We start from the raw sequence: 72,089 nt of genomic DNA, 5'->3' as shown, positions 1-72,089 counted from the left end.
CAGTTCTACACTCACTGCTTCCCCTCTCTTTCCTCCCCTGAAGGTGCTAACTCTGGCTGGGTTCAGTTCCACACTCACTGGTTCCCCTCCCACTCCTCCCCTGAAGGTGCTGACTCTGGCTGGGTTCAGTTCCACACTCACTGCTTCCCCTCTCTCTCCTCTCCTGAAGGTGCTGACTCTGGCTTGATTCAGTTCTACACTCACTGCTTCCCCTCTCTCTCCTCCCCTGAAGGTGCTAACTCTGGCTGGGTTTAGTTCCACACTCACTGCTTCCCCTCCCACTCCTCCCCTGAAGGTGCTAACTCTGGCTGGGTTCAGTTCCACACTCACTGGTTCCCCTCCCACTCCTCCCCTGAAGGTGCTGACTCTGGCTTGATTCAGTTCTACACTCACTGCTTCCCCTCCCTCTTCTCCCCTGAGGGTGCTGACTCTGGCTGGGTTTAGTTCCACACTCACTGCTTCCCCTCTCTCTCCTCCCCTGAAGGTGCTAACTCTGGCTGGGTTCAGTTCCACACTCACTGCTTCCCCTCCCTCTCTTCCACTGAAGGTGCTGATTCTGTCTGTGTGTACATGCTCTCTCTTCGCACACCCCCCCCCCCGCCCCCCCGCCAACCCCAACACGCTGATCCTCCCGGTTCAACATAATATCTCCCAGTTTTGGTGACGTGCTCTCCCTGACCCCTCTCCATTTCTCCTTCTTATACAGACTTTCCCTGACTGTCACTATTTCACAGAATCATACAGCACAGAAGGAGGCCAATCGGCACATTGTGCCTGTGCTGAATCTCTAAAAAAAAATTATGCAATTAGTCCCGCTCACTGCCTATTTCCCCATAGTTCTGGAGAATTTCACTTTGAAATATTTGTCCAATTCCTTTATGAAAGTTGTAATTGAATCTGTTTCCACCACCCTGTCAGACAATTCATTCCAAATCCGAATCAGTTACTGGGTAAAAAGATCTCTCCTCGACTGTCTTTGACGTTTTTGGCCGATTATTTTAAATCTGTGTCCTCTGGTTACTGAGCCCCAGGACAGTGGAAACAGTTACTCCCTCTCTACCCTATGAAAATCCTTCATGATTCTGAACACCTCTATTAAATCTTCCCTTAACATTCTCTACTCTGAGGAGAACAATCCCAGCTTCACCAGCCTGTCCAGAGAACTGAAACCCCTCATCTCTGGTATCATTCTAGTAAATCTCCTCTGAACTGTCTCAAAAGCTGTGATGTCCTTTCTAAAGCCTGGTGCCCATAACTGGATACATTACTCTAGCTGAGATCGAGCCAGCGACGCCCACATCCCACGAACGAACAAAAAAAGTCCCCTGACCAGTTCCCATTTCCCTCCATTTACAGACACTCCCTGCCCAGTCCTCAATTCTTATCCATTTACAGACACTCCCTGACCAGTCCCCATTTACAGACACTCCCTGCCCAGTCCTCAATTCTTATCCATTTACAGACACTCCCTGACCAGTTCCCATTTCCCTCCATTTACAGACACTCCCTGCCCAGTCCTCAATTCTTATCCATTTACAGACACTCCCTGACCAGTCCCCATTTCCCTCCATTTACAGACACTCCCTGCCCAGTCCTCAATTCTTATCCATTTACAGACACTCCCTGACCAGTCCCCATTTCCCTCCATTTACAGACACTCCCTGCCCAGTCCTCAATACTTATCCATTTACAGACGCTCCCTGCCCAGTTGCCCGACATGTCTGGCTGGCAGTTTCCGAGAAGCCTCACCAGGAAAAGCTTCACCGCCGCCATCCGCAGGGACACAGACGGGATTGTTCCATTATATTGTGGCCCTGAGGCCCTGCTCCAGCTGTGTGAGCCCGCAATGAGCACGGTCTTCCCGCACTTTGTGAATATTGCGCTCCCGCTCCGGAGCCGGAGCTCCAACTGCTGACGGAACTCAGCCCCAACCGCGCTTGCGTGCCCCCGCTCCTGGAATAGACAGGGCGGATTCCGGAGCGCGGAGCATTCTCGGTAACCACACCTGTCATTAATGCCATTCTCTCGTATGCGAATCAGGGTTTATTTCGTACTTTTCAGTTCCTGGTATGTTACTGCATGTTTTCCTTTGTACCTGTCAGTGCCTGGGAGGAGAGAGCCAGCTTCACGTTGTCACCGTGAGTTTCTGGTGAGAGAAAGTGGGCTTCTGCTCGGTATGTTTCAGTTTTTATTTTGAGATACAGCACTGAAACAGGTCCTTCGGACCACAGAATCTGTGCCGACCAAGAACCACCCATTTACACTAACCCTACCGTAATCCCATATTCCCTCCCTGCACTCGGGGCAATTTGCAATGGCCAATTTCTTTGGCGGTGGGAGGAAACCGGAGCACTCGGCGAAAGCCCACACAGTCACAGGGAGAACTTGCAAACTCCGCACAGGCAGTACCCAGAATTGAACCCTGGTCCCTGGAACTGTGAAGCGGCGGTGCTAACCACTGCGCCATTGTGACTGTTTCTGCTATTGTCATGTGAGTTTCACCACATGTATTTCAACAACTTGTATGTGAGCATCAGCTTTTGTTGATATCTATCAGTTTCTAATATGTGAGAAAGGGTTTGATTCGATCCCTACCAGTTTTTGTTACATTACATACCTCCTCTAAGTGTTCTCTATACTTGTCAGTCTCTTGTAGTCTGTGTTTTGCTTTGTATCTCTCACTCTTCCAAGTGTGAGCCTGGGTTTGTACCTAGTTTCCTTTGGACCTTGCAGTTTGGATATGGAAGAAAGGTTTTTACACGTTAACTGCCAACTCCTGCTAAGTGATAAAAACATAGAAAATAGGAGCAGGAGTAGGCCATTCAGCCCTTTGAGCCTGCTCCGCCATTCATTATGCACATGGCTGATCATCCAATTCAGTAACCTGTTCCCACTTTCCCCCCATATCCTTTGCTCCCTTTCGCCCCAAGAGCTATATCTAACTCCTTCTTGAAAACATATAAAGTTTTGGCCTCAACTGCTTTATGTGGTAGCGAATTCCACAGGCTCACCACTCTCTGGGTGAAGAAATTTCTCCTCATCTCAGTCCTGAAAGGTTTACTCCGCATCCTCAGACTATGACCCCTGGTTATGGACTCCCCCACCATCGGGAACATCCTTCCTGCATCTACCCTGTCAAGTCCTGTTAGAATTTTAGAGGTTTCTATGAGATCCCCCTTCACTCTTCTGAACTCCAGCGAATATAATCCGAGCTGACTCAATCCCTCATACGTCAGTCCCGCCATCCCAGGAATCAGTCTGGTAAACCTTCGCTGCACTCCCTATATAACAAGAACATCCTTCCTCAGATTAGGAGACTGAACCTGCACGCAATATTCCAGGTGTGGCCTCACCAAGGCACTGCATAATTGCAGCAAGACATCCCTGCTCCTGTACTCGAATCCTCTCGCGATGAAGGCCAACATACCATTTGCCCTTTTTACCACCTGTTGCACCTGCATGCTTACCTTCAGTGATTGGTGTATGAGAACACCCAGGTCTCGTTGCATATTCCCCTCTCTCAGTTTATAGCCCTTCAGATGATAATCTGCCTTCCTGTTTTTGCTACCAAAGTGGATAACCTCACATTTATCCACATTATACTCCATCTGCCATGCATTTGCTTACTCAGTCAACTTGCCCAAATCACCCTGAAGCCTCTCTGCATCCCCCTCATAACTCACCCTCCCACCCAGTTTTGTGTCATCTGCAAATTTGGAGATATTACATTTAGTTCCCTCATCTAAATCATTAATATATATTGTGAATAGCTGGGGTCCTAGCATTGATCCCTGCGGTACCCCACTAGTCACTGCCTGCCATTCAGAAAAAGACCCGTTTATTCCTCCTCTTTGTTTCCTATCTGCCAACCAATTTTCTATCCATTGCAGTACACTATCCCCAATCCCATGCGCTTTAATTTTACATGCTAACCTCTTATGTGGGACTTTGTCGAAAGCCTTCTGAAAGTCCAAGTAAACCACATCCACTGGCTCTCCCTCATCAACTCTACTAGTTATATCCTCGAAGAATTCTTGTAGATTTGTCAAAAATGATTTCCCTTTCGTAAATCTATGCTGACTCAAATCCATGCTGACTCTGTCCGATTCTACCACTGTTCTCTAAGTGCTCTGCTCTAAAATCTTTGATAATGGACTCTAGAATTTTTACCACTACCGACGTCAGGTTGACTGGTCTATAATTCCCTGTTTCCTCTCTACCTCCCTTTTTAAATAGTGGGGTTACATTAGCTACCCTCCAATCTGTAGGAACTGTTCCAGAGTCTACAGAATCTTGAAAGATGACCACCAATGCATCCACTATTTTAGGCTCACTTGCTTAAGTACTCTGGGATATAGATTATCAGGCCCTCGGGATTTATTGGCCTTCAATTCCATCAATTTCCCCAACACAATTCCTCTTCTAATACTGATTTCTCTCAGTTCCTCCCTCTCACTAAACCCTGTGTTCCCCAACATTTCTGATATGTTATTTATGTCCTCATTTGTGAAGACTGAAACAAAGTATGCATTTAGTTGGTCAGCCATTTCTTTGTTCCCCAGAATAATTTCCTCTGTTTCTGACTGTAAGGGGCCTACTTCACCAATCTGTTTCTCTTCACATACCTATAGAAACTTTTAGAGTCAGTTTTTATGTTCCCTGCAAGCTTACTCTCGGACTCTATGTTCCCCTTCTTAATCAATCCCTTGGTCCTCCTTTGCTGAACTCTAAACTACTCCCAATCCTCAGGTCTGTTGTTTTTTTCTGGCGAATTTTTATGCCTCTTCCTTGGATCTAATGCTATCTCTACTTTCCCTTGTAAGCCATGGTTTGGCTGCCTTTCCGTTTTACTTTTGCACCAGACAGGAATAAACAATTGTTGCACTTCAGCCATGTGCACTTTGAATGTTTGCCATTGCCTATCCACCGACATCCCTTTAAGTAACATTTCCCAATCCATCATAGTCAACTCGAGCCTCATATTTTTTATTTTACTTTTATTTAGAGATACAGCACTGAAACAGGCCCTTCGGCCCACCGAGATTGTGCCGACCAACAACCACCCATTTATACTAACCCGACAGTCATCCCATATTCCCGATCACCTCCCTACACGAGGGGCAATTTACAATGGCCAATTTACCTATCACCTGCAAGTTTTTGGATGTGGGGGAAACCGGAGCACCCGGCAAAAACCCACGCAGACACAGGGAGAACTTGCAAACTCCGCACAGGCAGTACCCAGAATCGAACCCGGGTCCCTTGAGCTGTGAGGCTGCGGTGCTAACCACTGCGCCACTGTGCCGCCCATACTTTCGTACTTTCATTTTTTAAGATTCAGGATCTAGTCTCAGAATCAACTACGTCACTCTCCATCTTGATGAAGAATTCTATCATATTATGGTCGCTCACCCCCAAGGGGTCTCGCACAACTTGACTGTCAATTATTCCTCTCTCAGTGGACAATACCCAGTCTAGGATGACCTGCTCTCTAGCCGGTTCCTCAACGTATCGGTTTGTGGGTTTCACACTGTATCTGTCAGTCTCTGGTATGTTAGTGTAAGGTTTATACTGGAACTGTTAGTTTCTGGTCTCGGAGTGTTGGTTTTACTCTGTATAGAATCATAGATCGTAGAGTAGTTACAGCACAAAAGGAGGCCATTCAGCCTGTCGTGCTTGTGCTGCCTCTCTGCACAAGCTACTCAGCTCAGGACACATCCTCATGTATTCATGAAGCTCTGCAATTTTCTTTTCTCTTCAGATAATTATCTGATACCCTTTTGAAAGGCATGGTTGAATCTACCTCTGTTACAATCTCAGGTAGTGCATATCAGATCTTAACCAGTCGTTGCATAAAAAAAAAGTTTTTTCTCATGTTGGCTTTGGTTCTTTTACCGGTCACCTTCGATTAGTGTACTTTGGTTCTCAAACTCTCCACCAACGAGAACAGTTTCTCCCTATGCACTCTGTCCAGAGCTCCCATGATTTTGAATAGCTCTATCAAATCCCCTCCAACCATCTCTTCTCTAAGCAGAACAGACAAAACTCCTCTAATCTATCAATGTATATGCCAGTCTCTGGTGTATAATGCACTGTACCTGCTGTCATGCACACCGGAACTGCGATGATACACAACCATGGAATAGCTCTGAAGTGTTATGACAAACGGACTTTGTCTTTAAAAAATAAACCTTTATGTTAGAAAGTGAACAATGGTCCAAAATGGCCACCGAAGAAAAAGGGGATTGGCCTTTTGTGTGTTCAAACTGTCTGACAAAGGCAAAGGACAAATCTTCGAATCTAAAAGGTGTTGAGGTAACCCATCCTACATCTATCCTAAAACATTCCAGAATTGAATGTCTTCTTATGAAACAAAGGAGGTGTGAAGTATCCATGTCCTGGTCCATTGTGCAATCACCATGCGGAGGAAACCAGAGTTCCTCCCAACAAGAGTTGAGAGATAACAGCATTTCCTTGAAAAAGAGCCAGAGAGAGAGAGACTCACCCAGGAGCAAAAAGCACCATCAGAACAGCTTTCATTCCAGCCAAGCAAAGAAGCACGTGCCCTGCTGAAAAAATCCAACATCTCCCTTTTTTAGCAGTGAGAGCTGGAAGTAACCCATCGTTTTCAACAGAACCTTCAATCAAGAGAGAAATCTACACTCATCTCAGGCCTGAATTCATCTCGAACTTGATTTCCAAGAGTATTCAACAGGTTTATCATAACCTTTCCCCCACTAAAAACCATCTTCCATTTGCCCTTCTCGATCTATCTTCTTGTGTGTGTGCGCGCGAATGCATGAATGGATGTGGTTGCCACAATTTCAGGATAAAGCATAGTTATCAATAAACAATTGATTTTCTGTTTTTAGAATCTACAAGAAAATCTGTCGCTTTCTGTTTATTAGCACAATAAAGCATCAAGATGCTAAACCCAAATTCAAATACACTTGCTGTGGTCAGGTGGGGAGTTGAAGAATGGGAACCGCTCACATCAAACCACATGGCTGTAACACTGGCAGTTTGTGGTATGTAAATATGCATTTTATTCTCTATCTGCCAGTTTCTGCTACTCGAATCTAGGTTTCACTCTGTATCTGTCAGTCTCTTGTATGTGAGTATGGGTTTTACTCTGTACGTGGCAGTTTTTAGTATGTAAATGAATATCTGCTAGTTTCTGATTTGTGAGTTCTGTCCTGTACCTGTCAGTTTCTGCTTTATACAAATGTATATTATCCTGCACCTGTCAATTTCTGTTATGTAAATCCGTATGTTGTTATGTACCTGTCAGTTTCTGGTACATGAGTCTGGGTTTTGCTCTGTATCTGTCTGTCTCTGAAGTGTCTATATAGATCGGTTGGAGACTTGGGTGGAGAAATTGCAGATGGAGTTTAATCCGGACAAATGTGAGGTAATGCATTTTGGAAGGTCTAATGCAGGTGGGAGGTATACAGTAAATGGCAGAACCCTTAGGAGTATTGACAGGCAGAGAGATCTGGGCGTACAGGTCCACAGGTCACTGAAAGTGGCAACGCAGGTGGATAAGGTAGTCAAGAAGGCATTCGGCATGCTTGCCTTCATCGGTCGGGGCATAGAGTATAAAAATTGGCAAGTCATGTGGCAGCTGTACAGAACCTTAGTTAGGCCATACTTAGAATATTGCGTGCAATTCTGGTCGCCACACGTCCAGAAGGATGTGGAGGCTTTGGAGAGGGTAAAGAGGAGGTTTACAAGGATGTTGCCTGGTCTGGAGGGCATTAGCTATGAGGAGAGGTTGGAAAAACTCGGATTGTTTTCACTGGAACGACGGAGGTGGAGGGGCGACATGATAGAGTTTTACAAAGTTATGAGCGGCATGGACAGAGTGGATAGTCAGAAGCTTTTTCCCAGGGTGGAAGAGTCAGTTACTAGGGGACATAGGTTTAAGGTGCGAGGGGCAAAGTTTAGAGGGGATGTGAGAGGCAAGTTTTTTACACAGAGGGTGGTGAGTGCCTGGAACTTGCTGCCAGGGGAGGTGGTGGAAGCAGATACGATAGAGACGTTTAAGAGACATCTTGACAAATATATGAATCGGAAGGAAATAGAGGGATATGGGCCCCGGAAGTGCAGAAGGTGTTAGTTTCAGCAGGCATCAACATCGGCGCAGGCTTGGAGGGCCGAATGTACTGTTCTTTGTTCTTTTTGTTCTTTGTGAGCCTTTTTTCCTTTGTACCTTACAGCCAACAAAATCGGAACTCAGTGAATCCATTGATTCTCTAGCCAGCGGAAAAGCCCCTGGGAAGGACGGCATTACCCCTGAAATAATCAAGAGTGCTAAGCCTGCCATACTTTCAGCACTCTATGAACTGCTTTGCCTGTGCTAGGACGAGGGAGCAGTACACAGGACATGCGCGATGCCAATATCATCACCCTCTATAAAAACAAAGGTAACCGCGGTGACTGCAACAATTACCGTGGAATCTCCCTGTTCAGCATAGTGGGGAAAGTCTTCACTCGAGTTTCTTTAAACAGACTCCAGAAGCTGGCCCAGCATGTCTACCCTGAGGCACAGTGTGGCTTTCAAGCAGAGAGATCAACCATTGACATGCTGTTCTCCCTTCGTCAGCTACAGGAGAAATGCCGCGAACAACAGATGCCCCTCTACATTGCTTTCATTGATGTCATCAAAGCCTTTGATCTCATCAGCAGACGTGGTCGCTTCAGACTACTAGCAAAGATCGGATGTCCACCAAAGCTACTAAGTATCATCACCTGATTACATGACAATATGAAAGGCACAATTCAGCATAGTGGCGCCTCATCAGACACCTTTCCTATCCTGAGTGGCGTGAAACAGGGCTGTGTTCCCGCACCTACACTGTTTGGGATTTTCTTCTCCCTGCTGCTCTCACATGCGTTCAAGTCTTCAGAAGAAGGAATTTTCCTCCACACAAGATCAGGTGGCAGGTTGTTCAAACTTGCACACCTAAGAACGAAGACCAAAGTACAGAAAGTCCTCATCAGGGAACTCCTCTTTGCTGACGATGCTGCATTAACATCTCACACTGAAGAGTGTCTGCAGAGTCTCATCGACAGGTTTGAGGCTGCCTGCAACAAATTTGGCCTAACCATCAGCCTCAAGAAAACGAACATCATGGGACAGGACGTCAGAAATGCTCCATCCATCAATATCAGCGACCACGCTCTGGAAGTGATTCAAGAGTTCACCTACCTAGGCTCAAATATCACCAGTATCCTGTCTCTCGATGCAGAAATCAACAAGTGCATGGGAAAGGCTTCCACTGCTATGTCCAGACTGGCCAAGAGAGTGTGGGAAAATGGCGCACTGACAAGGAACACAAAAGTCCGAGTGTATCAAGTCTGTGTCCTCAGTACCTTGCTCTATGGCAGCGAGGCCCGGACAACGTATGTCAGCCAAGAGCGACGTCTCAATTCATTCCATCTTCGCAGCCTCCGGAGAATCCTTGGCATCAGGTGGCAGGACCGCATCTCCAACACAGAAGTCCTCGAGGCGGCCAACATCCCCAACTTCTACACACTACTGAGTCAGCGGCGCTTGAGATGGCTTGGCTATGTGAGCCGCATGGAAGATGGCAGGATCCCCAAGGACACATTGTACAGCGAGCTCGCCACTGGTATCAGACCTACCAGCCGTCCATGTCTCTGCTTTAAAGAAGTCTGCAAACGCGACATGAAGTCCTGTGACATTGATCACAAGTCGTGGGAGTCAGTTGCCGGCGTTTGCCAGAGCTGGCGGGCAGCCAGAAAGGCGGGGCTAAAGTGTGGTGAGTCGAAGAGACTTAGCAGTTGGCAGGAAAAAAGACAGAAGCGCAAGGGGAGAGCCAACTGTGTAACAGCCCCGACAACCAATTTTTTCTGTAGCACCTGTGGAAGAGTCTGTCACTCGAGTATTGGCCTTTATAGCCACTCCAAGGCGCTGCTCCACAAACCACTGACCACCTCCAGGCGCTTACCCATTGTCTCCCGAGACAAGGAGGCCAAAGAAGAAGAAGACCTTACTGTATGGATGTGGATGAGAGTCATAGAGTTTTACAGCTTTTACACTGGATCTGTCAACTCCTGCTAATCAATTGTGGGCTCACTCTGTATCTGTCAGTCTCCGGAATATGAGTATAAATTTTACTCTGTACCTGTCAGTTTCTAGTATGTAGATATGGGTTGTACTCGTACCTGTCAGTTTCTGGTATATAAATGTGTATTTTGTCTGGACCTGTCAGTTTTTGTAAATGTGTATTTTGTTCCGTACCTGTCACTTTCTGCAATGGGTGTGGGTTTTGCTTCATCCCGGTCAGTTTCTGGTATGTCAGCATGGTTTTATACTTTTCTGGGAGGTGAGTTATGTTTTCTTTCTTTTTCTACTGTTATCATTCAATTTCTGGTCTGTGGGTGTGTGTTTCACTCCATATCTCTCAATCTCTGGTCTACGGCTTCTCTATATCTGTCAGTTTCTGATTTTAAGTGCGGTGTTATCTGTACCTGTCAAATTCTATTTTGTGAGAAAGGTCTTATTCTGTATCTTTCAGCTTCTGATGTGTGTTTATGGCTTGTACTCTGTCCTGGTCAGTTTCTGGTATGAGTATGGGTCTAACTCTTTATTTTTCATTTCTGGTTTATGAGTGGGGATTCACTTTTTATCTTTTATTGTCTGGATTTTGAATTTTGACCAGTACCCGTCCACTTCTAATGTGTGGGTGTGATTTTTAATCTGTGCATGTCATTCTCTGATGGGAGTAGGGGTTTTATTCTGGTATGTGTGTGGATTTTACACCATATCTCTTATTGTCCTGGATGTGATTGTGATTTTTAATCATTGTGTCCCAGTTTCTGACATGTTGGTGTGATTTTTACTCCATACATTTCATTCTCTGGTATTGGACTGTAGATTTTATTCCATACCTGTCAGTTTCTAATATGTGAGTGCAAGTTGTAGTCTGTATCTGGTATATAAATCTGCTTAATTGTGTGTGGGTTTTACTCTGTATCTGTCAGAGTCTGAAGTGTGAGAATAGGGTTTTCTTTGTACATGTCAGGTTCTGGTATGTATGAGAGATTTTCACTCTATACCTGTCAATTTCCAGTATTTCAGTATGGATTTCACTCTGCATCTGTCAGTGTGTAAATGTTTTATTCTGTATCTCTCATTTTCTGGGATGCAAATGTCGATTTTACTGCCTGTTTCTGGTATGTGAGTCTGGGTTTCAATCTGTATCTGCCAGGTTCTGGTACGTGTCTGCTATTTTAATCTGTACCTGTCATTTTTCTGGTAACTGAGTATCAGTTTTAATCTGTATCTGTAGGTTTTGGGTATGTGAGCATGGGTTTATTCTGTATCATTCAATCTCTAGCATATGAGTAGCAGCTCTTCTCTGTATCTGTTGGTTTCTGGTATGTGACTGTGTGTTTTAATTTGCATCTTTCAGTTTCTGATTCATGTGTATGTGTTTTTCTGTAGCTATCAACGTCTGCGTGTCATTCTTACCTTTCAATTTTTGTTATAGAGGAATTGATTCCACTCTGGACCTCTCTGTTTTTGGTATATGTCTGTGTGTTTTACATTGTAACTGTCCATCTTTGTTTTGGGAATCTGGTTTATTCTGTATCTGGCAGTCTCTGGTATATGAGTGGTTTATTTTATTCACTGTACATGTCAGTTTCTGTTTTGTGAGTGAGGATTTTAATCTTTATTTAAACTTTTCAAATACTTTTTAATGTGCTTTTCACACTGTATCTGTCAGTTTCCAGTAGATAAGTGTGCGTTTTATTGTGTACAAATCTTGTATCTTCACCTTGGAATGTGTGTCTCAGTTAAACTCCTCTGTATCTGTCAGTCCCTGATGTGGGCATGTTTATTTTAATCTATATCTGTTAGTCTCATTTAAATGATTGTTTCTGTGTGTGTCTGTGTGTTTAGTATTTACTTTCAATGACCAGAACACCAACCACATCTACACCCAACCCCTCACCTATTTCTAACTCTTGCATTTGTCAAAATATCTAAAATTCAATTACATTCACAGAATCCTGCTAATTTTCAGATTTTTAATTGTGAATTACTACCACAATCTCTGTCCATTAAATACCAACTCAGCTTTCAGTTGTTTGATAACTGTCACAGTTCTATATCTGATACTCATTGAGGCAGTTTGTGTTTGTGAGATTCATTAAGTGTCAGTCAGTCGCTTGATCTTGATCTATTCTGTGTCTTTCTGTGTTAATGTGTGTCAGAGTGTGAATATTTTTATATTTGCCAGTCCGTACTGCTATGTGCCATTGTGGGATTAATTTTAATCTGTCAGTCTCTGGTACGACATGTGAATGTGTGAATATGTAATTGTGAGTCTCTCGTACTGTGTGAGAGTTAGATTAATTCTGTACAACATAGTCTCCAGTGCTGTACGTTAGTATGAAATTGAATCTGTGCTTGTCCGCAATGTGCTGTATGAGAGTCTGTCACATTTTTCCAAATGTTCTTCTGTGCTATCGTATGTTAATTAGTCATTCATTTTGTATCTCTGTCAATCTGTGGTGATGTATGTCAATATGAGATTTATTCTCCAACTGTCACTCACTGCTACTGCATGTTTTGTGGGATTTATTTCTGTGTCTGACAGTCTCTGTTACTCTTTGTGAAACTTTTAAATCTTGAAGTTCAGAGTCTTGGGTGCAGTCGTACAAGGAACACAAAGTCAGCTTGCAAATACTGCAAACAATTAGGAAGGCAGATGGCATGTTAGCCTTTATTAAAAGGACATTGGAGTCCAAGCATAAGGAAGACTTGCTATAATTGTGGAGGGTTTTGATGAGACCACACATGCAGCTCTGTGTACTCTTCCTGGTTTCCATATTTAAGGAAGGATATACTTGCATTGGAGATGGTGAAATGAATATTCACTCGATTGATTCCGGAGATTAGAGTGTTGTACTATGATGAGAGCTGACTAAATTGGTTGTTTATTCTGTTACGATCAGGTGAGAAGGGGTCCAGGGGTTCCCTCTCAGTCTTTGCCTGGTTTAATCGTAACAGGGTTCAATTTTTAAAACACCGTGCTTTTAGCTCCCCCTTCGTGAATCCTTGTTCATTGCTCCAGTTGTAAGGCAAAGAAATCAAACAGATTTCCTTAGATTTAAACAAGAAAGTTAGAAGTTTATTAACCTTAAACTCTAATCTGGTTAACGACTATGAATACGCGAAGTGACCAGGCTAGCATACCCGATAAACACAGGTGCAGATAGAGACAGAATACATAGAAGGAATAAAGGGGGAACAGTTTGAGGCAATATCTGGTATTTACAGTCCTTTAGGTTCAACATGGAGTCTTTGGTTGCCAGTAAGTCTTGCAATTCGTTGGGGCTGATTTCACACTTCAACTTGTTCCGATGTTGGAGTCTTTTCTCTCTTGAGGTTTATGTGTCTTCTGTGGGTCCGGTGGCTTGGGTGAAAGGAGGAGAGCCAGGCGAGAGACTTGTTTGTTTCAACTACAGTTGCACACCGCCTTCTGAATTCAAACTGTCCTGTGGCAAGTTCAAAAAACCTGGACCAGCCAGTTAGTCATGTGACCAGCTGGTTTAACCGGTCCTGGCTCTGTGAATTGCATCATCTTAGCAGGGCCTGGAATGTGCTTCCTTACACCTTCAATGTCTGGTGATCAAAATCCATTTGGGGTTAATTAGAGCAGGGAAACAGTCCTTTATCTCCACATGCAGCATCTCTTGGTATGTAAATAACCTTCCAGCCCAGTGTCTGGTGATCTTCAAGCAAGTTATTTCTTCATTCCAGCAACAGTTTAAAATCAATGTTCATTTGACAAAAGTAATATGCCTCATTCTTGGCAGGTGGGGGCCAGCGAAATGAAATGCAAATTGTTTTTAAAGTGCATTTCATTAAAAGGGACTGGAGAGAAAATTAGGAATGGAACACATACACTCATCTCTCACACTCATTCAGAACCCTAACGATTGTTACAGGCTGTCTTTTCTTGGTAGCAGTGCTGCTTTAAACGGCATTTTCTGACATCCCAATAAACATGTGGATTTTGGGGAAGTTATTTTTTACAGTTTACATATTTCCAAGATTGTCTAAGGTGTCTTTGTCCCAATTGAGGTAAAAGCCTGCTACCCAACCCGAACCTGACGGGACCCGATGACGTGTCGGGTTCGGGTCAGGCCGCTCTTCCGGGTCCGCCTTCGGGCCGGACGCACACTGCAAGAATTGTAGGTAAGTATTAAGAGTTAAAAACGTACCTGAGCTGCGAGTCCAGAATGTCAAGCAGGGAAACTCTAAATCTGCGCAGTGAGCATTTTTATGACGTCATCACGCTTGTGCTGCAGCTTCCTGAAGATTGGGAGTTGGAAGGTAAGTAAAGAGAACATTGCGGGGGTTGGGTCGGGTCGGGCTGGGCTCGGGGGGGAAATGGAGGGAACTCAGGCCGGGTTGGGTCCAATGTGATTCTGTCGGGTTCGGGTTGGGTTTTTTTTGTTATCTGAGCAGGCCTTTATGTTGAGGTCTGCAGAGGGGAGGGTTAGGTTTAAGTAGACCTCGGTGAGAGTTCTGCTCAGGGGTGGGGGCAGTGGGCAGTTCCACTCTGAATTCTCTTTCAGTGCTTTGATGAGTCATGCAAGGGCTCTTCACTCAGGGAACGGCTGATTCCCTTTTTTCCTGACTGTGGGGGTGGATTGTTTGCTAATCCCCCCCATTCTCCTCTGGGACAATCCTGCCTGCAGGTATTTGTCCAATTTCTGCTGCAATCCCCTGCGTTACTTCGACTAGGTGAGGCATCACCTGCAATGTTTCTCTGCCTCTTGAGAACTTTATTTGTCTCTGCAGGTGCCTGCAAATGCTGCTAGCAACTCTGGTGGGGTGCTTCTAGTGTCTGCATTTACATAGGAGGATGTGGTGTTTAATTTTTCAAACATTTTGGGGTTTGCTGACTGGACAGTGGGGGTTTCATCCGGGATTCTTTCCAGACTTCCTTTAACCTGCCCTCTTGGTCCCTTTTTCCCCGTTCCTTTCTCACCTTTTGCCAGCCTGATGCCTGGCCTATTCCCTTTTGTTCTCAGCAGGAGTCCCTTACAGTTCACCAGCCTTCTGCTGTCGGGGCCTCCAAACACCGATACAGGACTTAGAGGTGTAGATTTCACTGCAGGCTGGGGTTTCCCCTCAATCTGGCACATGTGGAAACTCCTACAGTACTCCACTACATCTTTGTAGAGTTTTAGCCAGTCAAACCGCTGTGCTATGTGGGCTCTGGGTTTTTGTACACCGACATATACAGCCACTGTAGTCCCGTGGGCCATTCTTAATATTTCTCTCCGGTCCCTCTGTGGCAGCACTAACTGGTGAACCACTGTCCACTCCTTGCTCTCAGGTCTGTGACGAGAACTCCACTTCTTCATCAGTACCTCATTCTTTAAACAGTAGCAATCAGGGACTCCCTCTGCTTCAATTTCAGAATAGGTAGCCTGTGCTAACTCTCTCAATACTGGGTCAGCTCGCTGAGCCTCAGCTGGGGAAGATCTATTTAACTGATTCCCTGGGTCTTCTAACTTTCCAAAGAAAGTCGCGGACAGGCAGACCTCATGGTCATCTGCCTGCAGTGCCAATTCAGTCTCCTCTGGGGGAGCTGGTTTGATCATGGCCTCACTCATTACATTCAGAGAAACTGCAGAGGACCATCTCCCGCCACTGCCCTGTCTCTCTCACCTCCTGCGGTCTCTCTTTCACTACTGGGGAAGCTACCACCTTTGTCCCTGCCCGATCATTACCTAGGAGCAGGTCAACCCCATCCACAGGCAAACTAGGGACAATCCCTATGGTCACCGGTCCTAAAAATAGGTCGCACTCCAAGTGCACCTGGTGCAAAGGTACAGGCATACGCTGCCCTCCAATACCATTTACCACTATTCTGTAGTTTACTGCACTCTCTGGGGCAAAGGTCAGGCCTTTTCCCAGTAAAAGGGATCTAGTGACCCTGTGTCCCTGAGAATTACTATGGGCTTGCTGGCCCCACTCCAGTGGTATGGGGTTACTCTTCCTTCAGACACACAACCCTGATAACCTTCAGGAATCCTATTAAAGTTTCCTGCACTTGCAACGGTAGACTTCCTGGGTCTCACTCTTACTGCAGTTAAAGCCATAACTTGTTCTGCTGTGCTTTCCATCAGGGTCCTTTCTTCACTGAGCGGGTGTGCCCTGATTAACCCGACAGGTTTTCCTTTTAGTTTCCAGCAGTCAGCTCTTAAATGCCCTGCTTTATTACAAATGGAAGCACACAGGTCTCCGGGTCTCACTCCTACTTACAGCACTTTCCTTTTTGGCTGAAGGAGGGTCCCCTGTGTCTCCTGCTTTTCTTCCCCTCCCAGGATTGCTTGGGCTTCTATCACCTTCCCACCCTCTGTCCTTTTCGGATTTGTAGGGGTGATTAGGAAAGGTTTTCCCCTGGGAAACTGATTTATAAATGAGAGCAAACTCATCGGCCAGGACTGCTGCCTGCTGTGCTTTATGAGCCTTTTGTTCCTCCACATGTGTCTTTATGGAGAGCAGGAGAGAGTTTTTTAATTCCTCTAACAAAATTACTTCTCTGAGATTTTCATAGCTGTACTTTAAGAGCCCTCAGCCACTGGTCAAAAGCCACCTGCTTATTTCTCTCAAACTCCAGGTAATTTTGATCAGCTTGTTTTTGAGGGTCTAAATATTTGGCGATAGGCTTCTGGTACTAACTCATATGCCCCGAAGATAGCATTTTTTGTCAGTTCATAATTTCATGAACTCTCATCTGGCAACATGGAATAAACCTCATCAGCTTTTCCCACTAATTTGCTCTGTAACAACAGAGTCCAAGCCTCAGCTGGTCACTTTAACTGCCTTATCAGTTTTTCAAAAGACACAGAAAATGCTTCCATGTCTCCCTCATTGAATTTTGGGATCAGTTGGGAAAGTTTTAACAATCCTGTACCCAGCCCTGAATTGTGTTCCTCCATATGGGCCATGCTTTCACTGTGGTTACTCTGTCGCCCCTGAGTTAACTCAATCCATCTCAGCTCTCTTTCTTTGCATTCTTTCTGGAAGGTTCTTTCTCTTTCCCTCTCCTCTCTCTCTCTTTCCCTGTCTTCTAATTCAAGTTTCCTCTGTTCCAATTGTACCTTTGCTAGCAATACCCTGTCAGAGTCTACTTCTAACCCTGTTTCTGCTTCTTCAGATTCAAGGGAAAAATGATTGGCCACTGGTCTTAGGAGTTCAGACTTCCTCACCTTGTCACGTACAGTGATCCCACACTGCTCAGCCATTTTCCTCAACTCCTCCATAGTCAGTGCTTTTAACTTATTCCAAGTTACTTCCCCCTGGCTTGGGGAGCTACTAGCTTCCATCGCAGACATGTTAGTATTCCAGCACACACAACCACGAGAAAACCTGTATTGAAATCTTTTCTCTTTGTTGATTGGGAAAATATTGGCTTCCCACTTCCAATTTCCCTTTTGTCTATGGGTAAAATCTCAGATGCTCGCCCCCAAATTTCTCTTATGACTAGGTGAGAAGGGGTCGAGGGGTTCCCTCTCAGCCTTTGCCTGGTTTAACTGTAACAGGGGTTAATTTTTAAAACACTGTGTTTTTAGCTCCCCCTTAGTGAATCTTTGTTCACTGCTCCAATTGTAAGGCAAAGAAATCAAATAGGTTTCCTTAGATTTAAACAAGGTAAAAGTTTATTAATCTTAACCTCTAATCAGGTTAACGATTATGAACATGCGATGCGACCAGGCTAGCATGCATATACGATAAACACACGCAGCTAGAGACAGAAAAAGTAGAAGGAATAAATGGGAAATGTTTGAGGCAATATCTGGTAGTTACAGTCCTTTAAGTTCAATGTGGAGTCTTTGGTTGTCGATAGGTCTTGCAATTTGTTGGGGCACAGGTTCTGATGTAGCAGTCTTTTCTCCATTGAGATTTACGTGTCTTCCGTATCCAGTGCCTTCAGTCGTTTCTTGATATCATGTGGAGTGAATCGAATTGGCTGAAGTCTGGCATCCGTGATGCTGGGGACTTCAGGAGGAGGCCGAGATGGATCATCAACTCGGCACTTCTGGCTGAGGATTGTTGCAAATGCTTCAGCCTTATCTTTCACACTGATGTGCTGGGCTCCTGCATCATTGAGGATGGGGATATTTGTGGAGCCACCTCCTCCAGTTAGTTGTTTAGTTGTCCACCACCATTCATGGCTGCATGTGGCAGGACTGCAGAGCTTAGATCTGATCCGTTGGTTATGGGATCACTTAGCTCTGTCTATTGCATGCTGCTTACGCAGTTTGGCACGCAGATAGTCCTGTGTTGTAGTTTCACCAGGTTGACACCTCATTTTGAGGTATGCCTGGTGCTGCTCCTGGCATGCCCTCCTGCACTCTTCATTGAATTAGGGTTGGTCTCCTGGCTTGATGGAGTAGAGTGGGGGATATGCCGGACCATGAGGTTACAGATTGTGGTTGAGTACAATTCTGCTGCTGCTGATGGCCCACAGCGCCTCATGGATGCCCAGTTTTGCATTGCTAGATCTGTTCAAAATCAATCCCATTTAGCACGGTGATAGTGCCACACAACACGGTGGACGGTATCCTCAATGTGAAGGCGGGACTTTGTCTCCACAAGGACTGTGCAGTGGTCACTCCTATCAATACAGTCATGAACAGATGCATCTGCAGCAGGCAGATTGGTCAGGACGAAGTCAAGTATGTTTTCCCCTCTTGTTGGTTCCCTCACCACCTGCCACATACCCAGTCTAGCAGCTATGTCCTTTTGGACTCGGCCAGCTCGGTCCGTAGTGGTGCTACCGAGCCACTGTTGGTGATGGACATTGAGGTCACCACCCAGAGTACATTCTGTGCCCTCGCCACCCTCAGTGCTTCCTCCAAGTGCTGTTCAACATGGAGGAGTACTGACTCATCAGCTGAGGGAGGGCAGTAGGTGGTAATCAGCAGGAGGTTTCCTTGTCCATGTTTGATCTGATGCCATGAGACTTCATGGGGTCCAGAGTCAATGTTGAGGACTCCCAGAGCAACTCCCTCCCTACTGTATACCACTATGCCGCCACCTCTGGTGGGTCTGTCCTGCCGGTGGGACAGGACATACACGGGGATGGTGATGGCAGTGTCTGGGACACTGTCTGTCAGGTATGATTCCGTGAGTATGACTGTGTCATGCTGTTGCTTGACTAGTCAGTGGGACAGCTCTCCCAACTTTGGTACAAGCCCCCAGATGTTAGTAAGGAGGACTTTGCAGGGTCGACAGGGCTGGGTTTGCCATTGTCGCTTCCGGTGCCTGGGTCGATGCCGGGTGGTCCGTCCAGTTTCATTACTTTTTATTGACTTCGTAGCGGTTAGGTACAACTGAGTGGCTTGCTGGGCCATTTCAGAGGGCATGTAAGAGTTAACCACATTGCTGTGGGTCTGTGCTAAATTATTCGGATTCATTCTGTACCTTTCCATCTGCTGCTCTACCTCATATTTAATTTGTAGCTTAGGCTGCACTCTTGTGGGATTGATCCGGTGCCTTTCAATCTGATAGTGGGTGTGATTTTGAACTGAGATTGATGGATCTACCTTTGAGCAGTACTGAGTTGGGGTGAATTGGAAACAACTTCTGCCTCTCCTGCTTTGTTTGATTGTCTGCTGGATTGAAAATGTGTCTCTGGAACTTGGGATCAGTGTGAGTCTGACTGCTTCTGCTCTCTGTGACTGTGGAACTCATGGCCTGTCTGTGTCTCTGAGCTCTGGGAGTGATAATGTACCTACTCTGTGTTAGAAGGAGTGGACTGTACATATCCTTGTGCTGGGGAATCATCACAATCCTTCTGGTTCCTTCAAGTATTTGCCGAGAGAAAGAAAGAAAAATATCTCTTGTAACTCAAGATCAATTGAGGTGGAAACTAGAAAAGACATGAATGTAATATTTCAATTAATAATCATTATGACCAACCACAAAGGATGATCAGTAATACAAAGAATGTCAGTGTCTGATTCCACTGCAGCACTCAGCTTCTGCTGATCAGGTTTTCTTTGGTAGTTTTATAACAATTTAGTGACATCCAGGAACAACCCAACATCTGCACTGCTCCATGAATGGGAATACCTGCTGGAGCAGGGATATTTGCACAAGTCAGATTTTTAATTCCACCTGGCATTATAATGCAAGAACTAGGAGCAGGATTAGGCCATCTGCCAGTCGAGTCTGTTCCACCATTCAATCAGATCATGGCAGATCTGATCATAGTCTCAACTCCACTATCCTGCCTGTCCCAATAACACTTCACTCCCTTGTAAATCAAAAGTCAGTCTAACTCAGCCTTGAATATATTCAATGACCAGCTTCCACCATCCTCTTGGGTAGAGAATTCCAAAGAACAACAACCCTTTGAGAGAAGAAATTCCTCCTCAATTCCATCGAAAATGGGAGATCCCTTATGTTGAAACTGTTCCCCCGAGTTCTTGTTTCCCCTCATGAGGGGAAACATCATCTCAACATCATCAAGCCCCTCAGTATCCTATATGTTTCAAAAGATCACCTCTCATTCTTCTGAACTCCAATGAGTGTAGCACAACCAGGTCAACCTTTCCTCACAAGAGAACCATTCATCCCAGGAATCAACCTGGTGACACTTGCCTGAACTACCTCCAATGCAAATATATTCCTCCTTAAATAAGGAGACCAAAACTGTAGGCAACACTCAAGGTGTGGTCTCACCAACACCCTGTTCAGTTGCAGCAAGACTTTCCTACATTTATACTACATCCCCCTTGCAATAACGGCCAACATTCCATTAGCCTTCCTTATTACTTGCTGTACTTTCATGCTAACTTTTTGGGATGCATACACAAGGACACCCAGAACCCTCTGTACCACAGCATTCTGCAGTCGCTCTCCATTTAAATAATATTCTGCTTTTCTATACAGTCTACCAAAGTGGATAACCTCACATTTTCCCCACACTATACTTAATTTGCCAAATTTTTGCCCACACATTTAACCTGTCTTTATCCCTTTGCAGACTCTTTGTGTCCTCCTCACAACTTGCTTTCCCACCTATCTTTGTATCAGTAAATTTAGTTACAATACATTCTGAAGGGGGAGGTGAAAGGGAAAAGGACATGTAACAGTGAACAAAGGAGAAGGCCTGATGAACCACGAGTAGTCATGTCTGACATAAACCAGACAAGGGTGAAAGTTTCATGCGTTCGTGCCTTGCTAATGATTGGATAGTATAATGTATACCTGCTTAGAATGTAATTGGGTAACCTAGCTATGTACAAGTAGACACAACTGGATTGAGATAAGAGACAAGACTGTGTAACAGAATGATTGGTAAATGTAAATGAGCTGCTATCTGTAAAATGGTATAAAAATGATGTTTTTGGAACTATTTGGGGAGTTCGTACACCATCTCGAATGGGTACGGTCTCCCTTGCAGATGCTTGCAATAAACCGGTGAACAAAGAGCTTGAGTCTCGTGTGGTCTATTATGGACAGAGGGTGACTGAACTCCTTTTCACACTCGGTCCCTTCATCAAAATCATTAATATAGATTGTAAGTAGTTGAGGCCCCAGCACTGATCCCTGTGGCACCCCACTAGTTACAGTTTGCCAACCTGAAAATTACCCATTTATCCCAGTTCTGTTTCTTGTTCAATAGTCAATCCTCTGTCCATGCTGATATATTACCCCTCAATACCATGAGCTCTTACCTTGTGTTGTAATCTTATACAGGGCACTTTAGCAAATACCTTTTAAAAGTCCAAATACACTACATCTACTGGTTCCCCTGCATCTACCCTGCTTGTTACATCCTCAAAGAACTCTACTAATTTTGTCAAACATGATTTCCCTTTCATAAATCCATGTTGACTCTGCATGATTGTATTATAAATGTTCTTTTGCTCTTTACTTCATCATGGATTCCAGCATTTTCCCAATGACACCCATTAGGCTAGCAGGCCTGTCATTGCCTGCTTTCTCTCTTCCTCCTTTCCTGAATAGGGACGTTACATTTGTGGTTTTAATATCCACTGGGACTGTTCCAGAATCTAGGGAATTTAAGAAGATTACAACCAATGCATCCACTATCTCTGTAGCCACTTCTTTTAAACCGATGCAAGCCATCAGGTCCAGGGGACCCGTCAGCCATTAGTCCCATTAGTTTTCTTCGTACATTTTCTCTAGTGATAGTGATTGTTTCAAATTCCTCCCTCCTTTTCTGCCTTGATTTTCTACTATTCTTGGGATGCTTTTAGTGTCTTCAGTGAAGACATGCAAAATTCTTGTTCAAAGTCTCTGCCATTTACTTGTTTCTCATTCCACCAACCATTCAACCGAAACCGACAGCCGCTGTTCAAACCCTTAACACTTCTCACCTGGTGCCAGCCATAGGTGTCGTTTGCATAACTGTCCCCATCCCTACTGTCCGGCTCTGTTCCCTCTATTCACTGCTCAATAACAACAAACAGTGTGAAACTGGAGCTAAACCAGGAACATGCATTACAGGTTTGAGGATAGAAAACAACAATTATTTTCAACAGCAGCTTCTTCCCGTTCTGTCTCCCTTACCTTGTCCACAAATCGCCTGAGAAAGGCTTCTCCTTCCGCGCTCACTCCATGTTCCGGGACCAGTTCCTGCTCCACTCCGCCTCTTACAAACAGCCCCCGAACTTGCTCCAGAGTCAATGTTGATCTCTGAGCCCCTCTGCGGACAGGCTCCCAAAACAACGTGCTGCTGGAAGGAGACTGCTGTTTACTCGCTTACACCGGGACTCCCATCTGTTTCAAACAAACTTCTTCCGCTCACAGAGTAAATGACGCGAAAGGACACTGCGAGGGGAGGGGAGAGCGCATGCGCTCTTCTGCTCCTGAACAGTGGGGCGGGTGGGATTGCATCGCGCATGCGCTTCTTTCCCCACTCATTCAGAAAATAAAAATGAATTGGAACTTTCCCCAGTTCAGTTTTCTCCGAGTTTGAGCAAAGGAACTGGGGCTGTGGGGAAAGGTCAGAGAACGTTTCAAGCTGGGGGATTCCCCCTTTCTGAAGCTCAGTTTGAGATCATTCCCTGCAGTGTGTTTGCTCTTCATTCACCCGTCTTCTCAAAGCAATCCTCCGAGGGAGTCGCTGTGTTTGCTGCGATCGCGCAGGAGTTAATATCTGACAGTAACAGTCCCAGATTAATGTCATCACATTGAAACTGTCCCTCACTGACAGTCATATCGAACGGTGTGAGCTGAAAGATTACAGAGATCAACAGAGCCAAGAGCGTTAAATTTGGAACATTGTTCACCTCACGAACTGTTTCACAGAGTCGAGGAATAATAATGTGTCTGTTTTTGACACAGTATCAGTTAGAGATGAGACTGCACCGTCTGTCTCCCAGGGGATCTTTCAAAATAAAATGAGGCTTCCAGGTCAGCCTGTAACTGCTGATGGGGATCTCTCTCTCTCTCACCTCTCATCACCCCCCGCCCGTTTCCACCCCGCCCCCGTCTCTCTCAATTTTTCACTATCACCTCTGTCTCTCGTGCTCTATATAAACGTGGGATCCAGTTATTGGGTGTGACATGGACATACTGATAGAAAATGCACTATTGATACTGTCTCTCTTCCTCTCTAAATGCTGCACATATGTTTGGGATACATTATTGTTATCAAAGTTATTGAGTGTGAAACGTGTGCACTTTATTGTGTTACTGATACTGTCTCTGATGATACATATGAATGTGTAATACAGTGTGATATGGGCACACTGTTAGGAATGGTCGGACTTATTCTCTGCGGTGCTGTATATGAAGGGGGATAATGTTAGTGAACATGATAGAATCATAGAAGGTTTAAGGCAGAGAAAGAGGCCACTTGGCCCATCATGATCTGTGGCAGCAGAAAAAGGGCTAACATAAAGGAATGGCAGGGGTGCTTCAACCTCGAGAATGCACCTCTTGTGCTATGTGGGAGCTCCAGGATGCTTCCCGTATCCTGGAGAACCATTTGTGCCAGGAAGTATTGTCAATTGCAGCTGCTTAAACACTGGGTTTGGAACTTAAGCGGCAGCTGGTGAAACTGCGGTGCATTCGTGAGAAGTGAGTTATATGGATAGTATGTTTATAGATGTGGTCACCCCACAGATTAAGAGTATGCAGGGAGAGAGGGAATGGGTGACCACTAGGCAGTCAAAGAGAATCAGGCAGGTATGCAGGACACCCTGAGTGCATCACACTCTCCGACAGGTTCTGAACACAGAGGACAGTGATGCTTCAGTTGGGGAGTGCAGCCAGAGCCAAATCCATGGCACCACGGGTGGCTCAGCTGCAAAGGGGAGTACAGGGAAGACTGGAAAAGCCATAGTGATAGATGATTCAATAGTCAAGGGAACAATCAGGCATTTCTGTGGCTGTAGACGTGAATCCCAGAATACTGTGGTGCCTCCCTGCTGCCAGGGTCAAGGATGTCATTAAGCAGTTACAGAGCATCCTAAAGGGGGAGGGTGAACAGCCAGCAGCTGTGGTCCACATCGGAACCAATGACAAAGTTGAAAGAAGGATGTTGTCCTCCAGTCAGAATTTAGGGAGCTCGGTAAGAAATTAGCATCAAAAGCAGTATTCTCCGGATTACTCCCACTGCCAGGCAAAAATGAGTACAAGAATAGAAGGATAAGACAGATAAATGCCTGGCTGGAAAGATGGTGCAGGAGGGAGGGCTTTAGATTCTTGGGACAGCTCGGATGGGTTACACCTGAACAGAGCCGGGATGGAGTTCCTTGTGGGACATTTGCTAGTACTGTTGGGGAGGGTTTAAACTCATTTGGCAGGGGGGTGGGGACTGGAAGGTAGACTCAGATGGGACAAAATTAAAAATGAAAATGGAAGGCAGAAAATTAATGGATGAGTCTGGAAGACAGAGGAAACAAAGGTTAGAAATTTTTTTTAAAGTTTGGCAGTGCTCAAGAGTATCAATTTCAACGCAAGGAGTATAGAAAACGAAGCAGATGAGCTGAGGGCACAGATAGACACGTAGCAGTATGATATCATAGCTATTACAGAAACATGGCTTAAGGAGGGACAGGAATGGCAGCTCAACATTACTGGTTACAGGGTTATCAGACACGATAGGGAGGAGGATAACCAAGGAGGGAGAGTGGCAATTTTGGTCAAAGAAACTAATCCAGCTGTGAGGAGGAATGATATGTTGGAAGGTTTATCAAATGAGGCCGTATAGATTGAGCTAAGGAAAAAAAAAGGGGCAATCACACTGCTGGGAGTGTACTAAAGACCCCCAAACAGTCAGAGGGAGATAGAAGAGCAGATATGTAGGCAAATCTCTAAGAAGTGCAAGAACAATAGGGCAGTAACAGGAGGGGATTTTAACCACCCCAACATGAACTGGGATACTTTTAGTGTGAAAGGAATTGAGGGAGCAGAATTCTTGTGATGCATTCAGGAGAACTTTTTTGCAACAAGAGTGGGTGAAGTTTTAGATGTAGTTTTAGGAAATGAAGATGGGCAGGTGGAAGGAGTGGCAGTGGGAGAGCATTTTGGTGGTAGTGATCATAATTCAGTCAGAGTTAACATAATTATTAAAGGACAAGGATAGAACAGGAGTTAAAGTTCTCAGTTGGGGCAAGGACAACTTTACTAAGCTGAAGAGTGATTTAGCAAAAGTGGACTGGAAACAGGTACTTGAAGGTAAATCAGTGTCAGAGCAGTGGGAAGAATTCAAAGGGAAGATTCAAGGGGTTCGGAGTCAACATGTTCCCACAAAGAAAAAGGGTGGGAAGGCCAAATCTAGAGCCCCATGGATGTCAAGGAGCTTATGGGTATGATAAGGCAGTAAAGGAAAAATTATGCCCGACATAGAGAACTCAATACTACAGAAAGCCGAGAGGGGTATAGAATGAGGAGTGGAGCGGGGTGGGGGGTGGGGCGGGGGGGGATGCGGAATCAACATCGAAATTAGGGAAACTAAGAGCGGGCATGGAAGAATATTGGTAATCAAAATCAAGGTGAACACAAAAATGTTTTATCAATGCATTAAGAGTAAAAGGATAACTAAGGAAAGAGTTGGGCACAGAAAAGACCAAAAAGGCAACCTATGTGTAGAGGCAGAAGATGCTGGCATTGTTCTTAATGAATAATTTGCATCTGTCTTCACAAAAGAGGGGGACGATGCAGATACTGTAGATAACGAAGAGGGGTGTGAAGTATTAGACGTGATCAACAGAGGGAGAGAGGACATATTAATGGAATTAGCTTATTTGAAAATTGATAAATCACCAGGGCCGGATGAAATGAACCCCAGGCTCTTCAAAAGCAAGAGAGGAAATAGCGGAAGGTCTGACCATCGTTTTTCAGACCTCACTGGATACAGGTGTGATGCTGGAGGATTGGAGGACTGCTAACATTGTACCTCTGTTTAAAAAGGGAGTGAGGGATAGACCGAATAATTACAGGACAGTCAGTCTGACCTCAGTAGTGGGAAAATTATTGGAATCTATTCAGAGAGACAGGATAAAATGTCACTTAGAAAGGCACAGATTAATCAAGGATAGTCCAGCATGGATTTGTTAAGGGAAGATCTTGTCTGACCAACTTGATCAAAATTTTGAAGAATTAAAAAGGAAGATAGTTGAGGGCAGTGCAGCTGATGTAGTCTACATGGATGTAAATGTAGGAAGCATGATCAAGAAGTTTGCAGATGACACAAAGATTGGCCATGTGGTAAATAGCAAGGAGGATAACTGTAGGCTGCAGGAAGATCTTCATGGTTTGGCCAGATGGGCAGAAAAATGGCAAATGGAATTCAATCCAGAGAAGTGTGAGCTGATGCATTTGGGGAGGTCAAACAAGGCAAAGGAATACACAATTAATAGGAAAATGCTGAAAGGTGTAGAGAAAGTGAGGGACCTTGGGGTAAATGTCCACAGATCCCTGAAGGTAGCAGGACAGGTCGATAAGGTGGTAAGAAGGCATATGGAATCCTTTCCTTTATTAGCCGAGGGATAGATATAAGAGCAGAGAGGTTATGCTGGAACCGTATAAATCATTAGTCAGGCCACAACTTGAGTAATGTGTGCAGTTCTGAGCACCTCATTACAGAAAGGATGTAATTGCCCTCGAGAGAGTACAGAGGAGATTTACGAGGATGTTGCTGGGACTGGAACAACGCAGCTGTGAGGAAAGATTGGATAGGCTGGGGCGGTTCCCCTTGGCACAGAGAAGGCTGAGGGGAGATCTGACTGAAATGAACAAAATTTTGTGGATTCTGGATAGAGTTGAAGTGAAGGGCCTGTTTACCTTAGCAAAGAAATCAGTGACTCGGGGAATAGATTTTCAGTGATTGGCAGAAAGATTACAGGGGAGATGAGGAAAAAAAAATTTCAGCCAGAGGGTGGTGGGTGTCTGGAACTCACTGCCTGAAAGGGTAGTTGAGGCAGAAACCCTCAACTCATTCAAAAGGAGTCTGGATATACACTTCAAATGCCGTAATCTGCAGGGGTACCGACCAAATGCTGAAATGTGGGATTAGAATGGGTGGAAAGTTTTTCATCTGGCACAGACATGATGGGCCAAATGGCCTCTTGCTGTGCCATAAACTTGCTTTGATTCAATAATTATCCAGCTGCTGCAGTGGAATTTGAACTCATGTCTCTGGACCATTAGTGGAGACTTTTGGATTACTCGTCCTTTAATGTAACCACAAACTCACCATACCTCTGTATGAGAGTTTTTACTGGTTTGTCATGTGGAGTTCAGTCTGCACAAATGGAATTGATAATCTATTTCACTCTGATCATGTATGAGATGTTTTTGGCTGGTAAATAATGTGGATCACAGTCAACTGTATTTTTCAATTCTGCAGTCTGGGTGAGTTCTACCCAGGCATCTAATTTACATCACAGTTTACACTTCGTATCAGCATTGCTCAGTCTGATACTGTATGTGATTTTTGGACTGGCAATGTTTAGATAAATTTACAGTAATGGAATTGATACTGTATTTCAGTTTGATATTGTATCAGTTTTTAGAATGGTATGTAATGTTTAGATCAATCTGCACTAATAGAATTGATACTGTGTGTTTTTAGAATGGTATACAATGTTTAGATCAATCTGCATGAATAGTATTGATACTGTATTTCAGTTTGGTATTGTATGAGTTTTTAGAATGGTAGATAATGTTTAGACCAATCTACACTAATGGAATTGATTCCGTATCTTTCCATTTCACAGTGTGGGTGAGTTCTGAACTGGTATCTAATTTGTGTCTCAGCTTACAATATCTTTCAGCACCTTTGAAACTTTCACTGTAATGAATGTTGGACTTGTTTGCGACTTGTATCTCAGGGTACACCATGGGGATGTTTCAACATCCTTTATAATCAATGGGTGTGAGCTTTGGGTATGGTATTTAATTTAAATCTCAGGGTACATCATTAGGTTAGATTCTGTGCCAATCAATCAGTCTTCTTCTTCTTTGGCCTCGTTGTCTCGAGAGACAATGGGTAATTGCCCAGAGGCAGTCAGTGGTTTGTGAAGCAGCTCCTGGAGTGGCTAGAAAGGCCAATTCTCGAGTGACAAACTCTTCCACAGGCACTGCAGATAAAATTGGTTGTCGGGGCTGTTACACAGTTGGCTCTCTCCTTGTGCTTCTGTCTTTTTTCCTGCCATCTGCTAAATCTCTTCGACTCGCCACTCTTTAGCCCCGCTTTTATGGCTGCCCGCCAGCTCTGGCAATCTCTGGCAACTGACTCCCATGACTTGTGGTCAATGTCACAGGACTGCATGTCGCGTTTGCACATGTCCTTAAAGCGGAGACATGGATCCCCGGTGGGTCTGATACCAGTGACGAGTTCCCTGCACAATGCGAGATGGGGATCCTGTCATCTTCCATGTGGCTCACATGGCCAAGCCATCTCAAGCGCCGCTGGCTCAGTAGGGTGTATATGCTGGGAATGCTGACCGTCACGAGGACTTCTGCATTGGAGATACAGTCCTGCCACCTGATGCCAAGGATTCTACGGTGGCAGCAAATATGGAATGAGTTGAGATGTCAGTCTTGGCTGACGGACGTTGTCTAGCCTTGCTGCTGCAGAGCAAGGTACTGAGGACACAGGCTTGATAAACTTGGACTTTTGTGTTCTGTGTCAGTGCATCATTTTCCCACACCCTCTTGGCCAGTCTGGATATAGCAGCAGATGCCTTTCCCATGCGCTTGTTGATTTCTGCATCGAGAGATAGGTTACTAGTGATAGTTGAGCCTAGGTAGGTGAACTCTTGAACCACTTCCAGAGTGTGGTCGCCGATATTGATGGTATCAATAACAAACAGTAACGTGTACCAATTCTATCTGATATTTAATTGCTAGCTAAGTCTGCATTATATTTAGATTGACACATTGCATTTCAATCTGCTAGTGGGTGTGATTTTGACCTGGGATTGATGTATCTGACTGTCAGTGGGACTGAATTGGGTGAAATGGAAACAACTTCTTTCTCTCCTGCTTTGTTTGATTGTTGGATTGAAAATGTGTCTCTGGAACTTGGGATCCATGTGGGCCTGACTACTTCTGCAGTCTGAGACTAGGGAATTGATGAACCATCTGTACCTCTGTACTCTGAGTGATAATGTACCTACTGTGTGTGAGAGGAGCTGGCTGCACTGTTCCTTGTGCCTCGAGTGCAGCAACCATCACATTCATCATGCTTCCGTCAAGTATTTGCCTGTATGAAGAAAAAATATATCTTATAACTCAAGAACAGGTGAGGTGCAAAATATCAAAGATGTGAATTTACTTTCTGAATTAATAATTATTAAGAACACACACAATTGAAAACCCATGTCAGTATCTGCCTCCACTGAAGTACTGAAGCTCCCAGCTCCTGCATCACAAGTGTTCTGGGCAGATCCATCCAGACAAAACACTGCACTGGGATCGTCCCAACTGCTCTATGCTCTACACAATATTTCCAGCCATCCTGCATCATTTGCATAAATAAAGAAAAATAAAGCCTGATATGTATATTGCTCAATTCATTTCTCCCCATACACTTGCTCACTTGTTCCACCTCCCCTTACGTGCATCAATACTATTCACCTCAATCTCTCCATGTGATAGAAAATTCCAGATTCTGTCCATTCACTGCGTAAATACAATTTTCATGAATTCCTCATTGGCTTTATGAATGATGATTTTATATTTTTGGCTCTTGTTTCAGACACCACCACAAGTGGAAACATGTCTCCGTGTATTCCATAAAAGCCCTTCACTATTTCCTCACTTTTTTCATTTGTTATGTGACGTGAATGTTACTTGACACTTATCAGCCTAAGCCTGGATGTTGTCCAGGTCTTGCTGCATCTGGGTTCGGGCTGCTTCAGTATCTGAGGAGTCATGAATGGTGCTGAACATTGCACAATCATCAGTGAACATCCCCACTTTCAGCCTTGTGATGGAGGGAAGGTCATTGATGAAGCAGCTGAAGATGGTTGGGCCCAGAACATGAGCCTTAGGAATTCCAGCTGTAATGTCCTGAGACTGAGATGATTGACCTGAACAACCACAGCCATCTTCCTTTGTGCTAGGTATGACTCCAACCAGCAGAGAGTTTTGCCCAATTCCCATTTACTCCAGTTTTGCTTGGGCTCCTTGATGCCATACATGGTCAATAGCTGCCTTGATATCAAGGGCAGTCACTCTCACCTCACAAGGAAATGTTTCTTTAACTCTAAAATAAAAGCAAAATTCTGCAGATGCTGCAAATCTGAAATTAAAAAAAACAAAATTGCTGGAAATACTTAGCAGTTCAGGCAGCGCATGTGGAGAGAGAAACAGAATTAACATTTCAGGTCTGTGTCCTTTCATCTTACAATATGTTTTATGTCCTGGTATGTAATGGTCAAGTTCATTCAGTTTGCAGAAATGGAATTAATACTGTGTCTTCCGCTCTGACCATTTGTGAGATTTGTGGAGTGATGTGTAACATGGAGCTCAGTCTGCAGTCTGGGTACATTATTGGGATAAATTCTGTACTTTACAATCAGGTTCTGTTTGTCTGCTGTATCTGACATTGAATTTGTAGTTCAGGCTGCACTCTTGTGAGAGTGACACAGTGCCTTGCAATCTGATAGTGGGTGTGATTTTGGACTGGGATTGATGTATCTCCTGGTCAGTTGGGGTGAAATGGAGACAACTTCAGTCTTTCCTGCTCTGAGTGACTGTTGGATTGAATAAATGTTTCTGGAACTTGGGATCAGTGCCGGTCTGACTACTTCTGCTGGCGGTAATTGTGGAATTGATGTCTCTGCTCTCTGTGAGTGATACTGTACTTACTGTGTGTGAGGAGCTGGCTGCACTTCCTCTTGTGTCGAGGAATCACTGCATTTATTCTGCTTCCTTCAAGTATTTGCCTATGGAAAGAAAAAAGTATTTATTATAATTCAGGAAGAGATGTGGTAGAAGATACAAAAGTGACCAAAACAATTTTTCAATTAATAATCATTGTGAACAATCACAAAGGAAACCCAGCAATGCAAACAGAGTCAGTGTCTGATTCCACTGCAGTCCTGCAGCCCCCAGCTACTGCATACCAGGGGCTTTGGCCATTTTACAACAATTAAATGACATCCAGAAACAATCCACTGGGACATGAATGGGACTGACCGACGGAACAGGAACTTTTACACAGGTCAGATTTCCAGTTCCCGCTCCCATGGTCTAACCGTTCAAGCGAAACCAAACAGCCGCTGTTTAAAATGTGTCCTTCACACTTCTCACCTGGTGCCAATAATAGATTCTCTTTGTGTAACTCCCCACATCCTGACTGTCCTCATCTGTTTCCACACTTCACTGTCCAATAACAAGAAACTGTGGGATGAGGCTGGATCGCTCTCTTTGCGCTGGCACGGACATGATGGGCCGAATGGCCTCATTCTGCGCCGGAAATTTTCCATGTTTCTGTTTGCTGAATTGTTGCAGAAATCTGCGCCTGCGCTCCCCTCCCCCAGCACTGCCTGTGAGCGGAAGAAGATGGTTGAAAACAGCCGCGAATGGAGAGATCCCAGTCCCGGGGGAAGGGAGCAAACAGCAGCCTCCTTCCAGCAGCACATCGCTTTGGGAGCGTGTCCGCAGATAGACTCAGAGATCAGCATCGAGTCCGGGGCAAGTTCAGGCGGAGGCGGGGGCTGTTTTTAAGAGGTGGAATGGAGCAGTAACTGGTCCCGGAACATGGAGTGAGTGGGGGAAGGGAGAGGCCATTTTCGGGCTGTGTGTGGACAGGGAAAGGAGACGGAATGGGAAGAACCTGTTACTGCAGTGCAGTCAAACAATGATAATATTTGTATGGCTGGGCTTCCTTTGTGGGCGTTCATTATTATTTGAGAGATTAAATTCTTTAAAATCCTGTATGTTCTACCTTCCCTGTATTTCAGTTATAAACATACTTTTGTTCAAACAGGCAAATAATTGAATGAACCGGAATAAATGTGATGTTTCCTCCACCCAAGTTACAAGGAAGAGTGTCACCAGCTCCTTCTCATACAGTCCGTACATTATCACTCACAGAGCGCAGACGCACAGACAGGTCATCAGTTCCACAGTCTCAGACAGCAGAAATAGATCCAGAGACACATTTTCAATCCCTCAATCAAACAGAGCAGGAGAGACAGACGTTGTTTCCATGTCACCCCAACTCATAAATCCCAGTCCAAATTCTCACCGACTATCAAATTATCACTGTGCCAATCCCACGATCGTGCAACCTCAGCTACAAATTATGGTTCCCGTTTCAAAGTTACAGAATTAACCTCAATAATGGAGGCATTATGTGTGTTTATGGGCGGCACAGTGGTTATCACCGCAGCCTCACAGTTCCAGCGACCCCCGGGTTCAGTTCTGGGTACTGCCTGTGTGGAGTTTGCGAGTTCTCCCTGTATCTGCGTGGGTTTCCGCCGGCTGCTCCGGTTTCCTCCCACCTCCAAAGACTTGCAGGTTGATAGATTAATTGGCCATTGTAAATTGCCCCCAGTGTAGGTAGGTGGTAGGAGAATGGTGGGGATGTGGTAGAGAATATGGGATTAATGTAGGATTAGGATAAATGGGTGGTTGTTGGTTGGCACAGACTCAGTGGGCCGAAGGGCCTGTTTCAATGCTGTATCTCTAAATAATATAAAAATATACTCTGAGATTCAAGTTAAATACCAGCCCAACACGTTCTGAGTTTATGAGTAATAATTGCCATAATGTGTCCAGACATATACATTAAAACTCATCTGGATTATGAAAATAAAAGTTACAATATAAATTTGATTTGTGTAGTCTGAGCTATAAATAACATACCAGTCCTAAAACCTCATACTGTGTCAGTTGGAAGATACTGTACAATTCCAGACTGAGTTCATTTTACATGCAAGTCCAAGATTCTCCCTCAGACTGAATGGCACTGATCAAATTGATTCGTACAGCCTGAGTTACACTTGCACACCAATCCTGTATCAGATTGAAGGATACATTATTTTTCACTATTGTGTTTACAGTGACAGATATTTAATATCAGGTAAAACCTCAAACATACTGTCTGCTTAAAACCTATCACATCTGTGGCCTGTTGCATTGCTGACATTTTATGTAGAATGAATCCAGACTTGCAAACAGTCCCAGGGACGGAAGGTTATATCATGAATCCCACACTCACACAGAGTACCAGATACTGACAGATACAGAGTGATTCTGATACACATGCTCAGTGCCAGATGCTGAAAGGTATAGGTTGATTGCTGCACTCCCTCACAGTATCGCAGCCTGAGTCATCTAAAGCAATCTAACACACAAATAGTAGCACTGAGACATTGAGAAAGAGTCCAAAACTCACATAGAGTACCAGGCACTGACAGATACAAACTGAAAACTACACGCACATGGATATAGGATTGGCTAACTCACAGAAAACAGAGTGGGGATAAATGGGGCATTTTCAGATTGGCAAACTGTAACTAATGGAGTGCCACAGGTACAGTGCTGGGGCCTCAACTATTTATGATCTATATTAATAACTTGCATGAAGGGACTGAGTGTACTGTTGCCAAATTTATGGATGGTACAAAGATAGGTAGGAAAGCAAGTTGTGAGGAGAACACAATGTGTCTGCAAAGAGATATAGATAGGTTAAGTCAGTGGGCAAACGTTTGGCAGATGGAGTATAATATGGGAAAATGTGAGATTGTCTACTTAGGCAGGTAGAATAGAAAAACAGAATATTATTTGCACAGTGACAGACTGCAGAATGCTGCTGTACCAAGGAATCTGGGTGTCCAGGTACATGAATTACAAAAAAGTTAGCATGAAGGTATAGCAAGTAATTAGGAAGGCAAATGGAATGTTGGTATTTTTAGCAAGGGGAATGGAGTATCAAAGTAAAGAAGTTTTGCTATAACTTTACAGGACATTAGTGACATCCCAACTCCACACAGTTTTGGTCTCCTTACTTAAGGAGGGATATACTTGCATTGGAATCAGTTCAGAGAAGGTTCACTAGGCTGATTCCTGGGATGTTGGATTGTCATATGAGAAAAAGTTGAGCAAGTTGGGCCTATACTCACTGGAGTTTAGAACATTGAGAGTTGATCTTCTGGAAACCTACAAGATTCTCAGTTGCTGGCCGGGGAGATGCTGAGAAGATATTTCTACTTGTGGGGAAAAGTAGAATTAGGGACCACATTTTCAAGATAAGTGGTCTCCCATTCAAGAAGGAGATGAGGAGGATTTTCTTCTCTCAGAGGGTTGTTCATCTTTGGAATTCTGTTCCCCAGAGGACTGTGGAGGCTGGGTCATTGAATATATTCAAGGCTGTGACAGACAGATTTTTGATCTACAAGGGAGTCAATGGTTCTGGGCGCAGGCAGGAAAGTGGAATTTAGGCCACAATCAGAACAGCTATGATCTTATTGAATGGCGGAGCAGGCTCGATGGGCCAAATGGTCTTCCCCTGCTCCTATTTTGTATCTTCTTATCTTCTTGCACACACACATTCAACCAGTGTGTGGTGGACCGAGAATGAATCCCACTTTCATCCACAATTGCAGTGACTGAAAGGTATAGAATTAATCCCACAGATGCACGCAGTACCACTGACAGGTGCAGAATGAATCCCATGCTCACACACAGCAACAGGGATTGAAAAATACATGTGATTCCCACCCTCACAGGACAATATCAGACTGAGTTACAGAATGATTTCCACATTCACATAGTGCACCACTGACGGCTAATTAATTCATCCCACAATCACACACATTACAGAGGCTGACAGAAACAGAATCTATCTCACACTTTCACAAATTGAGTGACAGGTACAGAATGAATCCCAAATTCATAAACTGTCCGAGAGAATGACAGATACAGTACCAATGACAATTCAGAATTAATCCCAAATTTACACATGAAATTCGAGATGGACCGATACAAAATTAATTCCACATTCACACTCCGCGAGAGACTGATAGTTACAAAGTGGATCCAGAACTTGCAGACAGTGCCTGAGACTGACAATTACAGAATGAATTAAACACTCTCATACAGTACCAGAGATGACTGAAATGGAATTGATAACACACACATATGTGATACCAGCGATGGAGCATACAGAATGAATCACATTCTGGAACAGAGATAGAGTTATACAGTATGAATCTCACACTCATGTACAGTACAACAGATTAACAGGTAAAATATCAACCTCAAACACACATACATTACCAAGGGTCAGTTCAGAATGACTAACAAACTCAATTAATGTGTTAGAGGCTGAAAGATACAGATGAATACAAAGCTCAAACACAAGATACAGCCTGAAAGCCACACTCAAACACAGTACTGGAGACCAACAGATACAGAATGAATCCCACACTCGCACATAATTCCAGAGACTGACAGATGCAGAATGGATGTCACACTCAAACTTCTTCTTAGGCAGTCCCTTGGGAACAAGGATGACTTTCTTCCACTACAGGGTTGTGTGTCCTGAAGTAACTGAATAGTCCAATTCTTGATCCACACACTCGGCTACAGGTGGGGCAGATGGTGTTTGGTGAGGTGGATGAATGGGATACTTGAATTTCCAAATACTCCTCCCACTGTTTGCGTTTGGTTGCTACCTGGGCATGCCGACGTTGTTCAAACTGGCTGGCACCTTCACGGTTGCTTCTTCACCATTCTGGGTGGTCTCAGGTAAGAGATGCCCACGAATCAGTGGAGATGTTACTTATTTTTCAGGGAGTCTTTAAGGAAATTCTTGTAACGTTTCCTCTGCCCTCCTGGTAGTCTCTTGCCCTGACGGACCTCAGAGTAAAAAGCTTGATTTGGAAGTCTGGTGTCAGGCATGCGGATAATGTGGCCCACCCAACATAACTGACTAGCCATGAACAGTGTCTCGATACTGGGGTTGTTGGCCTGAGAGAGGACACTGATATTGGAAGCGCCTGTCCTGCCACTGAATTTGCAGGATCTTGCGGAAGCACCGCTGGTGATATCTCTCCGGGGTTTTGAGATGTCTGCTGAACAGTGTTGATGTTTCCGACACATACAGGAGGGCAGGTAACACTGCAGCCATGTCAACCATGAGTTTGTGTCTGATTTGAGGTCTTTGTCATCAAACATTCTTTTCCTCAGACAACTCAAGGCTGTGCTGACACACTGGAGGTGATGCTGAGTGACATTTTTAGTTTAGTTTAGAGATACAGCACTGAAACAGGCCCTTCGGCCCACCGAGTCTGTGCCGACCATCAACCACCCATCCATACTAATCCTACACTAATTCCATATTCCTACCACATCCCCACCTGTCCCTATATTTCCCTACCACATACCTATACTAGGGGCAATTTTTAACGGCCAATTTACCTATCAACCTGCAAGTCTTTGGCATGTGGGAGGAAACCCACGCAGACACAGGGAGAACTTGCAAACTCCACACAGGCAGTACCCAGAATTGAACCCTGGTCCCTGGAACTGTGAGGCTGCGGTGCTAACCACTGCACCACTGTGCCGCCCTATATGCCGCTGTGCCGTCTTATGTGAAAAGGTTGAGCAGGTTGGGCCACTGCGCCGCTACTGTGCCATCTTATGTGAAAAGGTTGAGCAGGTTGGGCCAAAACTCACTGGAGTTTAGAAGATTGAGAGGTGATCTTTTTGAAACCGATAAGATTCTCAGTTGCTGGACAAGTAGATGCTGAGAGGATGTTTCTCCTTGTGGGGAATGTAGAATTAAGGGCCACAGTTTCAAGATAAGTGGTCTCCCATTCAAGAAGGAGATGAGGAGGAATTTCTTCTCTCAGAGGGTTGTTCATCTTTGGAATTCTGCTCTCCAGAGGATTGTGGAGGCTGGGTCATTGAATATATTCAAGGCTGTGATAGATAGATTTTTGACCTACAAGGGAGTCAATGGTCATGGGCGCAGGCAGGAAAGTGGAATTAAGGCCACAATCAGAACAGCTATGATCTTACTGAATGGCGCAGCAGGCTCGATGGGCCAAATGGCCTTCTCCTGTTCCTATTTTGTCTCTTATTATCTTCTTACACACACACACTCAACCAGTGTGTGGCGGATCTAGAATTAATCCCACTTTCGTACAAAATACCAGAGACTGAAAGGTACAGAATTAATCCCACAGCTATATACAGTGCCACCGACAGGGACAGAATGAATCCCATGCTCACATACAGCATCAGGAATTGAAAGATACATGTGATTCCCACCCTCACAGAACAATATCAGACTGAGTTACAGAATGATTTCCACATTCACATAGAGCACCACTGACTGCTAATTAATTCATCCCACAATCACACACACTACCGGAGGCTGGCAGATACAGAATGTATCGTTCACTTTCACAAAGTACTAGTGAGTGACAGGTACAGAATGAATCCCAAATTCACAAACTGTACTAGAGAATGGCAGATCCAGTGCCAATGACCAATTCAGAAAGAATTCCAAATTTACACATGACACTAGAGATGGAGAGATACAAAATTAATTCCACATCCACACTCTGCGAGAGACTGATCGTTACAAAATGGATCCAGAACGTGCAGACAGTGCCAGAGACTGATCGTTACAGAATGAAATAAACACTCACATGCAGTACCAGAAATAACAGAAATGGAATTGATACCACACACATATGTGATACCAGCGATGGAGCATACAGAATGAATCACACACACATAACAGGAACAGAGATAGAGTTATACAGAATGAATCTCACACTCATGTACAGTACAACAGATTAACAGGTAAACCAACAACCTCAAACACACATACATTACCAAGGGTCAGTTCAGAATAACTGCAAAACTCAAATAATGTGTTAGAGGCTAAAAGATACAGATGAATACAAAACTCACACACAAGATACCAATAGATACAGCCTGAAAACTGCACTCAAACACAGTACCAGATACCGACAGATAATGAATGAATCCCACACTCATACTCAATACCAGAGACTGACAGATGCAGAATGGATGTCACACTAAACTTCTTCTTAGGCAATCCCTCGGTAAGGAGGATGACTTCCTTCCACTCCAGGGTTGTGTGTTCTTAGGTAACTGAATAGTCCAATTCTGGATCCAGACACTCGGCCACAGGTGGGGCAGATGGTGCTTGGTGAGTTGGGATAATGGGATTCTCCAATTTCCAAGTACTCCTTCCACTGTTTGCATTTGGTTGCTTACTGGGCATGTCGACGAATTTTGAACTGGCTGGCACCTTCGTGGATGCTTCTTCTCCATTTTGGGTGGTCTCAGGCAAGAGATGCCCATGAATCAGTGCAGATGTCACGTTTTTTCAGGGAGTGTTGAAAGGAAATTCTTGTAACGTTTGCTCTGCCCTCCTAGTAGCCTCTTGCCCTGACGGAGCTCAGAGTAGAAAGCTTGTTTTGGGACTCTGGTGTCGGGCATGCGGATAATGTAGCCTGCCCAACATAACTGACTCACCATGACCAGTGTCTGGTTACTGAGGATGTTGGCCTGAGAGAGGACACTGATATTGGAGCGCCTGTCCTGCAACTGAATTTGCAGGATCTTGCGGAGGCACCACTGGTGATATCTCTCCAGGGTTTTGGGATGTCTGCTGTACAGTATCTATGTTTCTGACACATACAGGAGGGCAGGTAACACTGCAGCCATGTCAACCAAGAGCTTGGTGTCTGATTTGAGGTCTTTGTCATCAAACATTCTTTTCCTCAGATGACTGAAATCTGCCCTGACACACTGGAGGTGATGCTGAGTGTCATTGTCGATATCTGTCCTTGGTGACAGGAGGCCCCCAAGGTATGAACAGTGATCCACATTGTCCAGTGGTTCGCCGTGGATCTTGATAGTCGGGGGGCAGTGTCAGGGAGCAGGTTGGTAGAGGACCTTTGTCTTCTGGAGGTTTAGATTAAGGCCAATTATTTCATATGCCTCTGTGAATGCATCGATAAGGGTTTGAAGCTTGGCCTCTGAGGGTGTGCATATGCCAGCGTCATCAGCATACTGCAGCTCGATGACAGAGGTTGGAATAGCCTTGCATCTGGACTGGAGGCAACATATGTTAAATCGTTTCCCAGCAGGTCTTGCAGCATCTGTGGAAAGAGAAGCAGAGTTAACGTTTCAGATCAGTGACCCTTCTTCGGAACTGGCAAATATTAGAAATGTCAAAGGTTATAAGCAAGTAAGTCGGGGGTGGGGCAAGAGATAACAAAGGAGAAGGAGCAGATTGGACAAGGCCACATAGCTGACCAAGAGGTCATGGAGCAAAGGCAAACAATATGTTAATGGTGTGTTGAAAGACGAAGCATTAGTACAGATAGGGTGTTAACGAACTGACGATTGAACAGCAGCAAGTACAAACATGAAAACAAACAGTGGGTAAGCAAACTGAACAAACTACAATGAAATGAAATGAACAAAAGAAAGAAAATTGTAAAATATGTAAAAAAGAAAAAAGAACTAAAAATAAAAGTAAAATGACGGGCCCCCGTCCTTGACTACATTCCAATGCATGGTACCCACCGTGCTGTCAGCACAATTCCTGACTGACAGAGACTGAAAAGGCAAACTGACAGCTAAAAATCCATAAGGCCGCTTGCGTATATGGAATTCCCGCCGAAATTCTAAAATACGGCAGAGAAGCACTCTTGACACAAATACATGGTCTCATTTCTCTCATCTGGAAGGAAGAGAGCATGACAGGGGATCTCTGAGATGCCGTAATTGTGATCATCTTCAAAAAAAGGTGACAAGACAGACTGTGTTAACTACAGAGGGGTATCCCTGCTGTCCACCACAGGGAAGGTCATCACAAGAGTCCTTCTCAACTGCCTCCTCCCCGTGGCTGAAGACGTCCTACTGGAATCACAATGTGGATTCTGTCCATCAACAGACACAGTGAACATAATCTTCACAGCAAGACAACTTCAAGAAAATGTAGGGAGCAGCAGCAACCTTTATAAATGGCCTTCTCTGTCCTGACAAAGGCCTTCGACTCGACCAACTGGGAGGGATTATGGAACGTCCTCCTCAAATTTGGCTGCCTGGAGAAATTCGTCACCATCCTCCGATGACTGCATGAGGACATGCAAGCTGTAATCCTTCCCAACAGCCCTACCACTGAACCAATGCTAATATAAACTGGGCTCAAGCAAGGCTGTGTCACCACACCAATGCTCTTTTCTATCATCCTCGCCCCAACACTCCACCTCATCTCCTCACACTCACATTACCAGAGACTGAGAGACAGAATGGATGTCAAACTCACACACAGTACCAGAGTCTGAGAGATACAGAATGAATCCATACAGCACCAGACACTGAGAGCTACCGAATGACAGAACACTCTCAAACACAAAAGAAGAGAGTAAAATAATTGAATTAACTGCACACTCACCTACAATAGCAGAGACACAAGGACACATAAGTGTCCTCCCAACAACAGCCAGGACATTTCCAGGGAGGTTTACACGGGCAGCGGCTCTTTCAATATAAACTGGGTTTGGAGAGAGTCTTTATGAAATATACTTCCTGATTGCAGGTAGGGTGTTTGTGATTGGTTGCAAATCTTTAATCTGATTGGATGGGGAAAGACACCAATTAGAGAATTACAATATAAAACCTTTGTGACATCACTTCCAATCACCCAATCACAATCTTTACTTTCCCCCATCCGTCAATAGCATAGAGCTGTGGGATTGTCTATTTAATCCGCACTCGGAAGGGGTTTGGTTTATTTCTGTGTCTGAAATTGGAACTGAAGATGGTTGAGGAGAAGAAGAAAGCTCTACACAAACATCAGTAGCGCAGTCTCAATCAACGGGTGGGAATCTGAAAGTTTCCCGATCAAATCTGGAGTCAGACAGGGCTGTCCTCTGTCCCCGGTCTAGTTTGTTTGCTGTATTGAACACTTTGCTGAGTCGATGAGGAAGGATGCGAGCATAAGAGGGGTGACAATCCCAGGCAGCGGAGGCACTCAGGTCAAAACCTCCCTGTACATGGATGACGTCGCCGTTTTCTGCTCGGATCCGCTGTCCGTGCGCAGACTAATGAGCATCTGCGACCAGTTCGAACTGGCCTCGGGAGCCAAAGTTAACCACGGCAAGAGCGAGGCCATGTTCTTTGGCAACTGGGCTGACCGATCCTTTGTCCCCTTCACCGTCAGGTCAGATTACCTGAAGGTGCTGGGGATATGGTTCGGAAGGGCCGGGGCGTGCACCAAAACATGGGAGGAGCGAGTAGCCAAGGTACGACAAACGTTGGGCATGTGGGGGCAGCGATCTCTCTCCATTGTGGGTAAGAACCTGGTCATCAGGTGCGAGGCGCTCACGTTGTTGCTCTACATGGCGCAGGTCTGGCCTATACCCCACTCCTGCGCCGTGGCAGTCACCCGAGCCATTTTCCGCTTCGTCTGGGGATCTAAAATGGACCGGGTCCGGAGGGACACGATGTTCAAATCTCTGGACAAGGGCGGGAAAAATGTACCCAACGTGGCCCTCATCCTGATGACCACCTTCGTGTGCGGCTGCATCAAGCTGTGTGTAGATCCCCAGTACGCAAACTCCAAGTGTCACTACGTGCTGAGGTTCTATCTGTCCCCGGTGTTGCGAAGGATGGGCCTGGTCACATTGCCGCGGAACGCACCATGCAGTTGGGCGGCGCCGTACCACCTATCCTTCGTGGAGCAGTTTCTGCGGAAAAACACCTTTGACCACCGGTCCATCAGGCAGTGGTCTGCACGGAATGTCCTCAAGGCCCTACGGGAAAAGGAAACGGTGGATCCTGTCGGATGGTTCCCCGAGCAGACCGTCAAAGTCATTTGGCGGAATGCCTCATCACCAGAACATTCAAACAAGCACCAAGACGTAGCTTGGCTGGTGGTGAGAAGGGCCCTCCCCGTCAGATCCTTCATGCACACCCGAAGTCTCGCCCCCTCCGCAGAGTGCCCCCGCGTTGGCTGTGGTGGGGAAGAGACGGTCGCCCACCTCCTCCTGGAATGTGCCTTTGCAAAGCAGGTGTGGAAAGAGATGCAGTGGTTTTTGTCAAGGTTCATCCCAAGCACCTCTGTAACACAGGAGTCTGTGCTCTGCGGGCTGTTCCCAGGGACGCACACCGAGACAAACATCATCTGCTGCTGGAGGACTATCAATTCGGTGAAAGACGCCCTTTGGTCTGCCCGAAACTTGCTGGTCTTCCAGCGCAAAGAGTTGTCCACCACCGAATGTTGCAGACTGGCACATTCCAAGGTCCAGGACTACGTGCTGAGGGACGCACTAAAGCTTGGGGCAGCCGCAGCAAAGGCTCAATGGGGAAAGACCACAGTGTAAGGTTCCCCCACCAAGCTGGACTGAGGAGCTGGATCAATGGGAAACCCCTCGAACTGTATCGTTAATATTCTCAATTGCTGTAAATGTAAAACTGTAATTGACATGACAATTGTGAAACGGAAGGGTTGGGAAGAAACTCATGACAGTATTGAAGGAAACTGATCTCCCTTGCAATGTTTGTATTTTTTGGTGCTGTTTGGAAACTGTTTGGCAATGTAATTTTTACAGATTTTTATGAATAAAGTATATTTTGGAAAAAAGAAAGAAGAAAGCAGCTCCTAAGAAGGGCGCCAAGAAAACCTTAAGTAAACCATCAGCAAAGGGCGGCAAGAGGCGGAGAAAGTCGAGGAAGGAGAGTTACTCCATCTCCATCTACAAAGTGATGAAGCAGGTTCACCCCGACACCGGCATCTCCTCCAAGGCCATGAGCATCATGAACTCGTTTGTGAACGATATTTTCGGGCGCATCGCGGGTGAGGCTTCCCGCCTGGCCCATTGCAACAAGAGCAGAACCATCAGCTCCCGGGAGACCCAGACCGCCGTGCGCTGCTGCTGCCCGGGGAGCTGGCCAAGCACGCCGTGTCGGAAGGGACAAAGGCGGTGACCAAGTACACCAGCTCCAAGTAAAACTGCACAATGGACTGAAAAACATCCCAAACACAACGGCTCTTTTAAGAGCCACCCACAATCTCTCTGAAAAAGCTACAACTTCATCTCTATGGTATCGATTTGTTTTGTTTCTTATATATGAAAAGTCTGGAACTTTCTAATTGCCTTTGTGATCTCTGTTTTATCCCAGGTATATTTGGGTGATTCACTTTCACTGTCTGTGAGATCTTTGTGTCTCTACTTAATGATGCCGTGTAAATTAATTACTGACCACTGACCGCAAGTGCGCTTTGATTTCAGACGCGTTCATATTCGGCCCCTTTCCTGTATTCCGCTAATAAAAGCTGACAGATCAGTTCTCAGTCACTTGTTTCCCTTGTTCAAGCTTGGCCTCAATAATTAATAAGTACATTATCTGGAAACCCCGCTGTTGTAGGAAACCTCAGTCTCACATTTCAACTCCTGACAATAAAACACTTTCTCTCCGCTTTTGTCTCCCACAAATAGGTTCAATCTAGAATCAGTGATTCGGTATCTTGACAAAGATTGACCTGAAATGTATCCGTTTGCAGAATGCTGTGAAAGAGACTTTCTGCCGCCGCTTCCAGACTGTTTCAAAAAGGACGGAGAATAAACCTGAATAGATACCAGATTGGAAAAGTGTATCTGGAACTTGTGACAATGTGTGGAATAATACAAGAGAAAGAGTTTAAAATCTTTGCTGTAAAAGATCTTTGCTGACAAATATCATTGAAATGTTCTGATCATGTTCATAAGATGAATTAAAGCAAATTTCTCCTTTGTCAAAACCGTTGTTTCCGGCACTGATATTGGCGGTTTTTTTAAAATTGAGTAATCAGTAATAATCGACCAATCGGAGGCAATAGCTTCCTGTGTTTCTGTTTATTATCGGGGTTTGGTTTAAACTGACTGGGCGTCGGGTTCCAGCCAATTACTGCTCAGGGCGGTTCCTCACAGAGTTTAAAAAGGCGGATGTGCAGCAGATTCAGTATTAACAGTCTGTGTGTCTCAGATTGTGCAGAATCCGTTGAGAAAATGGCCCGGACAAAGCAGACAGCGCGTAAATCGACCGGAGGGAAAGCTCCTCGCAAACAGCTGGCTACCAAAGCGGCCCGGAAGAGCGCTCCAGCCACGGGTGGAGTAAAGAAGCCTCATCGCTACAGACCCGGCAGTGTGGCTCTGAGGGAGATCCGCCGCTAGCAGAAATCCACTGAGCTCCTCATCCGCAAACTGCCCTTCCAGCGCCTGGTCAGAGAGATCGCTCAGGACTTCAAGACAGACCTGCGCTTCCAGAGCTCGGCCGTCATGGCCCTGCAGGAGGCCAGCGAGGCTTACCTGGTGGGGCTCTTTGAGGACACCAACCTGTGCGCCATCCACGCCAAGCGAGTCACCATCATGCCCAAAAATATCCAGCTGGCCCGCCGCATCCGCGGGGAACGCGCCGAAAACCCGGCTTCAGTAACAAGTGTAACAAGGGCTCTTTTCAGAGCCACCAAATCAGCAAAGGAAAGAGCTTCCATCTCTGTTCATCATCAAACACATTAGATTTGAGGGGCGGTCACATGGTTTCTGTTTTGTCACATCACTTTCCCGAAAGGCCTGTCGGACTGAGAGCTGATCTGGAATTTAGAAAGCAGCATTACCGGAGACTCATTGCTGTTCAGCACAATCTCAACCCTGCTCCTGGGATCCGTTAGCTGACATTTGGGGAAAAGAAATGGATCCCAGTTTTATTTGGAAGGCATTAATGGAGCCAGCTCCGTTCACATGAGGGTTATTTACAAACATTACCCAATGAGTTCGCTAATAGTTGAATCCCTTGGAGATCGGTACACAGGACATGGAAGGCAGCTCGGTCACACTGACTCGAACCGCCAGTTCCCCTGGGTTGCAAACCCTGACACTGCGGGGAGAGAATCCCCGACTCTCCCGCCGCCGGGGGAGTAGACAGCTTTGTGTCCGGAGAATAGGGAGGGCCGGGGGGGAAGGCACATATTAAAGCGCTGCAATGGACTCAGCTCCCGTGTGTGAGCAACTCTCAGATTCCGTCCTCTGGGGACAGTGCGGTCTGAACAGATCAGGATAGGAGAGAAACATACAGCCCGAGAATGGGCTCTTCCTGCATTTACTCTGCTCCGGGAGCAAATTCTCATTGAGAAGCCGGAGAGAGAGAAAAAACAGAATTGAAACTGTCTGCATGCGAAACAGGTCAATCCACTGTTACAATAACTCCATCTCTGATTCCCTCCTGACAGTAACCAGCCCTTTCACAGAGACTGTGGGTGGCTCTGAAAAGAGCCTTTGGTTTATTAGATGATATTTTGGCCGCTTTACTTTTTCTGGGAGCTCTGAGCACTGGTTTTCTTGGGCAGCAGCACGGCCTGGATATTAGGCAGCACCCCACCCTGAGCGATGGTCACTCCTCCCAGCAGCTTGTTGAGCTCCTCGTCGTTGCGGACGGCCAGCAGCAGGTGTCTGGGGATGATGCGGCTCTTCTTGTTGTCCCGGGCCGCGTTCCCGGCCAGCTCAAGGATTTCAGCGGTCAGATACTCGAGCACAGCAGCCAGATAGACCGGGGCTCCGGCACCCACACGCTCAGCATAGTTACCCTTTCTCAGGAGTCTGTGAACACGGCCCACTGGGAACTGCAGTCCAGCCCGGGAGGAGCGAGACTTGGCCTTGGCCCGAGCTTTCCCGCTGGTCTTTCCTCTTCCTTTTTTTTTTATTTCCATAATATACTTTATTCATAAAAATGTGTAAAAATTACATTGCCAAACAGTTTCCAAACAGCACGAAAAAATACAAACATTGCAAAAGAGATCAGTTTCTTTCAATAATGTCATGAGTTTCTTCCCAACCCTTCCGTTTCACAATTGTCATGTCAATTACAGTTTTACATTTACAGCAATTGAGAATATTAACGATACAGTTCGAGGGGCTTCCCATGGTTCCAGCCCCTCAGTCCAGCTTGGTGGGGGAACCTTACACTGTGGTCTTTCCCCATTGAGCCTTTGCTGCGGCTGCCCCAAGCTTTAGGTCGTCCCTCAGCACGTAGTCCTGGACCTTGGAATGTGCCAGTCTGCAACATTCGGTGGTGGACAACTCTTTGCGCTGGAAGACCAGCAAGTTTCGGGCAGACCAAAGGGCGTCTTTCACCGAATTGATAGTCCTCCAGCAACAGTTGATGTTTGTCTCAGTGTGCGTCCCTGGGAACAGCCCGTAGAGCACAGACTCCTGTGTTACAGAGCTGCTTGGGATGAACCTTGACAAAAACCACTGCATCTCTTTCCACACCTGCTTTGCAAAGGCACATTCCAGGAGGAGGTGGGCGACCGTCTCTTCCCCACCACAGCCAACGCGGGGGCACTGTGCGGAGGGGGCGAGACTTCGGGTGTGCATGAAGGATCTGACGGGGAGGGCCCTTCTCACCACCAGCCAAGCTACGTCTTGGTGCTTGTTTGAAAGTTCTGGTGATGAGGCATTCCGCCAAATGACTTTGACGGTCTGCTCGGGGAACCATCCGACAGGATCCACCATTTCCTTTTCCCGTAGGGCCTTGAGGACATTCCGTGCAGACCACTGCCTGATGGACCGGTGGTCAAAGGTGTTTTTCCACAGAAACTGCTCCACGAAGGATAGGTGGTACGGCGCCGCCCAACTGCATGGTGCGTTCCGCGGCAATGTGACCAGGCCCATCCTTCGCAACACCGGGGACAGATAGAACCTCAGCACGTAGTGACACTTGGAGTTTGCGTACTGGGGATCTACACATAGCTTGATGCAGCCGCACACGAAGTTGGTCATCAGGATGAGGGCCACGTTGGGTACATTTTTCCCGCCCTTGTCCAGAGATTTGAACATCGTGTCCCTCTGGACCCGGTCCATTTTAGATCCCCAGACGAAGCGGAAAATGGCTCGGGTGACTGCCACGGCGCAGGAGTGGGGTATGGGCCAGACCTGCGCCACGTAGAGCAACAACGTGAGTGCCTCGCACCTGATGACCAGGTTCTTACCCACAATGGAGAGAGATCGCTGCCCCCACATGCCCAACTTTTGTCGTACCTTGGCTACTCGCTCCTCCCATGCTTTGGTGCACGCCCCGGCCCTTCCGCACCATATCCCCAGCACCTTCAGGTTATCTGACCTGACGGTGAAGGGGACAAAGGATCGTTCAGCCCAGTTCCCAAGGAACATGGCCTCGCTCTTGCCGTGGTTAACTTTGGCTCCCGAGACCAGTTCGAACTGGTCGCAGATGCTCATCAGTCTGCACAAGGACAGCGGATCCGAGCAGAAGACGGCGACGTCATCCATGTACAGGGAGGTTTTGACCTGAGTGCCTCCGCTGCCTGGGATTGTCACCCCTCTTATGCTCGCATCCTTCCTAATAGACTCAGCAAAGGGTTCAATACAGCAAACAAACAAGACCGGGGACAGAGGACAGCCCTGTCTGACTCCAGATTTGATCGGGAAACTTTCAGATTCCCACCCGTTGATTGACACTGCGCTACTGATGTTTGTGTAGAGCAGTTGGATCCAATTGCAGATTCCCTCCCAAAACCCCATTTTGGAAAGCACGTCCATCATGTAGGTGTGCGATATCAACAATCTCACAAATACCTTGACGAAGAATGGTTATTTTCCGCAGCATTTACTGTACTTATAGACTGAGAACTCATCTCCTTGGTCGGTACTTAATTCACCTCATTTGCCTATATTCTTCACCAATCAGGGCACTGACAAACGGAAGAGGGCGGGATTTACCCGCCACACTACCAGAAGCAGAGAATTTGTCAATTTCACAAAGCCCGCCAATTTCATTCTCGGAAAAGAGCGGATTAAAATAAATGTCATCCTTAGTCAAAGATTTCAAATCTCTTCTCTTTTTTTTGTTTTATTCAATTCTTTCCGTCACCAATCACAAGCGCGGTTTAAAAATGTTGTGTAAATTGTGGTTCATTCTGCAATCGTTTACAAACTGTTCCAGTTGGGAATAAATCCCTGTTCATAGCATTTCCCTGAAGGAAAACACTCAGTTTAGTCTACAATCAGAGCCCAGTGTCCTTCTCTGAAAAGAGGAAGCCGGATCTGCTCAATCTGCTCTGTTCCTGTTCCGGCGAGTTGCTGTGAATAAAACGATGAATCAGTTCACATTTCAGGAATAGAGTGAAGGGACTAAGGTCTGACCTTTACAGCTAAAAACAGCTGTTAATGCAGTCATTGAGGAGCTGTGCAATAATAACAGCTTTTAGCAAAAAAGCGAAGGCGGATGAGCGGATTATGTGTCCGTGTACAGTTTATGGGACAGAAGACACAGGTACAGCAGTGGGAACGTTATTATGTTATACATTGTTTTAAAATAATTTAATCGAGATGTTCGGATGCAGCTTTTTCAGAGAGATTGTGGGTGGCTCTTAAAAGAGCCGTTGTGTTTGATCTGTTTTTCAGTCCATTGTGCAGTTTTACTTGGAGCTGGTGTACTTGGTCACCGCCTTTGTCCCTTCCGACACGGCGTGCTTGGCCAGCTCCCCGGGCAGCAGCAGGCGCACGGCGGTCTGGATCTCCCGGGAGCTGATGGTGCTGCGCTTGTTGTAATGGGCCAGGCGGGAAGCCTCACCCGCGATGCGCTCGAAAATATCGTTCACAAACGAGTTCATGATGCTCATGGCCTTGGAGGAGATGCCGGTGTCGGGGTGAACCTGCTTCATCACTTTGTAGATGTAGATGGAGTAACTCTCCTTCCTCGACTTTCTCCGCTTCTTGCCGCCCTTTGCTGACGGTTTATTTAAGGCTTTCTTGGCGCCCTTCTTCGGAGCTGCCTTCTTCTTTTCAGGCATCTTCAGATTCAATTTCAGACACAGAAATAAACCAAACCCCTTCCGAGTGCAGATTAAATAGACAATCCCACAGCTCTATGCTAATGAGGGATGGGGGGAAAGTAAAGATTGTGATTGGGTGATTGGGAGTGATGTCATAAAGGTTTTTTAACTGTAATTCTCTAATTGGTGTTTTTCCTCATCCAATCAGAATAAACATTTGCAACCAATCACAAACACCCTTCCTGCAATCAGGAAGGATATTTCACGAAGATCCTCCGGCCCCAGTTGATATTGAAAGAGCCGCTCCCTGTGTACAGCTCCCTGGAAATGTCCTGGCTGTTGGTGGGAGGACACTTATTGATGATTCTCTGTCGTTGTGTCTCTGCTATTGCATGTGAATGTGCAATTAATTCCACTGCTTTTAGTCTGTGGTACTGTGTTTGCACATGTTATGTAATTCGGTAGCTCTCGGTCTCTGGTGCTGTATGGATTCCTTATCTATCTGTCAGACTCTGGTACTGTGTTTGAGTATGACATCCATTCTGTATCTGTCAGTCTCTGGGATGGTACGTGAATTTGGGACTGACTCTGAATCTGTCAGTGGTTCTGTATGTGTGGAATTCAAGCTATCTGTGTCAGCATCTCACAATATGTAGGAGTTCACGATTTATTTGTCAGTCTCTGGTAATTTTGGCAGTTACTGAATCTCCCAGTGGTACTGTAGGAGTGTTTGTGATTGATTTTGTATGTGTCAGTCTTTGCTACTACATCGGAGTGTGGGATTAATTTTGTATCTCTCAGCCTCTGGTAGTGTGTGAGATTGTGGGATGAATTGATCAGCAGTCAGTGGTGCTCTATGTGAATGTGGAAATCATTCTGTAACTCCGTCTCATATTGTCATGTGCGAGTGGGAATCACATGTATCTTTTAATACCTAGTGGTGTGTGTGAGCATGGGATTCATCCTGTACTTGTCGGTGGTACTGTATGCATCTGTGGGATTGATTCTGTACCTTTCAGTCACTGGTATTGTGTATGAAAGTGAGATGAATTCTGGATCTGCCACACACTGGTTGTGTGTGTGTGTGTACAAGTGTGTGTAAGAATATAATAAGATACGAAATAGGAGCAGAAATAGACCATTTGACCCATCAAGCCTGCTCTGCCATTCGATAAGATCATGGCTCTTCTGATTGTGACCTTAATTTCACCTTCCTGCCTGCGCCCATAACCATTGATTCCCAACCATTGATTCCCATGTAGATCAAAAATTTGTCGAACAGAGCCTTGATTCAATGACTCAGCCTCCACAGTCCTCTGGGGAACAGAATTCCAAAGATGAACAACCCTCTGAGAGAAGAAATTCCTCTTCATCTCCTTCTTGAATGGAAGACCACTTAGCTTGAAACTCTCGCCCCTACATTCCCCCACAAGGAGAAACATCCTCTCAGCATCTACCTGTCCAGCCCACTGAGAATCTTATAGGTTTCAATAAGATCACCTCTCAATCTTCTAACTACAGTGGGTATAGGCCCAACCTGCTCAACATTGTCTCATAAGGCAATCCTTCATCACAGAAATCAGCCTAGTGAACCTTATTTGAGTTGATTCCAATGCAAGTATATCCCTCCTTAAGTAAGGAGACCAAAACTGTATGGAGTCCTTTAGTTGGGTTGTCACTAATGCCCTAGACAGTTATAGTAAAACTTCCCTACTTTTATACTCCATTCCCCTTGCTAAAAATGCCAACATTCCATTTTCCTTCCTAATTACTTGCTATACCTTCATGCTAACTTTTTGTAATTCATGTACCTGGCACCCAGATCCCTTGGTACAGCAGCATTCTGCAGTCTCTCTCTATGTAAGTAATATTCTTTTTTTCTATTCTTCCTGCCAAATTAGACAACCTCACATTTTCCCACATTATACTCCAGCTGCCAAACTTTTGCCCATTGACTTAACCTATCTATATCTCTTTGCAGACACTTTATCCTCTTCATAACTTTCTTTCCTATCGATCTTTGTCACATCCATAACTTTGGCAACAATACACTTGATCGCTTCATGTAAGTTATTAATATAGACCATACATAGTTGAGGCACCAGCACTGATCACTGTGGCACTCCATTAGTTAGATTGCGAAAATGAAAATGCCCAATTTATCCCCACTCTCTGTTTCCTGTGAGTTAGCTCATCCTAGATCCATGTGTGTATAGTCTTCAGTTTGTATCTGTCAGCATCGAGTGCTCCATGTGAGTTTTGGACTCTTTCTCAATCTCTCAGTGCTACTATTTGTGTGTTAGATTGCTTTAGATGACTCAGGCTGAGGAATTGTGAGTGAGTGCAGTCATCAACCGATGCCTTTCAGCACCTGGCACTGAGCATGTGTTTCAGCATCACTCTCTATCTGGCAGTGTCTGGTACTCTGTATGAGTATGGGATTCATTATATAATCTTCTGTCCCTGGGACTGTTTGCAAGTCTGGATTCATTCTACATAAAATGTCAGCACAGCAACAGGCCACTGATGTGGTCGGTTTTAAGCAGACAATACGTTTGAGGTTTTGCTTGTTATTAAATATCTGTCACTGTGAACACAATAGTGAAAGATAATGTATCCTACAATCTAATACCGGATTGGTGTGCAAGTGTAACTCAGACTGTACGAAGCAATTTGATCAGTGTCATTCAGTCGGACAGTGAGAATTTTGGACTTGCATGTAAAATGACCCTATACATCTGGAACTGTACAGTATCTTCCATCTGACACTATATGTGGTTTTTGGACTGGTAGAAAACTTATAGCTCACTAGACAAATCAAATTTATATTGTATCTTTTAGTTCCACAATCCAGATAAGTTTTAAACTGGAATCTGAGTTTGTATCTTAGGTTATACTGTTTTTCATAATCTCTCAATCTGATTATGCAGTTGAGATATGGACTAGTGTCCAAATGTGGGTGATGCAGTGGTTAGCACCGCAGCCTCACAGCTCCAGTGACCCGGGTTCAGTTCTGGGTACTGCCTGTGTGGAGTTTGCAAGTCCACCCTGTGACCGCGTGGGTTTCCGCCGCGTGCTCCGGTTTCCTCCCACAGCCAAAGACTTGCAGGTTGATCAGTAAATTGGCCATTGTAAATTTCCCTAAGTGTAGGTCGGTGGTTGGAGAATGGTGGGGATGTGGTAGGGAGTATGGGATTAATGTAGGATTAATATAAATGGGTGGTTGTTGGTCGGCACAGACCCGGTGGGCCGATAGGCCTGTTTCAATGCTGAATCTCTAAATAAAAATAAATACATTATGGGAATTAATACTGCAACTTCTAAACTCATAACGTGTAAATATTTAGCTGGTATTTAACCTGAATCTCAGAGTACATTATTGAGGTTAATTCTGTAACTTTGAAACTGGAACCACGTGCCAGTTCTATATGTATTTAAATTGTAGCTGAGGTTAGTCATAGAGTCAGAGTTATACAGCATAGAAACAGGCCCTTCAGCCCATCGTGTCCATGTCAGCCATCAAGCACCTATCTTTTCTAATCCTATTTTCTAGCACTTGGCCTGTAGACTTGTATGCTATGGCATTTCAAGTGCTTATCTAAATTATTCTTAAATGTTGTGAGGGTTCCTGCCTCTACCGCCCCTTCAAGCAGTGTGTTCCAGATTCCAACCCCTCTCTGGGAGAAAAGGTTTTTCCTCAATTCCCCGCTCAACCTCTTGCCCCTTACCTTAAATCCATGCCCCCTGGTTATTGACACCTCTGCTAAGGGAAAAAAAGTTTCTTCCTATCTACCGTATCCATGCCACTCATAATTTTTTATACCTCAATCAGGTCCCCCCTCGGCCTTCTCTGTTCTAAGGAAAACAACCATGGCCTATCCAGTCTCTCTTCACAGCTGAAATGTTCCAGCTCAGGCAACATCCTGGTGAATCTCCTCTGCAACCTCTCCAGTGCAATCACATCCTTCCCATAGTGTGGCGACCAGAACTGTACACAGTACTCCAGCTGTGGCCGAACGAGCATTTTATACAACTCCATCATAACCTCCCTGCTCTTATATTCTATGCCTCGGCTAATAAAGGCAACTATCCCATATGTCTTCCTAACCACCTTTTCCACCTGTGCTGCTGCCTTCGGTGTTCAATGGACAAGTATACCAATGTCCCTCTGTACTTCCTGTGGTCCTTTCATCTATTGTATATTCTCTTGCCTTGTTAGTCCTCCCAAAATGCATCACCTCACACTTCTCAGAATTAAATTTTATCTGCCACTGCTCTGCCCACCTTACCAACCCATCTATATCGTCCATAATCCAAGGCTTTCCTCCTCACTATTTACGACACCCACCAATTTTCATGTCATCTGCGAACTTACTAATCATATCACCTATATTCACATCTAAATCATTAATGTACACTGCAAACAGCAAGGGTCCCTGCACCAATCCCTGCGTACACCACTGGTCACAGGCTTTCAATCGCAAAAACAACCCTCGACCATCACCCTCTGCCTCCTGCCAATAAGCCAATTTTGGATCCAATTTGCCAAATTGCTCTGGATCCCATGGACTCTTACCTTCTTGACCAATCTCCCATGTGGGACCTTATCAAAAGCCTTACTGAAGTCCATGTAGACTACATCAACTGCTTTAACCTCATCTACATGCCTAATCACCACCTCACAAAATTCAATCAAATTTGTTAGACACGATCTCCCCCTGACAAAGCCATACTGACTATCCCTGATTGATCCCTGCCTCTCCAAGTGGAGATTAATCCTGTCCCTCAGAATTTTTTCCCAATAGTTTTCTTACCACTGATGTTAGACTCACTGGCCTGTAATTACCTGGTTTATCCCTGCTCCCCTTCTTGAATAATGGTACCACATTCACCGTCCTCCAGTCCTCTGGCACCTCTCCTGTGGCCAGAGAGGATTTGAAAATTTGTGTCAGAGACCCTGCAATCTCCTCCCTTGCCACACATAGCAGCCTGGAATACATCTCATTTGGGCCTGATGATTTATCCACTTTTGAGCCCGCTAAAACAGCTAACACCTCCTCCCGTTCAATGCTAATTTGTTCACGTATATCACAATCCCCCTCCCTGATCTCTACACCAACATCGTCCTTCTCCATAGTGAACACAGAAGAAAAGTAACCAACCAAAACCTCGCTTACATCCTCCGGCTCCACATACAGATTGCCACGTTGGTCCCTAATGGGCCCTACTCTTTCCCTGGTTATCCTCTTGCCCTTAATATACTTATAAAATGCCTTGGGATTTTCCTTTATCTTGCCCACCAGTGTTTTTTCATGCCCCCTCTTCGCTCTCTTAATTACTTTTTTTTTTTTAATGTACCCACCCCCACCTGCACTTTCTATACTCCTCGAGGGCCTTTGCTGTTTTCAGCCCTCTGAATCTGCCATAAGCCTTTTTTTTTCCTTATTCAATCCTTGATATCCCTTGACATTCAGGGTTCCCTAAACTTGTTGGTCCTCCCCTTCATCTTTACGGGAACTTGTGGGCCCTGAACTCTCACTATCTCCTTTATAAATGACTCCCGCTGGTCTGATGTAGACTTTCCTAGAAGTAGCTGCTCCCAGTCCACTTTGGCCAGATCCTGTTTTATCATATTGAAATTGACCTTCCCCCAAAACAGTACCTTTATTTCCAGTTCATTTTTGTCCTTTTCCATAACTGCCTTAAATCTTAGAGTTATGGTCACTATCCATGAAATGCTCCCCCACTGACACTTCTACCACTTGTGCGGCTTCATTCCCCGAGATTAGGTCCAGTACCACTTTCTCTTGCAGGACTCTCTACGTGCTTGCTATAAAAGCTCTCCCGAATGCACTTTCAGAATTCCACCCCCTTTAACCTTTTGCACTACGACTATCCCAGTTAATATTGGGGAAGTTGAAATTCCCTCTTATTACCCTATTATTTTTACACCCCTTTTAGATTTACCTACATATCTGCTCCTCTATCTCTCCCTGACTGTTTGGAGGCCTGTAGTACACTCCCAGACAAGTGCTTGCCCCATTTTTGTTTTTAAGTTCTCACCATATGGCCTCATTTAAAGAACCTTTTAATATATCATCCTTCCTTACTGTAGTAAATGATTCCTTGGTCAATAGTGCAATGCCACCTCCTCTTTGACATTCACCCCACCCCCTCCCCCTCCCCCTTGCCCCCATTCCAGTCCTTGTCACACCTGAAGATTCTATACCCTGGAATATTGAGCTGTCAGTCCTGCCCTTCCCTCAACCATGTTTCCGTGATAGCAATATCATATTGCCATGTGTTAATCAACGCCCTCAATTCATCTTCGGAGTTCTGAAGAAGGGTCACTGACCTTTTATTTTTTTATTTAGAGATACAGCACTGAAACAGGCCCTTTGGCCCACCGAGTCTGTGCCGACCATCAACCACCCATCCATACTAATCCTACACTAATTCCATATTCCTACCACATCCCCACCTGTCCCTATATTTCCCTACCACATACCTATACTAGGGGCAATTTTTAATGGCCAATTTTACCTATCAACCTGCAAGTCTTTGGCATGTGGGAGGAAACCGGAGCACCCAGAGAAAACCCACGCAGACACAGGGAGAACTTGCAAACTCCACACAGGCAGCACCCAGAATTGAACCCGGGTCGCTGGAGCTGTGAGGCTGCGGTGCTAACCACTGTGCTGCCCCAAATGCCCTGAAATGGTAACTCTGCTTCTCTCTCCACAGATGCTGCCAGACCTGCTGAGTATTTTGAGCATTTCTTGTTTTTAGCCCTCAATTCATCTGCCTTACTTGTAAGACGCCTTGCGTTAAAATAGATGAAATCCAGCCTTGCATTATTCGCTTGCAATATTGTGGGATTGACACAGTGATAATTTGATAGTGAGAGAGAATTTGGACTGGGATTTATGTATCTACCTGTCAGTGGTACTGAGTTGGGGTGACATGGAAACAACGTCTGTCTCTCCTGCTCTATTTGATTGATGGATTGAAAATGTGTCTCTGGAACGATTTCTGCTGTCTGAGACTGTGGAACTGATGACCTGTCTGTGTCTCTGCGCTGTGTGTGTGATAATGTACGGACTGTGTGTGAGAAGGAGCTGGTGGTTGGGCTTTGTCTGTGAATGGCTCTGTGGTGTAGTAGACAGCACGTCACTGTTATATTAAATATACGTCACCATCCAGTTGATGAAACCCTCCATTCTTTAACCATTGCACTGCCCCATGACAGGTAGATGGGGGAGGGGAGCGCAGGTGCAGATTTCTGAAAGAATTCACCAAACAGAAACATCAAAAAGTTCCAGCACAGAATTAGGCCATTTGGCCCATCGTATCCACACCAATGCAAAGGCAGCAATCCAGTCTAATCCCATAGTTTGTTATTGGACAGTGGGATGTGGGGAGTTACACAAAGAGAATCTATTATAGGCACCAGGTGAGAAGTGTGAAGGACACATTTTAAACAGCGGCTGTTTGGTTTCGCTTGAACGGTTAGACCATGGGAGCGGGAACTGGAAATCTGACCTGTGTAAAAGTCCCTGCTCCGTCGGTCAGTCCTATTCATGGCCCAGTGGATTGTTTCTGGATGTCATTTAATTGTTGTAAAATGGCCAAAGCCCCTGGTATGCAGTAGCTGGGGGCTGCAGGACTGCAGTGGAATCAGACACTGACTCTGTTTGTGTTGCTGGGTTTCCTTTGTGATTGTTCATCATGATTATTAATTGAAAAATTGTTTTGGTCACTTTTGTATCTTCTACCACATCTCTTCCTGAATTATAATTAATACATTTCCTTTCTACAGGCAAATACTTGATGGAAGCAGAATAAATGTCGTGATTCCTCGACACAAGAGGAAGTGCAGCCAGCTCCTCACACACAGTAAGTACAGTATCACTCACAGAGAGCAGAGACATCAGTTCCACAATCACCGACAGCAAACGTAGTCAGACCGGCACTGATCCCAAGTTCCAGACACATTTATTCAATCCAACAGTCACACAGCGCAGGACAGACTGAGGTTGGTTCCATTTCACCCCAACTCTGTCCCAGGTAGATACATCAATCTCCGCACAAAATCACACCCACTATCAGATTGCAAGGCACTGTGTCATTCTCACAAGAGTGCAGCCTGAACTACAAATTCTATGTCAGATGGGAAAGACAAACAGGACCTGATAGTAAAGTACAGAATTAATCTCAATAATGTTAGATTGCAGACTGAGCTACATGTTACACACTACTCCACAAAACTCATAAATGGTAAAAATGGAAGACATAGTCTTCCATTACTGCAAACTGAGCACAAGTAGGAAGAGGAGCAGGCCATTCAGCCCCTCAAGCCTGGCCTGCCATTCAATAAGATCATGGCTGATCTCTCCCATGCCTCAACTCCTCTTTTGAGCCTGCTCCGCTTAACCCTCCACTCCCTGAGATTTCAAAAAATCTATCTACCACCTCCTTAAATACATTTCGTGACCTAGCCTCCACAACTCTCTGAGGTAGAGAATTCCAGAAATTCACCACCCTCAGAGAAAAAAATTCATACACATCTCAGTTTTAAATGTGTGCCCCCTTATTCTGTAACAATGTCCCCTAGTTCGAGATTCCCCCACCAGTGGAAATATATTCTCAACATCTACCCTGTCAAGCCCCCTTAGAATCTTATTTGTTTCAATAAGATCACCTCTCATTCTGTTCTTGATAAGACAACCCCTGCATTCCAGGAATCAGCCTAGTGAACCTTTTCTGAACTGCCTCCAATGCTAGGATATCCTTCCTTAAATACAGTGACCAAAACTGTACGCAGTACTCCACGTGTGGCCTCACCAACACCCTGTACAGTTGTAATAAGACTTTCCTATTTTTAAACTCTCACCCCTGAGCAATAAAGGCCAAAATTCCATTTGCCTTCCTAATTATTTGCTGCACCTGCATGCTAACTTTTTGTGTTTCCTGCACAAGAACACCCAGATCCCTCTGAACTGCATTTTGAATTTTGTAGTTTTTCTCCATCTAAATAATAATCTGCCTTTTTATTCTTCCTGCCAAAGTGGATTACCTCACACTTTCCCACATTGAACTCCATCTGCCAAGTTTTTGCCCACTCATTTAACATATCCCTTTACAGTTTCTTTGTGTCCTCATCACAACATGCCTTTCCACCTATTTTTGTATCGTCAGCAAATTTGGATACTCTACAATCTGTCCCTTCCTCCAGGTCATGAATATAGATAGTAAATAGTTGAGGCTCTAGGACTGATCCTTGTGGCACCCCACTAAATACGGCTTTCCAACCTGAAAAAGACCAATTAATCCCGACACTTTGCCTTCTGTGTGTTAGCCAATCCTCAATCCATGCTAACACATTACCCCCAATACCCTGAGCTCCTATTTTGTGCAATAACCTTTTATGTGGCGCCTTCTGAAAATCCAAATACACTACATCTACTGGTTCCCCTTTATCCACTCTGCTTGTTATATCCTCAAAGAGCTCTAACAAGTTTGTCAAACATGATTTCCCTTTCATAAAACCATGTTGACTCTGTTTGATTGCATTATGTTTTTCTAAATGTCCTGCTATTTCTTCCTCAATAATGGACTCTAGCATTTTCCCAATGACAGATGTTAAGCTAACTGGTCTATAGTTTCCTGCCTTCTGTCTCCCTCCTTTCTTGAATAAGGGCGTCGCATTAGCGGTTTTCCAATCCGCTGGCACCCTACGGAATCCAGTGAATTTTGGTATATTATGACCAATGCCCCTACTATCTCTGCAGCCACTTCTTTTAAAACCCTTGGATGGAGGCCATCAGTTCTTGGCGACTTGTCTGTCTTTAGTCCCATCAGTTTGTCCAGCACCTTTTCCCTCGTGATAGAGATTGTTACAAGTTCCTCCCTCCCATTTACACCTTGCTCATCTATTATTGTTGGGATGTTTATAGTGTCTTCCACCGTGAAGACCGATGCAAAATATTGGCTTAAATTATCTGCCATTCCCCTGTTCCATGTTATTTATTCCCCAGTCTCATCCTCTAAGGGTCCCACATGTACTTTAGCTACTCTCTTCCTTTTTATGTTCAAGGATATTCGATATTCCGGAAGAATAGGGAGAAAGGAAAAGGAGGTGGGGTAGCTTTATTATTAAAGGAAGGGATCAGTGCAGTTGTGAGGAATGATATCGGTGTAATAGATGGTGATGTAGAATCAGTTTGGGTGAAAATAAGGAATAGCAAGGGAAAGAAATCACGCATTGGAGTGGTCTATAGGCCCCCGAGCTCTTGCTGTTTGTTTTTATATTTCTTGCCAATTTACTCTCAATCAATTTTCTCTCTTTATTCATTTTTTAAGTCATGCACTGCTGGTTTCTAAAAAATTCCCATTCCTCTGGCCTAGCACTAGCTTTTGCTGCTTTGTCTGCCTTTGCTTTTGATTTGATACTCTCCTTAACTTACTTTGTTATCCTCGGGTGGTTCATCGTTCTCCTCGAGTCCTTCCTTCTGACCGGAATAAATGTTTGCTGAGTGTTATGAAATATCTGCTTAAAAGTCTGCCACTGCTCATCGACTGACTTCCCCCGTAGTCTATTTTCCCAGCCTGCTTTAGACAACTCATTCTTCCTACCACTGTAATTGCCCTTGTTCAAGTTGAAGACACTGGTTTGAGACCCCAGTTGCTCACCCTCAAACTGAATTTGAAATTCTACCATGTTATGATCACTTCCCCCTAGAGGATCCTTAACTACGAGATATCTTATTAATCCTACCTCATTACACATTACCAAGTCTAAAATAGCCTGTTCCTGGCTAGGTTCTGCAATGTTCGAAGAAACAATCCCTGATGCACTCTACAAATTCGTCTTCCATGCTACCCTTGCCAATTTGATTTGTCCAGTCTATATGAAGATTAAAATCACCCACGATAATTGCAGTGTTCTTCTTGCACGCCTCCATTATTTCCTGATTAATATTTTGTCCTACAGAGGCACAACTCCTCAGGGGCCTATAGACCATTCCCATCCGTGATTTCTTCCCCTTGCTATTCCTTATTTCCAACCAATCTGATTCTACATTACCATCTATTACACCTATATCATTCCTCACAACTGCACTGATCCCTTCCTTTAACAAAGCTACCCCACCTCCTTTTCCTTTCTGCCTATTCTTCCGGAACGTCGAATATCCTTGAACATTGAGATTCCAGTCCTGGTCATCCTGCAACCACGTCTCAGTGATAGCTATCAAATCATATTCATTTATTTCTCTGTGTGCCGTCAGCTCATCTATCTTGTTACAAATGCGATGTGCATTCAGATAAAGAGCCTGAAGCTTTGACTTATTCCCATTTTTACCTATTCTAGTTCTAATTTCTACTGTACTCTTATGCTTGTATTCTCTGTTCCTACCGGTCACACTCTGATTAATGTATGCCCCTTCACTACCCTGCACCTCTGTTCTCTCGTTACTTTTCAACTTTATAAACTTCCCTTCAATAGAACCCTCCACCCCACTATTTAGTTTAAAGCCTTATCTACAAGCCTAGTTGTACGATTCGCCAGGACACTGGTCCCAGCATGGTTCAGGTGCAGCCCATCCCAATGGAACAGCTCTCTCTTTCTCCAGTACTGGTGCCAGTGTCCCATGAATTGGAACTCATTTCTCCCACAAAAATCTTTGAGCCACGCATTTACCTCTCTAATCTTATTTACCCTGTGCCAATTTGCACGTGGCTCAGATAGTAATCCGGAGATTATTACCTTTGTGGTTCTGCTTTTTAATTTAGCCTCAAGCTGCTCATAGTCCCTCAGCAGAACCTCTTTCCTAGTCCGACCTATGTTGTTGGTATCTATGTGGATCACAACAACTGGATCCTTTCCTTCCCACTCCAAATTCCTCTCTCGCCCGGAAAAGATGTCCTTAACCTTGGCACCAGGTAGGCAACACAATCTTCGGGACTCTCTATATCTTTGCTGTGGATAACAGTATCTATTCCCCTAACTATGCTATCCCCTATGACTACAATATTTCTCTTTTCTCCCCCCACTTGAATGGCGCTCTGAACCAGGGTGGTCAGTTCACTCATCCTCCCTGCAGCCTGTGCCCTTATCCACATTGGAAGCAAAAATCTCGTACCTATTGGATAAGGGCACTGGCTGAGGCTCCTCCAAAGCTACATTCTGGATCCCCATACCTGCCTCACTCGCAGTCACACCCTCCTGTCCCTGACCATGGTCCAAATTGTATGTAATTAATCTAAGGGGTGTGACTGTCTCCTGAAACAGTGTCCAGGTAACTTTCGCCCTCCCTGATGCGTCGCAGTGTCCACAGCTCGGACTCCAGCTCATCAACTCTGAGCCAAAGTTCCTCAATCAGCTAACACTTGCTGAAGATGTGGTCACCGTGGATTGCATCGGCGTCCACCAGCTCCCACATACTACAGCTGTAACACATCGCCTGCCCAGCCATCTCTATTCTATTTAATTAATTAATTTGGATTGCAGTATTTAAAAAAAAACATTTAATTGTAATCTTAACCTGTAATGACATCTCCTGATTTAAATCACTTGGCCAAAACAAAACAGACATGGAAGAAATACCCACCAATCACTTACCGGCTCTCCTGTGATGTCACACTTCGATTATTGCTGGTCAAGCAGGTCCACAGAACTGAACAGAGCTCTTGCCACCGACACTGTCACTGCTTCTGGTCTCGGGCCTCGGCTCACTGCTCTTTATACCCAGGCTCCTCTCGCCACCGACACTGTCACTGCTTCTGGTCTCGGGCCTCGGCTCACTGCTCTTTATACCCCAGCTCCTCTCGCCACCGACACTGTCACTGCTTCTGGTCTCGGGCCTCGGCTCACTGCTCTTCATACCCCAGCTCCTCTCGCCACCGACACTGTCACTGCTTCTGGTCTCGGGCCTCGGCTCACTGATCTTTATACCCCAGCTCCTCTCGCCACCGACACTGTCACTGCTTCTGGTCTCGGGCCTCGGCTCACTGCTCTTTATACCCCAGCTCCTCTCGGCACCGACACTGTCACTGCTTCTGGTCTCGGGCCTCGGCTCACTGCTCTTTATACCCCAGCTCCTCTCGCCACCGACACTGTCACTGCTTCTGGTCTCGGGCCTCGGCTCACTGCTCTTTATACCCCAGCTCCTCTCGCCACCGACACTGTCACTGCTTCTGGTCTCGGGCCTCGGCTCACTGCTCTTTATACCCCAGCTCCTCTCGCCACCGACACTGTCACTGCTTCTGGTCTCAGGCCTCGGCTCACTGCTCTTTATACCCCGGCTCATCTCGCCACCGACACTGTCACTGCTTCTGGTCTCGGGCCTCGGCTCACTGCTCTTTATATCCCAGCTCCTCTCGCCACCGACACTGTCACTGCTTCTGGTCTCGGGCCTCAGCTCACCGCTCTTTATACCCAGGCTCCTCTCGCCACCGACACTGTCACTGCTTCTGGTCTCGGGCCTCGGCTCACCGCTCTTTATACCCCAGCTCCTCTCGCCACCGACACTGTCACTGCTTCTGGTCTCGGGCCTCGGCTCACCGCTCTTTATACCCCGGCTCCTCTCGCCACCGACACTGTCACTGCTTCTGGTCTCGGGCCTCGGCTCACTGCTCTTTATACCCCAGCTCCTCTCGCCACCGACACTGTCACTGCTTCTGGTCTCGGGCCTCGGCTCACTGCTCTTTATACCCCAGCTCCTCTCGCCACCGACACTGTCACTGCTTCTGGTCTCAGGCCTCGGCTCACTGCTCTTTATACCCCGGCTCCTCTCGCCACCGACACTGTCACTGCTTCTGGTCTCGGGCCTCGGCTCACTGCTCTTTATACCCCAGCTCCTCTCGCCACCGACACTGTCACTGCTTCTGGTCTCGGGCCTCAGCTCACCGCTCTTTATACCCAGGCTCCTCTCGCCACCGACACTGTCACTGCTTCTGGTCTCGGGCCTCGGCTCACTGCTCTTTATACCCCAGCTCCTCTCGCCATCGACACTGTCACTGCTTCTGGTCTCGGGCCTCGGCTCACCGCTCTTTATACCCCGGCTCCTCTCGCCACCGACACTGTCACTGCTTCTGGTCTCGGGCCTCGGCTCACTGCTCTTTGTACCCCAGCTCCTCTCGCCACCGACACTGTCACTGCTTCTGGTCTCGGGCCTCGGCTCACTGCTCTTTATACCCCGCCTATCACCTGACCTTACATACCGGGACATAAAACATATCGTAAGATGAAAGGACACAGACCTGAAACCTTAATTGTGTTTCACTCTCCACATTTGCTGCCTGAAGGCCTGAGTATTTGCAGCACTTTTGTTTTTTTTTCAAATTTCCAGCAGCTGCAGAATTTTGCTTTTGTTTTCGGGTTAAAGCAACACTGCATTGTGAGGTGAGAGTGACTGCCTTTGACATCAAGGCCGCCTTTGTCCGTGTATGGTACCATGGAGCCCAAGCAAAACTAGAGTAAATGGGAATCAGGAGTAAAACTCTCCGCTGGTTGGAGTCAGACCTAACACAAAGGAATATGGCTATGGTTGTTCAGGTCAATCATCTCAGTCACAGGACATTACTGCTGGAGTTCCTCAGGCTAGTGTTCTAGGCCCAACCATCTTCAGCTGCTTCATCAATGACCTTCCCTCCATCACAAGGCCAGAAGTGGCGATATTCACAATGTTCAGCACCATTCGTGACTCCTCAGATAGCCCATGATCAGATGCAGCAAGACCTGGTCAACATCCAGGCTTGGGCTGATGAGTGGCAGTAACATTCATGCCACATAAGTGCCAGGCAATGACCATCTCAAACAAGAGAGAATCTAATCATCTCTCCTTGATGATCAATGGCATTACCATCACTGAATCCACCACCATCAACATCCTGGAGGTTACCATTGACCAGAAACTGAACTGGACCAGGCACATAAATGCTGTGGCTACAACAGCAGGTCTGCTAGGAACAACAGCTAGGAACTCTGTGGCGAATAACTCACCTCCTGTCTCCCCACACATGTCCACCATTTACAAGGCACAAGTCAGGAGTGTGATGCAATACTCTCCACTTGTCTGGATAAGTGCAGCTCCAACAACACTCAAGTAGCCTGTTTGATTGCCCCCATCCGCCACCTTCAACATTCATCACCGATGCACAGTGGCAGCAGTGTGTACCATCGACAAGATGCACTGCAGCAACTCACCAACGCTCCTTCGACAGCACCTTCCAAACCCGCAACCTCTACTACCTAAAAGGACAAGGGTAGCAGATGCATGGGAACACCAAGTTCCCCTGCAAGCCACAAACCATCCTGACTTGGAACTATATCGCCATTCCTTCATTGTCGCTGGGTAAAAATCCTGGAACTCCCTTCCAAACAGCACTGTTGGTGTTCCGACATCTCAAGGACTGCAGCGGCTCAAGAAGGCAGCTCACTACCACTTTGTTTAAGGCAATTTGGAATGGGCAATGAATGCTGGCATAGCCAGTGATGCCTACATCCCATGAACAAATGAAAAAAGTGAGGAAATAATGAACGGCTTTTATAAAGTACAAGGAGGCATGTTTACTTTTGTGGTGAAACAAGAGCCAAAAATATAAAATCGCCATTCATAAAACCAATGAGGAATTCATGAAATATGTATTTATGTAGTGAATGGTTAGAAGCTGGGATTTGCTATCACAGGGAGATGTTGAGGCAAATAGTATCGATGCAGGGAAGGTGGAACAAGTGTATGGGGAGAAAGGAATTGAGAGATATACATATCGGACTTTATTTATCTTTCATTCATATGAAGCAAGATGGTTGGAAATATATGTAGAGCATAGAGCAGTTGGAACAATCCCAGTGCAGTGTTTTGTCTGGATGGATAAACTGCATTTATTTTAATGCAAGAAGCCTTACAGGTAAGGCAGATGAACTCAGAGCATGGATCGGTACATGGGATTGTGATATTATAGCTATTACGGAATTGTAGTTGAGGGATGGGCAGGACTGGCAGCTCAATGTTCCGGGGTACCGATCCTTCCGGTGTGACAGAGGTGGAGGTAAGAGAGGAGGGGGAGTTGCAATATTGATTAGGGAAGTCATCACGGCAGTACTTAGAGAGGATATCCCGGGGTGAATGTCCAGTGAGGCCAAATGGGTAGAACTTAGAAATAAGAAAGGGGTGATCCCTTTGATGGGATTATACTATAGACCCCCCAATAGTCAGAGGGAAGTGGAGGAACATATAGGTAGGGAAATCACAGATAGGTGTAGGACTTATAGGGTTGTAATAATAGGTGATTTTAACTTCCCTCATATTGACTGGGACTGCCTTCGTGCTAAGGGATCAGATGGGAAGAATTTTTTAAATGTGTCCAGGATAGTTTTCTGAAGCAGTATGTGGATGGCCCGACTAGAGAAGGGGCTACACTCGACCTCCTCTTAGGAAATGAGGATGGGCAGGTGGTTGATGTGTCAGTGGGGGAGCACTTTGGGACCAGTGAACATAATTCTATTAGCTTCAAGATAGTTATGGAAAAGGATAGGACTGGTCCTCAGGTTGAAGTCATAAATTGGGGGAAGGCTAATTTTGATGGCATCAGACAGGAATTCTCAAAAGTTGAATGGGAGAGGTTGTTCACAGGTAAAGGGACGTCTGGCAAGTGGGAGGCTTTTAAAAGTGAGATAGGAAGAGTTCAGGGCCAGCATGTTCCTGTTAGATGGAAGGGCAAGGCTGGCAAGTTTAGGGAACCTTGGTTGACGAGGGATATTGAGGGTCTGGTCAGGACAAAGAAGGAGGCACATGTCAGGTATAGGCAGCTGGGATCGAGTGAGTCCCTGGAGGAGTATAGGGGATTTAGGACGACACGTAAGAAGGAAATAGGAAATTAGGAGGGTTGCCACATGACCAGAAGGACGTGGAGGCTTTGGAGAGGGTATAGAAGAGGTTTACCAGGATGTTGCCTGGTCTGGAGGGCATCAGCTATGAGGAGAGGTTGGATAAACTCATTGTTTTCACTGGAACGACGGAGGTGGAGGGGCGACATGATAGAGGTTTTCAAAGTTATAAGCGGCATGGACAGAGTGGATAGTCAGAAGCTCTTTCCCAGGGTGGAAGAGTCAGTTACTAGGGGACATAGGTTTAAGGTGAGAGGAGCAAAGTTTAGAGGGGATGTGCGAGGCAAGTTCTTTACACAGAGGTTGGTGAGTGCCTGGAACTTGCTGCCGGGGGAAGTGGTGGAAGCAGGTACGATAGCGACGTTTAAGAGGCATCTTGACAAATACATGAATAGGAAGGGAATAGAGGGATACGGTCCCCGGAAGTGCAGAAGGTTTTAGTTTAGGCAGGCATCAAGATCGGCGCAGGCTTGGAGGGCCGAATGGCCTGTTACTGTGCTGTACTGTTCTTTGTTCTTTGAAAAGGGGCCATGAGATTTCCCTGGCAGATAATATAAAGGAGAATCCTAAAAGATTCTATAAGTATATTAAGAGTAAGAGGGTAGCTAGGGGGACAGTAGGTCCCCTTAAGGATCAGTGTGGCAATCTATGTGTGGAGCCACAGGAAATGGGCGAGGTCTTAAATGAATATTTTTCGTCCGTATTTACCGTGGAGAAGGTCATGGAATCTAGTGAGTTCAAGGGAGGGAACAGCAATATCCTGGAGCATATCAACATTACAAAGGAGGTGGTGTTGGAGGTTTTGAAGTGCATTAAGGTGGATAAATCCTCAGGGTCTGACCAGGTGTATCCTAGGATGCTATGGGAAGCAAGGGAGGAGATTGCTGGGGCCCTGGCAGAGATTTTTGTATCATCGTTAGCCACGGCTGAGGTACCGGAAGACTGGAGGATAGCTGATGTTGTGCCTTTATTTAAGAAGGGCTGCAGGGATAAGCCAGGGAACTGCAGGCCGGTGAGCCTTACATCAGTGGAGGGAAAGTTATTGAAAGGGATTCTGAGAGACACGATTTATATGCATTTGGAAAGGCATGGTCTGATTAGGGATAGTCAAAATGGCTTTGTGCGTGGGAAATCATGTCTAATGAATTTGATTCAGTTTCTCGAGGAGGTGACCAAGAGGATTGATGAGGGCAGAGCGATGGACGTTTTCTACATGGACTTTAGCAAGGCCTTTAGCAAGGCCCCGCAAGATAGGCTGGTCCGGAAGGTTCGAACACATGGGATCCAGGGTAAGCTAGCAAATTGGATACAAAATTGGCTTGGTGATTGGAGGCAGAAGGTGGTAGTGGAGGGTTGTTTTTCCGATCGGAGGCCGGTGACCAGTGGTGTGCCGCAGGGGTCGGTGCTTTGCCCTCTGTTTGTCATATATATTAATGACTTAGATGTGAATGTTGGGGGCATGATTAGTAAGTTTGCAGATGACACCAAAATTGGTGGTATAGTGGACAGTGAAGAAGGTTGTCTAATGTTACAACAGGATATAGATAAACTGGGAAAGTGGGCAAGGGATTGGCAAATGGAATTTAACGCAGACAAGTGTGAAGTGATGCATTTTGGGAAGTTAAACCAGGGCAGGACATATATAGTGAATGGCAGGGCCTTGGGGAGTGTTGTTGAGCAGAGAGACCTTGGGGTGCAAGTACATAGTTCCCTGAAAGTAGCAACACCGGTAGACAGGATGGTGAAGAAGGCATATGGCATGCTTGACTTCATCGGCTGAGGCATTGAGTACAAGAGTTGGGACAACATGTTACAGTTGTACAAAACGTTGGTTAGGCTGCATTTGGAGTACGGTGTGCAGTTCTGGTCGCCACACGACAGGAAAGATGTGATTAAGCTAGAGAGGGTGCAGAAAAGATTCACAAGGATGTTGCCTGGTTTGGAGGGCTTGAGTTATAAAGAGAGATTGGATAGGCTGGGTCTGTTTTCCCTGGAGCAAAGGAGGCTGAGAGGAGACATGATAGAGGTATATAAAATTATGAGGCATAGGTGGGTGGACAGCCAGAGTCTGTTTCCCATGGTAGGGGTGACTAAAACTAGACGGCATAGATTTAACGTGAGAGGGAGGAGGTTTAAAGAGGATCAAAGGGGTAAATTTTTCACACAAAGAGTAGTGGGTATCTGGAATGAGCTGCCTGAGGTGGTGGTGGAGGCAGGAACAGTAGCAACATTTAAGAGGCATCCGGACAGGTACTTGAATGAGCATGGCATAGAGGGATATGGAATTAATGCAGGCAGGTGTGATTAGTATGGATGGGCATTATGGTCGGCATGGACGCGGTGGGCTGAAGGGCCTGTTTCTATGCCGTATGACTCTATGACTCTATGGATCTGCCCAGAACACTTGTGATGCAGGAGCTGGGAGCTTCAGTACTTCGGTGGAGGCAGATACTGACACTGGTCTACATTTGTGGCTGTTATTAATGATTATTCATTGAGAAATTTAATTCATCTGATATTTTGCACCGCATCTGTTCTTGAGTTATAAGATATACTTTTTCTTCATGCAGGCAGATACTTGAAGGAATTGTGATGGTTCCTGCACTTGAGGCACAAGGAACTGTGCAGCCAGCTCCTCTCTCACACAGTAGGTACATTATCACTCAGAGTACAGAGGCACAGACAGTTCATCAGGTCCCTAGTCTCAGACTGCAGAAGTCGTCAGGCTCACATTGATCCCAAGTTCCAGAGGCACATTTTCAATCCAACAATCAAACAAAGCAGGAGAGAAAGAGGTTGTTTCCATTTCACCCCAATTCAGTCCCATTGACAGTCAGATACCTCAATCCCAGGTCAAAATCACACCCACTAGCAGATTGAAATGCAATGTGTCAGTCTAAATATAATGAAGACTTAGCTAGCAATTAAATATCAGATAGAATTGGCCCACGGTACTGATTGAATGGCACAGAATCTGACCGAATGATATAGCCTGATATTTAAATTAAATACCATACCCAAAGCTCACACCCATGATAAAGGATGTTTAAATATCCCCATAGTGTACCTTGAGTGACATACAAGTCCAACATTTTTTACAGTGAAAGCTTCAAAGGTGCTGAAAGATACTGTAACCTGAGACACAAATTAGATACCAGTTCAGAACTCACCCACACCGTGAAATTGAAAGATGCAGTATAAATTCCAATAGTGCAGATTCATCTAAACATTGCCAATCCAAAAATTACATACAGTATTAGATTGAGCAAAACTGATATGAAGTGTAAACTGTGATATAAATTAGATGCCTGTACAGAACTCATCCAGACTGCGGAATTGAAAAATACAAAGACAGAGATACACATTATTTACCAGTCAAAAAATTCATACATTATCAGAGTGAAACAGATTATCAATTCCATTTGTGTATACTGAAATCCACATTACAAACCAGTAAAAAATCTCAGCGGTATGGTGATTTTGTGGTTACTTTACAGGACGAGTAATCCAGAAGTCTCCACGAATGGTCCAAAGACATGAGTTCAAATTCCACTAAAGCAGCTGGGTAATTTATAGAATCATAGAAAGTTGAAGGCACAGAAAGAGGCCACTTGGCCCATTGTGTCTGTGCCAGATGAAAAACATTCTACCCATTCGAATCCCACCTTCCAACATTTGGTCCGCAGCCCTGCAGATTATGGCATTTGAGGTGCATATCCAGACTCCTTTTGAATGAGTTGAAGGTTTCTGTCTCAACTCCCCTTTCAGGCAGTGAGTTCCAGACCCTCACCACCCTCTGGTTGAAAAAACATTTCCTCTTCTCTCCTGTAACCTTTCTACCAATCACTTTAAATCTATGCCCCTAGTCACTGATCTCTCTGCTAAGGTGAATAGACCCTTCACCTCAACTCTATCCAGACCCCTCAAAATTTTGTGCATTTCAGTCTTCTCTGCACCAAGGAGAACAGCCCCAGCCTATCCAATCTTTCCTCATAGCTGCATTTTTCCAGTCCCGGCAACATCCTCGTAAATCTCCTCTGTACCCTCTCTAGTGCAATTACATCCTTTCTGCAATGAGATGATCACAACTGCACACAGTACTCATGTTGTGGCCTGACTAATGATTTATACAGTTACAGCACAACCTCCCTGCTCTTATATTCTATACCTCGGCTCATAAAGAAAAGGATTCCACATACCTTCTGACCACATTATCGACCTGTCCTGCTACCTTCAGGGATCTGTGGACATTTACTCCAAGGTCCCTCACTTTCTCTACACCTATCAGCATTTTCTTATTAATCGTGTCTTCCTTTGCCTTGTTTGACCTCCCCAAATGCTTCACCACACACTTCTCCAGGTTGAATTCCATTTGCCATTTTTCTGCCCACCTGACCAGACCATCAATATCTTTCTGCAGCCGACAGCTATCCTCCATGCTATTTACCAGATGACCAATCTTTGTGTCATCTGCAAATTTCTTGGATCGTGACCCGCACGTTTACGTCCATGTAGACTACATCAACTGCACGACCCTCGTCTATCTTCCTTGTTACTTCTTCAAAAAATTCAATCAAGTTGGTCAGACAGGATCTTCCCATAACAAATCCATGCTGACTTTGCTTGATTTATCTGTGCCTTTCTAAGTGACAGTTTATCCTGTCGCTCTGAATGGTTTCCAATAATTTGCCCACTACTGAGGTTAGTCTGGCTGGCCTGTAATTATTCGGTCTATCCCTCACTCCCTTTTTAAACAGATGTACAACGTTAGCAGTTCTCCAAAACCACACCTGTATCCAGTGAGGACTGGAAAATGATGGTCAGACCTTCTGCTGTTTCCTCTCTTTCTTCTTTTAACAGCCTGGGGTACTTTTCATCCTGACCTGGTGATTTATCAACTTTCAAATACACTAATCCTATTAATATGTCCTCTCTCCCTCTGTTGATCACATCCAATACTTCACACCGCTCTTCCTTAACTACAACACCTGCATCGTCCCCTCTCTTTTGTGAAGACAGATGCAAAGTATTCATTAAGAACATTACCAACATCTTCTGCCCCTACACACAAGTTACCTTTCTGGTCTTTTATGGGCCATACAATTTCCTTAGTTATCCTTTTACTCTTAATGTATTGATCAAACATCTCTGGGTTCACCTTGATTTTGATTGCCAATATTCTTTCATGCTTTCTCTTCAGTTTCCTAATTTCATTTTTGATTTCCCCCCTCCACATTCTATACTCCTCTTGGCTTTCTGCAGTATTGAGTTCTCTGTGTCGGGCATAAGCTTTCCTTTACTGCCTTATTATACCCATAAGCTCCTTGACATCCATGGGGCTCTCGATTTGGCCGTCCCACCCTTTTTCTTTGTGGGAACATGTTTACTCTGAACCCCTTGAATCTCCCGTTTGAATTCTTCCCACTGCTCTGACACTGATTTACCTTCAAGTAGCTGTTTCCAATCCACTTTCGCTGAATCACTCCTCAGCTTCGTAAAGTTGTCCTTGCCCCAATTGAGAACTCTAACTCCTGTTGTATCCTTGTCCTTTCCATAGTTATGTTAAAACTGACTGAATTATGATCACTCCCACCAAAATGCTCTCCCACTGCCACTCCTTCCACCTGCCCATCTTCATTTCCCAAAACTAAGTCTAAAACTGCACCCTCTCTTGTTGAACTTGCTACATATTGGCTAAAAATGTTCTCCCGAATGCAGCTCAAGAATTCTGCTCCCTCAATTATTTTCATATTAAAACTATCCCAGTTCATGTTGGTTAAAATACCCTACTATTTTTTTTTTTATTTCCAAAATATACTTTATTCATAAAAATCTGTAAAAATTACATTGCCAATCAGTTTCGA

The 72,089-nt window shown here is 45.3% G+C and overlaps 1 pseudogene; it reads left to right on the top strand.

Moving 5' to 3' along the window:
• The first annotated feature begins 44,517 nt into the window (after positions 1-44,517).
• On the top strand, positions 44,518-68,818 carry LOC137363445 (histone H3-like; annotated as a pseudogene).
• The last annotated feature ends 3,271 nt before the right edge of the window (positions 68,819-72,089 follow it).

This window comes from Heterodontus francisci, unplaced genomic scaffold (assembly GCF_036365525.1).
Source record: "Heterodontus francisci isolate sHetFra1 unplaced genomic scaffold, sHetFra1.hap1 HAP1_SCAFFOLD_61, whole genome shotgun sequence".
NCBI classification, from domain to species: domain Eukaryota; kingdom Metazoa; phylum Chordata; class Chondrichthyes; order Heterodontiformes; family Heterodontidae; genus Heterodontus; species Heterodontus francisci.
Note: the sequence above shows the minus strand (reverse complement) of the source record. Positions and strands in the feature narration are given on the sequence as shown.